This window comes from Silene latifolia, chromosome 10 (assembly GCF_048544455.1).
Source record: "Silene latifolia isolate original U9 population chromosome 10, ASM4854445v1, whole genome shotgun sequence".
NCBI classification, from domain to species: domain Eukaryota; kingdom Viridiplantae; phylum Streptophyta; class Magnoliopsida; order Caryophyllales; family Caryophyllaceae; genus Silene; species Silene latifolia.
Genome location: NC_133535.1, coordinates 220,486 through 289,336, shown reverse-complemented (window position 1 = coordinate 289,336; position 68,851 = coordinate 220,486). Strand labels below are relative to the sequence as shown.

The following is a 68,851-nucleotide window of genomic DNA, read 5'->3' as shown; positions in this document are numbered from 1 at the left end:
AGGTCCATCGGCCGAGGGTGAAACGGTCTTTTCACCTGCGAGCCACTTGGCCACTTGGCCACTACGTGACAAAAGGTAAAAGTCTATAAATACTCCTCAACCTTCATTGAGGAAAGGATCCACAAATTGACCTAATAACCACTATTCATCTGGTAATATCTTCCTTATCTCTCTACAATATACTCTTAGCCAAGTAACAACAACTTACCTCTCTAAGTTAACTGACTTGAGCGTCGGAGTGAGTACGCTCGGCCAAAGCCGAGCCCTCAGTTTGTTCATCGTTTCAGGATAGATCAAAGGAGAATTCAAGCAAGGACATTTTTCTACGAGCTACGAGTGGTACCAAATATCTGCTCTGGAATTACACCCGGAACAATTGGCGCCGTCTGTGGGGAAGGCACTAGAAGCTAGTCATTTTCATTCCCGAACAACAAAAACAAAAACACAAAAAAAAAAACCCACCCAAAAAGCTGAGAAGATGTCAAAACAACAAATAGTCGTGACCGACGAAACCGAACCACACCAAGATGATACATTTCACCATTCTGGAGTAGTGCAACCCTCCACCGGCGGAGTAATCCAACCGGAATTCGGAATGCCGATAACACAGACACGCGTCGTCATTAAACAGGTCACCATCATGGGATGATGGTTGACGTAGCAAAACTGAAGACGCTCCTAGACCTAATTGGGAGAACGCCGGCTCACACTGTCACGCCGACAAGAGCGGCGGGAACCGTCCAGGAGACCAGGGCCCAGAGCGTAGCTCCAAGAAACTTGAACGGAGCACTGGGAGAAGCAGACCCTATCAAGACGCCGGAGGAGCCCAAAGTGGTCGTGGTAAACATAAGTCCTTCTCGCACTCGCGAGAGGACAGCGTCGCCGCAACACCGACGAGGCACACCCGGGGGAACATGGGCCCGACTCGGGAGAGTCGGAGAAGAAGCCCAAGTCGAAGAAGGAGTCCTTCCCGCTACGAGGAGAGAAGCCGGACTAGGAATGCGAGGAGTCGGTCGCCACGTGTCATCCGACACGTGGTCAAGACCCCTCGGTGATTATGTCCTTGACACCGCCGTGTGCCGCCTAAGGTCGAAGTTGCGGCGTTCACGTACAAAGGAGACGGTGATCCAACCGACCACGTCGAGGCCTTTGAGTCTTACATGTCGGTATGGGAGCAGCCCGATGAGGTCCGGTGCGGGTCTTCCCGACGACTCTGCGTGGGATGGCTCGAGTTGGTACAAGGGGCTTCCCGACGGTTCGGTATACTGTTTCGCCGACCTAAAGGACGCCTTCTTAGCCCAGTACTCTTGCAACAAGAGGACGGTCGTGGAGACTTCAGACCTCCTAACTCTCAAACAGGAGGAGGGCGAGTCTCTACGAAGCTATGTGAAGAGGTTCGACAAAGAAGGTTCGGCAGATTCGGGAAATCAACCCCGAACTAGCGGCCAGATCGATGAAGGGCCTCCCAAGGGAAACCTAAAGGACGAACTCATCAAGCACGGGGGTTTGGGCCTAGATGCCGCTAGGAGGATGGCCGATCAGACCATCAAGGTAGAAGACTACCACAAAACCTGGCTAGGCCCCAGCGAGGTTGAGCCCTCGGAAACAAAAAGCCGCCGGGATGACAACCCGGATGAGAGACGCCGTGACAATAACGAGTCACGGTCCGACGAGAAACGCCGTGACAATAACAGGTCACGGTCTGATAGATCCGCCGGGAAACAAGGCTCGACGGCGCCGGGGAGTTCGGGAACGTTTTACCAAAGGCATTACCATGATAAAACCCCCCTGGTCGCATCGGCCGCCGAAGTCTTCGCCCTGAGCAGAAACGAGGGCCAGAAGTGGGAACGGCCTCCCAAGCCAAAAGGAGACGGTGACGCGAGCCAGGATTGCGAGTATCACGGTTGCGCCGGTCACCTGACTGACAATTGCCGGCATCTGAAGAATGTCATTGAAGAGCTAATCCGGAAGGGAAGCCTCGACAAGTATGTGGCCAAAGGCCGAAGACCGACGCTAGCGGCTCGATAAGAAATCCGTTTTCCAACGGATAGGAGTAATCCATGTGGTCATCGGGGAAACGAAAAGCGTGGGTCGGCTCATGGACACAAGCGGCACCTAAACGAGTGTATCAAGCCATCAACTTTGTGCCCAAAGACAAACGATTGCCCCGACATTCCCGATATGACTATTGGGAGGAAGGACTACGAGGGAGTCATCGCCCCTCAAATGCGACCCGCTTGTCGTCAACTTGGACATATCCAACCACCTGGTGAAGAGGTGCCCGATTGACACAGCGCCTACACGAACATCATGTTCGGGAGTGCTTCCACAGTCTCGGCCGAGAATCAAGGACTTGAGCCCCCGCACCCATCCATTATACCTTCTTCTGGGGTGGCCGGTACCCCTCGGTTCAATCAAACTACCGGTGATGTTCGGCGAAGGGAATGCGGCCAAGAACGTCCTAGCTGAGTTCGTGGTCATCGACGGCTCGTCCGCCTACAACGTTCTCATAGGCCGAGTCACTCGGAGCGAGGCCGACGCGGCAATGTCCATCCGGGCTCTTACACTTTTGTATGTCTCGGACCGGGGGGAAGCGCAAAAGCTCGTCTCCAAGAACGAGAAGGACGAGGTGGTCAACGTCCGGATATCCGCGCGAGGAGGATGCAACATGCAATCCCTCAAAGTGGCAAAACAGTCCGAGAAGGGAAAAAGCCCATCCCTACAACAGGAAGGCGACCTAATGGACGCCACCGATGCCTGACGGGGGGGGGGGGGGAGCCTTTAGCAAGCCTTTAGGACACCGGCGATTCTCGCGAAAACTTTGTATGGCGGAGAGGTGTCCAAAACAGTTGTGGACACCCCGACGCATATTTGTATCTAATGTAGAATAATCTAAGTTTTCCCTTCGAAGTGTTCTTTTTTCCCGCAGTCATTATGAAGAAACAGACGCCGTCTCATACTGTCAATTAGACAGGAGCGGTGGTCTCTACCAAGAGGCCGACGCCGTCTCACACTGTCGATTCGACAAGAGCGGCAGTCGTTGTGAAGAAAGAGGCCGACGCCGTCTCATATCTTGTCGATTCGACAAGAGCGGCATCGTCGTTGTGAAGAAAGAGGCCGACGCGTCTCATCTGTCGATTCGACAAGAGCGGCGATCGTTGTGAAGAAAGAGGCCGACGCCGTCTCATACTGTCGATTCGACAAGAGCGGCAGTCGTTGTGAAGAAAGAGGCCGACGCCGTCTCATACTGTCGATTCGACAAGAGCAACAATGTTGTAAAGAAAGAAGCCGACGCCGACTCATACGTCGATTCGACAAGAGCGGCAGTCGTTGTAAAGAAAGAAGCCGACGCCGACTCATACTGTCGATTCGACAAGAGCGGCAGTCGTTGTAAAGAAAGAAGCCGACGCCGACTCATACTGTCGATTCGACAAGAGCGGCAGTCGTTGTAAAGAAAGAAGCCGACGCCGACTCATACTGTCGATTCGACAAGAGCGGCATCGTTGTAAAGAAAGAAGCCGACGCCGACTCATACGTCGATTCGACAAGAGGCATCGTTGTAAAGAAAGAAGCCGACGCCGACTCATCTGTCGATTCGACAAAGCGGCGATCGTTATGAAGAAATGTAGTCTTTGTGGCAATCACCCCAAATAGTAGACGCTTCGGCAGATCACTTAAAGTGGTAGACGCCGCGAACACACTATCCAGACGCCCACCACACATGTCATAGACAAGAGCGGTGGTCTCCATGAAGAAATGTAGTCTTTGTGGCGGTCACCCCAAATAGTAGACGCTTCGGCGATCACTTAAAGTGGTAGACGCCGCGTAACACGCTATCCAGACGCCGACTCTTACTGTCGTACCGACAGGAGCGGCGGTCTCCATCAGAAAGCAGACACCGCGACAGTCGCGGCCAGCGCAGTTGATAAACAATCAAAACGCCTTAAAAACGTTAAGAACAGTTGAGACACACACTCTAAACCGCCTCGGCCAAGCCAAGTCGGAAACAAAAAGATATGCTCAATTAATAACGTAAGAGGGCAACTCAGACAAAAACGAGAGAAGACCTCGGCCAAGCCAGAGGCAAAGTGGAAACACTAAATACCGTTGAGACGCTCAAAAGAAATGAGGAAAAGACCTCGGCATACCGAAGGCAAAAGAAACGAACTCTTATTAATAATAACAGTTTACAGGCTGGGGATGACGGCCGTCCCCATTGGGATAAACCAAAACACAACCTACCAAAGTTGTACAAAATACAAGGAAAGAAAAGCAAAAATTACAATTATCTCATTTAAAGCACCAGAAGATAGCAGGGGGGAAGGGCTTAATAATTAGCTCCCGAGCAGCTGAAGCAGATCTGCTGTAAACTTGTTCTCATCAAGCAGCACATGGTAGCGTGTGAGGAGCTGAAGCAGATCTACTGTAAACTTGTTCTCATCAAGCAGCCCTATGCCCGTTGCTACTTACCATCAGCAGCGGTAGCCGCATCTTCTTCATTAGGCAATCCAGCAGCTTTCCTAGCAGCCTCAGCTTTGGCCTCGGCGTCATCAGCCGCCCTCATTCTCTCGGCTTCCTCCTTGGCCGCCTTAGCCTTCTCAGCAAGAGCTTCTTTCTCCGCGGCCGCCTCCCTCTCCATCTTCGCCCTCACCGCCTCCTTGGCCTTCTCCGCTACGGCATTCTCCTTAGCCTCGAGCTTATCCTCAAGCAGCTCGTCATATTTGCCCCATGGAAAGGAGCCATCAAGAGGATAAAGCTCCCCGATCACTTCCCTAGCAGCTCCTTCGGCCAAGTCCCGAAATTCGGCGCACAGGTTGGGGAGCATGACGGTTTGGAGCATCTCAATGTCCTCCTCCTTTTGCTTGATGATGGCCTCTTTGCTCCGGACCACCTCCGCCTGGGCCTCAAACAGGTCCCTGAACTCGTTCCTCTGCCGAAGAAAGAGGTCGGCACGCCCCTGAACAAAGCTAAACTTCTCCGACAGCTTCACAGCTTCGGCTGCCGCAGCCTCGGCCTTCGCTCTCTCAGCGAGGACCTCCTTTTCAGCGTCCTCCCTGAGTTTTCTCTCAGCCAAGAGCGCCTTCTCAGCATCACCCCTAAGCGTCCGCTCATTGAGGAGATCCAGCTTCGCCGACGCAGCCACCCGCTTAATGGCATTGCGCTCATAAACGGCTCGAGCCACGGCCTTCTCCTGCTCCATGAGACGAGCACCGGTAACCACGTTCCACCTCGCCAGCTCCCTAATTAGCTTCGTGCCTTCCTCTATAAGCTGGGAGACGGAAGCCTTCTGGGATGAAGGGACGGTGGTGACAATTTGACCACCAACCTGCGGCTGGGAATGGGAAGCCTTCTGGGATGAAGGGTTGACGGAGGCGCCTTGATCACCAACCTGCGCAGAGGTCCCCTCCACCTGCTGCCCAACGAGAGCAGAAGCCGGCTGCGGCTGATCTACAAAAATTTAATAAAGGCATCAGTATCAACATGTATTGGCGTATCGGGAAACAAGTCATCAGGGGCACCTAATGACCCGACTAGATTTGAGCCACAGGATAGATAGGTACCTTGCCTGGCCTTCTTGGCCGGAGGAGGCACTTCCTTGCCAGCAGTAGGGGCTGTCCTTTTCCTCTTACAGACAAGGGGAGATTCCTCCGCGTCAGAGTCCCCTTCAGAAGGAATATCAACAATCTCCATCGTCTCCTTCTTGGGGGGAGGGATGGGATTTGGAGCCGGCGTTGACGTCTTCGCCGCCGAGGACATTGTTTTCCGCGTCCGACGCACTACGCCGCTAACAACCCTCGCCTGAGCCTCCTCCACGCTCAAGCCCTTCAGCCGTTGTTCCATAAGTTCACTCGGCGACTTCCTGCGGTCATGGGCCAAAGCCTTGGGATGCAAGTTAGCAACAGTTTTATCTTTGTGCAGTCCCATTCTCCGGAGGATATCCTCAGACAGGTCCGGTCCAAAGTGGCCTGCGAAAGAGACAAAGCAAAGGTTTAGAGGAAACAAATCAAAGTTCGAGAAACAGAAACGTTGAGAGCGGTGATGGGCCCCACACCGACCCCACTCACCCTGTGCTAGGGCCGGTATGAGGCCGACATAGCAGAGCGGCTCATCCTGAAGAATGATCTGCGTCGGGGGAATCCATCTCTTTGGCACCCCATCCTTGTCCACCTCAAAGAGCCTCATCGCCAGCCTCTCATCGTCCGTAAGAGGGACCCTGCTGGCATCCATTTTAAGCTTCTTCCGGCTGACCCATCTGTCGTGCTCCGCCTGAGTCTCACACCGCAAGTTAACTCGGTGCCGGAAAGAGCAGGGCAGCGGATAGTCATCCGGCACCTTAACGTACACCCACCGACCTTGCCAGTCCTTGCAAGAAGAAGGTTTGTCAACAGAGGCATAACCTTGCTCCATTTGCACGCTGTACCATCCGACGCGGCCAGAAAATGGTTTGAGATAGTGAAGCCGGCGGAATAAATTCACCGTTGGAGCCTCTCCCTTGAAGAGACAAAGCCAGACGAAGCCGACTATGGCCCTCATAGCTAACGGGTGCAGTTGGGCAACAGCGACGTTCATGGCTTTGATAATGGCCACAACGTACCCATTCAGCGGAAACCGGAGCCCATACTCCAAATGCTTCATATACACGCCGGTGTAGCCCGATGGAGGGCAACAGACGGCTTCACCCTCCTCGGGGATAACAATTTTATATCCCCTACCGAAGAAGAAATGGCCCTCGAAAAATGTCTCGCCAGAACAACTGGCGAGCTTATGAGTCCAGGTACGGTCAAGACGGACCTTACAGGCATCGCCATGATCCATAACGTACTGCCTCCCTTCATTAGGACGAGGCCTTTCCACTTCATCACCGAAATCATCACCAAAATCACCACAGGAATCGTCGTCCTCCCATTCCTCCAAAATTCGGGGATCAACTTCAGGAGAAGGAGACCTAGGACCCCCCGACGCAGGTTTACTAGGTCCAGCATCGACAGAAGACATGTTCGCAACAATTACTAATAAAGTAAAAGAAAATTTATTTGATTACCTCGAAGAAATACACTGGCAGGATCAAAAACTCTGAAGATTAGAAGAAATGGAAGCCCTTGAAAGTTTAGAGAGATGAAGATCTTGGAGAAAAATTTGAGAAAATAAATTTGGTGGCCAAATTCACGGAATAACTGCCCTATTTATAGGGAAAAGCCCACAAAGAAGAGCCAATCAGGGCACAGCCCATGAAGCGTCAACCAATCAGCAAACAGACACGTGTCGGACATGCAACCACGGAATGTCAATCGTTGCAACAGTTAAATGTCAATCAACGCTACAGTGACCAAGCGTATTCAACACGCCCATTCACATCTCTTCGCCTGTCCATCTCCCTCAACAAATTCCTAGGTACCTGCTCTCCGCCGGCCACATGATCGACCAAGCCAGCAAGCACCGGCAGGGGGCAATCAAAAATAACCGGCACTCTCAGCCCTGGTCTCGGCCATCGTCACATTCTTTCCCACATCGGATACCCTTTACGCATCCATGTGGAGGGGGGATATGGTACGGCCTAACAAGAACCACGCCGACGCGTCAGAAGAAGCCGATACCAGAAATTTTGCAAAAATACTTACGCAGAATATACGCTCAACATACATCGGAGCCCATACCACGGCATAGACTACGCTGGGGGCAAATTGATGGGGCATATTCTGCACCGCTGACCAAGTCAACATATTAAGCAAGGTCAAGGGTATCCACAGCAAAGTCAACGACTTAGACAGCCTGGCCGATGGAGCCCTTCGGCATGTCACCTGGGTCTCGGCCTGGCAACCAGCCAGCCGGGACACATATCCGCGTACTCATATCCAAGACCCCTCGGCCGGCCTGCCATAGGTCCATCGGCCGAGGGTGAAACGGTCTTTTCACCTGCTAGCCACTTGGCCACTTGGCCACTACGTGACAAAAGGTAAAAGTCTATAAATACTCCTCAACCTTCATTGAGGAAAGGATCCACAAATTGACCTAATAACCACTATTCATCTGGTAATATCTTCCTTATCTCTCTACAATATACTCTTAGCCAAGTAACAACAACTTACCTCTCTAAGTTAACTGACTTGAGCGTCGGAGTGAGTACGCTCGGCCAAAGCCGAGCCCTCAGTTTGTTCATCGTTTCAGGATAGATCAAAGGAGAATTCAAGCAAGGACATTTTTCTACGAGCTACGAGTGGTACCAAATATCTGCTCTGGAATTACACCCGGAACAGTTATGCATTTTCTTTACACAGAATGTTAAAATTTTATCATAATATTAATTCGAATAAGTATTCCATTAGATTATTTTATATAATTTGTTGCGACACGGAATTTAGCGCATGTTCGAAAAGACGGATATCTAAATAATTAAATACGTTGCACACTCATGGGTCCCACCATAACCTGGATTTTCCAAAAAAAAAAAAAGAAAAAAAAAATGTATTTATGACGTGGCGCACTGTACAATGAGTATTGCCTTCTGAATTTATATAGATAAGATTTATTTGTTTATTTTGTAGAGTAAAAAGAAAATTAAAAATAGCTTTCACTGCTTGCTGAAATCTATATTAACTCGGTTTGCTATCATTGTCACCTACCAATTTCGGTGTGCGCGGCTGGTACTTTAGATGCCGAGTTTTATATTCCAAGTACATTTCTCTTCATTATTGATATTTTTTAAAAAAATCTTGTACACTGTATTTTAAAAAAATCATGTTTTCATTATATTTACTGTGCAAGGTAAAATTATTCATAACAAAAATACTTGTTATTCATTTTGTAATTCATTCTCGATGTATTTTCGATTCGTATATAAGTGTAATTTTTTCCTGAAATTATGTAATTTTATTGTGTAATTTTGGTTTACTAATTATGTAATTTTGTAATTAATTCCGCGTAAATGTTATTCATTTTCTTAACACGGAATGTATAAAATTTTATCATAATATTAATTTGAAGAAATATTCCGTAAGATGACTTTATATAATTTGTTGCGAGACGGATTTAAGCGCATGCTTTGAAAGACGGATATCTTAGTAATTAAATACGTTGCACACACATGGGTCCCACCATAATCTCGATTTTCAAAAAAAAAAAATGAATTAATGACGTGGCGCGCTCTCTGATGAGTATTGTCTTCTGCTTTTATATAGATAAGATTATCACAAATAATAGCAGAGCTAAAAAAACTCTTTTCAAGGTCCCAAAAAAACATATAGGAGTACCTATTTATTCTTTTTTTTTTTACCAAAGAATTAGACAAAAATACACCAAAACAAAATTGTTTCCCGTGTCCCGGTAAAGCTCTCGCGCGTGCTTCCGCTACTGATTACAAACAGTTTTTGGCTTGTTTGATTACCCCTTGTAAATGTTCTAATCCATTAGTTAAATATGATGCTGATATATGTTGAATTATGGAAAGTAGAACTTCACATAAATTTTAAATTCAGAGTTGTACGGCTTGATCTTTTCGGCTAAAATGAGTTGAACTGAACTGAATTGAGCTTAATAAAGCCGAACTTAATTGAACTGAACTTAATAAAGTTGGGCTAAACTAAACTACGAGTTAATTTATAAAAGGATGAGCTGAATTGAACTAATTAACCTGAATAATTAAATGAAGCTAAACTAAATTAAACTAAAGAAATTTACAATGAACTGAAATTAAGTTATCAGAAAGAACAGGGCTAAGCGTGCGAAGTACTCGTTCAGGGTCACGGACAGTCAGCTATGAGGCTATGGCCTATCTTGAGGGAAAGAAGGTAGACTAGATGAATTTACGAAGAAGTGGTTGGGCGATCAAGCAATAATTTTATACCTTATTAATTAGTATTAGGAGTAGTACGTACATTAAACTCATCTAACATGCATGCCTTGAATAATGATATTGAAAATATGGTGGTAACACCCGGCAAAGACTTGTCTTGATTACATAATCGGAGTGTACGTTTCAGAATTGAGTCCCAACCCAAAGTGAGGTCAGCGATGTTCTAAATTGTACTGTCCGTCGACCGTCGTAAGAAATGAAAGTAATTAACGTATGATAAAGGAGTTTTGAAGCATCGAGAGATGGAGCTGCCATGCATTGCATAATAATGCATATTATTCAAGACCACAGATGGAGCAGGCATATATATGATATCATCCTGTCCAACACAAATTAAAGTGATGTTTGGTCACCGAAAGTGTGTTTTCGTAGGCCGGGGAAATTAAGGACCTCATGCATTATTCCGCAGGTTACATTCCTTATATATACTTAAGACATTTTTGGAAACTTTATTTTCATCCCTATTCTTCACTCTTACACTTTTGAGTAGGTATATTAACTTAATTAAAGTCGGCCTATATTATTTTATAATCGCATCATCATTCCAAAATATTACCGTAAAATACCAACTATATTCGTAGGAATGGTTATCATCTTCTCTACAACATTATTATTACTAGTTTGAATGCCCGTGCGTTGCAACGGGATAATTAACTTATTTATAATGCAAAAAAAACGTTATAAGGGTTTAATGTTTACATTCCATGTCTAATGATTTTCTTACATATTATTAAAATATTCTTTCAAAAAAATAAAAGATTAATATATACGTAGGTTAACTCCTATTTATAATCACCTAACCTTATATTAATCTTTCGTTGTGAGACAGTTATACTATTTATAAGTAATATTCAACAAACTTAACTTATTTTTCTGATGTGAGACAATTCTACTATTTATACGTAGTATATATTTATCAAACCTGTATTGTTTTTCAATGTGGGACAAATAACATACTCATAATTACACCATCTTTTTTGCATTTAGTTCGACATCCAACCAGATCCTGAATATAATATTTACATTCTATGTCTAATGATTTGTTTACATATTATTAAAATATCTCTTTCCAAAGAAATAAAGGATTAATATATACGTGGGTTAACTTATTTATAATCATATAATCACTTCGCCTTATACTAATCTTTTGGTGTGGTACAATTCTACTATTTATAAGTAATATATTCACCAAACTTGGATTATTTTTTTGATGTGGGACAATTTTACTATTTATACGTAGTATATATTCATCAAACCTGCATTGTTTTTCAGAGTGGGACAAATATCATAGTCAGAATTACACCATTTTTTTTGCACTTAGTTCGACATCCAACCAGATCCCGAATACGGACAATTGCTACTCATTATATCTAATATTTATATTTAGATTTAATAATATGATCAAGTACTCTCCATTAATAATGTTCGATATTAACTTAGTTTGAATGCCCGTGTGTTGCAACGGGGTAATTAACTTATTTATAATGCAAAAAAAAAAAAAGTTATAAGGGTTTAATATTTATATACTATGTGAGACTATGTCTAATGATTTGTTTACATATTATTAAAATATTTCTTTCAAAAAAAATAAAGGATTAATATATACGTGGGTTAACTTATTTATAATCATATAATCACTCCACCTTATACTAATCTTTTGGTGTGGTACAATTCTACTATTTATAAGTAATATATTCACCAAACTTGGATTATTTTTCTGATGTGGGACAATTCTACTATTTATACATAGTATATATTCATCAAACATGCATTGTTTTTCAATGTGGGACAAATATCATACTCAGAATTACACCATTTTTTTGGCACTTAGTTCGACATCCAACAGATCCCGAATACCGAATACGGACAATTGCTACTCATTATATCTAATAGTTATATTTAAATTTAATAATATGATCAAGTACTCTCCATTAATATTTGTATTTTGTTTTTCTTCAATTTTTTTTTATCATAATTGAGATACAGAAATTTCTCGTGGTACCCTTAATTTTGTCAGATTTTCCATGTTACCCCTACTTTTAAGAACCTGCCTATGGTACTCTTGAGGTTCCATTTTTTTTTTCCCATGGTACCCCCTAATGTAAAGGCTGTTAAATGGACGTTAAGTTTGATAACGTGACAATAAAATAAAAATTAAAAAATAATACCCCCTTTATTGTTTTATTGGTACAAATTTCTCTCTCTTTTAAATGAAAATTTAATTAACTATATCATTATAATATTGGAAATTTCTCATGGTAACCTTGAACTTTGATAGATTACACATGGTACCCCTAATTTTAAGTTTCTACAAATGGTACTCATGTCTTTACCTTTTTCTTTCCCAAAATACCACTTGAATATAAAATACTTCCTCCATTCAACTCCACTCTACCATATTCCATTTTGTACACTATTCACAAATTAACATTCAATTTCGATTTTCTTTCAATACATAAGTGAAAATATATTCATGTGGGATCTTGTTTGGTTCGTCTTTACGAGTACATTAAAAATATCTAATTTTTATAATTTTTGAAACTACGTAAATAACGATATTTAGCGCGTAAAACACGCGTTGGCAAACGTGAAAAAGTAAAGTGGTAGAGTGAAGTTGAATGGAGGAAGTAAGAAATACAGAGTATATATTATGTATAATAACTAAAAGATTTTCTAAAGATTAACTTAGGTTAGAGATCATTATTCTAGAGACAGTAATACAAACTCTTTTAATAACTCTCTCTGACAATACTTAAAAGATTTTGGGTTATGACTTCTATTTATAATCATAAGATCACTTTGCCTTATGGTAATCTTCCGATGTGGGACAATTCTAATATTTATACATAGTATATTCACCACACTTACATTACTTTTCAATGTAGGACAAATAACATACTAAATACACCATTTTTTTTGCACTTGCTTTGACATCAACCCGATTTAATAATGAGAAATTACAATAAAATCTACAATCTAATGAATAATGATAACATTTTTTTGTCACAATATAATTATATAATTTTCATACGATACTTTTTTGTCAAATGAAATATAAAGTTTTTATATCAAAATTATAAACATCACTTTAATATAATATAGAAAATGTATATATATGTGACAATTCTATTATTTATACATAATATATTCACCACACCTACATTTTTTTTCAATGTGGGACATATAACATACTAAAAAGTACATATTTTTTATATCAAAAAAATTTGGGTTAATACCTAAGTTTCAAGGATTCCTCATATTTATATTTATAGAATCACTCTACCATATACTATTCTTTCGATGTGAGATACATAATTTAATTATTTAGACGTAGTATGTTCATCATGCCTACATTATTTTTCAATGTGAAAGATATAACATACCAAGAATAACATATCTCTTCTTAAAAAAACCACTACTGTATACATATTATTTTTCTTTAAAGGTAAAACCACTTAGTCTCGATCATTAATTAGATAGGGATCTCTACATCGTACATATAGCGACTCATTAACGCTTTATTACTGCATTCAGAAGACAACCATTAGTAAAATCTTTAGTTTTGTACTGTGTCAGGAGACTACCATTAGTAAAACCTTTAGTTTTGTATTTTTTTATTTTCATGTTCATGTTCTTAACTCTTTCCCGGGTATTTTCCAACGATTTCCACTTTATTTTTTATATCATATCGTAGATAATAATGATAGAAAATCTTAAGAGCTCTTTAAAACAATATTTATGAGACTCAACAAATTTTGGGTGGATACATAAGTTCCAAATATGCATCCTATTTATAATCATAGGATCAAATCACCTTATACTAATCTTTGGATGTGGGATAATTCTACTATTTATATGTAGTATATTCACCACACCTACGTTATTTTCTAATGTGGGACAAAACATACTAAAAATTACACAATTTTACATATTAAGAAGTACACCATCTTTAATATGTGCAAATAATATGAAATTTATACTCTAATAATAGCATTTTTTACCACAAAACTAATTATATTATTTTCATAATTTTTTTAGCGATATTTTTTTGCCAAACGAAATGTAAAAGTTTGATATAAAAATTGGAAATATCATTTGAATATAATTTAGGAAATATACATATTATAATAATTAAAAGATTTTCCACTTTATTTTTTACATAAAAAATTATACTTTCCTAAATTAATTTTGGATGATGTGGACGCTCTCAGATCGCTCGAAAAAACTCTCTTTTATATATATATATATAGATATATAGATTAAGCTCTGTTTCGACATATAGTTAGAAAAATAGGTGGATTGTGGACTGACGTGAGAAATGAGATTGTCAGTAGAATTTATCACATTCATCACCACCGACCTTCCTTTAAATAAGCCCACCTTCTCTTCCGCTCATCATCCATAAATTATCTTGAACAAGTAAATCACACCACCAACACTGAGCCCACAGCCTAGTGAGCCATAACATAATAATTCCTTTTATAATTAAACAAATATTGAGTTGGGTTAAAACTTCCAACACAAGTAATAAATCTACTAAGTGTTACAATATGCATAAAATTGAAAATTGATGATATGCATGTAACTTTAGGAGGTGTTAATGAATGAAACATTCATTTGTTAACTTTACGTGAAAATGAGACAAAACATATGAATTGTGTTTTAATTCATATGTGTATAACATGAAGTGATTTATGATTTAAAATCTAACGTCACTTTCACGTGGTTATATAAAGGATGGTAAATCCTTTGGAAAAGATATCTCACAAAATTATAATCAAACAAGGTGACTAGTAAATAAAATTACAGTCGGGGTTTGAGGGTGAGAGGCAGTATAACGGGTGTTATAATACAATAATTTAGGAGGTTATTCTAGGGGTGATATTAGTGGCATTGACTAATATTACTAGAGGGCTAAAGGTTGTTATCTTATATTATTATGGGTTTCGAATTGGTATTTATTCGGGACGGTTACGTTGTACTGGTACTATATTATTATAGTGGATTCTAGTCGATTTGGCTAGTGGGTTTTACTTCCGGTTTGGAAGGTTTTGCCCTGTGTTTGACCCTAAAATATTGTCTCATCTTAATATTGCTTACATTTCTTTACTTTTATGGTGTACTTGTCGATTGGTTGCTTCCGTTGCGCGTGGGAGATTGGCGCTAATTTCCCAATATATTGGAGTTCACTATTAATAAAGAATAATTTACATTTGCTTTATTTCCCCCTCACAAAAGAAAGCAAATGTAACAACTTATTCATTTAAACATAGAGAGCAACTCTACTTTATTTATGTATAATTTCACCAAATAAACAATTTATGTTTTCAACATTTTATTAGACAGACGGTTAGATTACAATTGAAAGTAGTTTTGTTAACCAGAGCCCAAGCACATGATTGTGAGAGCTGGATTGCATTTAGGAGGACTAGTTTTTTTGTGGGAATTGGAGATGACTCGATTTTTTTAGAAAAATAAAACGACGAATTACTAATGTGATAATGTAGCTAATTGATGTAAAACAAAATCGATGTTAAATAAAAAAAGCTTGGATGTGGATCATACACGTACAAACTTTCCCTGCACCATCTCGTTTTCGTAAAAACGGCCTTATCTTTCTCGTTTTCTATCTGTTTAAGGCGTTTGACCTACGATTAGAACCATAAGACGACAATAATTAAGCTATCACCTTCAATTAGAATTAGTTCATTCTCCTGTCTAGAATTCAAGTTATGATCGTTTAAAGTTGACCCTTGTTGTAGACGAACTCCAAACTTGTTGTTTTAGGGTGGGGTTTATGTTCTTGTTACTTCTTGTGCTTCTAAATCTTTGTTTTAATGCTCGTTTATTTTGAATGGTCATTTGTGGTAGTCGTTTAAAATGGCGTCTAAATGGTTCAATCGATTAGTTTAATTACGTTAATTGGTCGTTTCGATTTGTTTGATGACGTTGTCAACTTGTCATGATGAAAACCATTTTTTATTTATTTTACTTTGAAAATTGATTATATGCACAATTAAGGGAATAGTTATGAAAGGGGGAAAGATAGAAGATTGTCAAGGATATATTTAGCAGCAATCCATAGGAAAATGTAGGAGGCGGAAATTGGATGGGCCGGCCCAGTTGAGTAGACAATTTAGCATGGTCGCTCGTTTTTTGGGGGTCTAACCGATGCCGCGTTTACTTAACCAACCTGCTAAACATGTAGGAGTGGGCCGAAAAGAAAACATTGCAAGTTGTGATGAAGTATTAAAGGGTGACCCGACCCACTTGAAAAGTGATTAAATTGAGGGTATGGATGGTATTGTCGGTGTTGAGTTGTTGACTGTTTAGTGGATATTCATATGATATTTCATATTTTGTGGGACACAGAACAGAAATCATCACAAATTATTGTTGCGTTTGTTTTAGTGATGGGAGTAATCGAGAAGTTGTTTATATTGATACAAAAAGAAGACTTTAATTAAGTAGAATCTGAATTACTTTCCCAATTGGAGCGTTATCGAAGAATACTGGGAAGTGGAGTATTTCATAGTAGCATTTCAATGGGGATAGTGAGTACGATAATGGGGTTTTGTGGATTTGGGTTTGGAACTAGCTTTGGACTTGTTCTTGGTTATTACTTCTTCTTCTACTTCCAGTCTTCTGATGTCAAGGTTTGTCAATTGTCTTTATATAATCAAATCTATTACTCACTCTTTTGATGCTGTCAACTACTACTCACTTAACTCTACTACTGTCTTGTCTTCATATACAACCTAGTACCTACCATGTAGTAAGTATTACTTCTTCAAGTTTTATGGTAAAATCCAACAAGCATTGCCAGCATAATTTATGTATTAATTCACTACTTATATTTGCCAGGATCCTGAGATTTGTTCTTTGACCGACTTAGATGCCGAAATATTGGCAAGGTTGCTTCCGGATATACCTCTTTGGGTCAAAAATCCCGATTTTGATCGTGTATGCCTCTTTCTTTTTTTATCATTTTCTTATCTTCACTAACTAACCTTGATTATTTATTAGTTTCTCATTTCAATTTGCTTAATTTTCTCAAGGTTGACTGGCTTAACAAGTTCATAGAGCATATGTGGCCTTATCTCAACAAGGTTATTTGTATTTTCAAACACTCTCCACTTGCTAATCTTCATTACGACTTGCTAATCTTTATTATTTGCAGGCAATTTGTAAAACTGCAACTGATATATCCAAGCCCATCATCGCTGACCAAATTCCAAAGTACAAAATCCAGTCTGTAGATTTTCAAACACTTTGCCTGGGCACCTTGCCCCCAACTTTTCAAGGTTTCATTCTCCTTCCTATCCATCACGACCACCATATATTATGTCTTCTTTTCTAGATTTGAGCATGTCATTGAAAACCAAGGTTATAGATTATTTCAGTTCTGTTAGCCAGCGAGTTGAACTTTGCATATACAAGTTTTTTCAGCTTTACACAAGTAGAGATGCAAATGAATTGTTGCATAAAAATTCATAGTCAGTTGGTATCATGTCAGGAATGAAGGTGTACATGACTGAAGAAAAAGAGTTGATTATGGAACCCGTGTTAAGGTGGGCAGGAAATCCTAACATTCTTGTTGCAGTTAAAGCTTTTGGACTGAAAGCCACTGTCCAGGTAAAAACAGTATACTAACAGACCATCCATAATAAACACAATATCAACAACTACTCCTGCTTGCCTACTTTAGCCTGCATGTTGTACTTTCACATGAACTGATGAATTGATTAAATAATGCTTCAGGTGGTTGATCTCCAAGTATTTGCTCATCCACGTATCACATTGAAGCCTCTTGTGCCAGCATTTCCCTGTTTTGCCAAGATATTCGTTTCTCTCATGGAAAAGGTGGCCAATGTTTATTCCGATTACTTCACCTATAAATGTTCTGCAAGGTGGTTGTAGGTGTGTCTGTCAATCAGTCTCCTGTGAAATGGTCTCTAATTAATATAATGTGAGAGTAACTCAATCCAAGTATTCAACTAAAATTCCCACCCCTATACAAATTAACCCACAAGAGACTGAATTAAAGAAATAATGACCCATAATGGGTCAATCTCGTAATAATCATCATGAGACTCTCTCATGTGAAATTGTGTCTGTCTTCATATGAAGACAATTACATAAGCCTCGTCAGATCCCCACACTTCTTGTACAGTGGTCTCACTCTTCCAATAATATTTCCCAGGTTCAGGTCATAGTCCTTTGCCGTGGTTGCCTGTTGAAGTCAGATTCTGTTGTTTAGTCATCTACCAAATTTGTATTTCTCTGTTTATTCGCTCTTAGCGCCTGAACATCTAAAACTTGCAGCCCCATGTGGATTTTGGATTAAAATTGCTCGGTGCAGATGCTATGGCAATTCCAGGCTTGTATAGGTTTGTTCAGGTTTGTTGCCTACTATAATTATTTCTCTCTTAGCTTCCTTCCAATTTATACTTACTTTATTTCCCCCATTTTGTTAGGCTATAAATCTGTGTGCAGAAACAGGTAACAGGTGTTTGAAACAGCTTTTAAAAAATGTAATTTATAACATGTATAATATGCAACAGTTGACTAAGAAACAGGATTTCGTAAAGATAGGAAACTATAATCCTTAAACTCATGATGGTGAAATTTTGTAGTTGATAAGGTACTCTTTTACTGAAGTTATTACATGTGGATGTATGTATGTCATGTAGGAAAAAATAAAAGATCAGGTTGGGCAGATGTATCTATGGCCTAAAACCCTTGAAATACCTATACTGGATCCTAAAATGTAAGTGAAATACTTTATAATGTTCTCTTTTAATGCGATCGTAGTCATGCAATCAGTGATAACTGCTCATTATTTTCAGGGCTGGAAAGAGACCTGTGGGGATTTTACATGTTAAGGTCTTGAGAGCCATGAATCTAAGAAAGAAGGATCTCCTTGGAGGAGCTGACCCCTACGTCAAGCTGAAACTTACACAAGATAAGGCCCCTTCCAAAAAAACGACAGTCAAGTACAAGACCTTGAATCCTGAATGGAATGAAGAATTTAACATCACTGTGCGAGATCCAGAGTCTCAAGTTCTAGAGTTTTCTATGTATGACTGGGAAAAGGTAAGTAACACATATTTATCTACTGCACATATGAGCTTTGATGTAGACTCGAGTTCTTTTTTTTTGGGTTATGTTTCTCTTTTTCTTTTCCTGACTTTAAGATTGAATTTACTTGTTGTTTGGTACTTGAAGAGAGTTTCATCATATATGTTTTCAATCTAAAATCTAGGTTGGCAAACATGAAAAGATGGGGATAAACGTTGTTCCTTTGAAAGATCTTACACCTGATGAAACTAAAGAGTTCGTTTTACCGCTTCTGAAAACTATGGATCCCAATGACGTTCAAAATGAGAAATCACGTGGTCAGCTTGTTCTTGAAATTACATACAAATCATTTAAGGGCGAAGATGTACATGATGATGCTGAAGATTCTGGAGAAGTTGAGAAGGCTCCTGAAGGAACACCAGCTGGTGGTGGTATGCTTGTGATCATTATCCACCAAGCTCAAGATGTTGAAGGAAAGCATCACACCAATCCTTATGTACGTCTACTGTTTAGAGGTGAAGAGAAGAAAACTAAGGTACGACATTGGATATTAATTAATTTCCCTTTAAAGGTTTCTGCATGTAACATATCACATGTTTACCTCAATGGTTAGCTTGTCTTTATCACAGTTCTAAGGACGTGTCTGACGCTCAGACGCGGTACGAGGGATAAATTGGAAGGGTTTTCATGAGTCTGAGTTTGGATCTTGGGCTCTTGGCTTCCAAGACTCAAATTCAGACATTTTGTTGAAAAAGTGGATACCAGAAATTGTTTTAGAGGGTTTTAATTAGTCTAAATTAAATATGAATTTGTAATTGTGAGGATAATATATTTTAGTGTTGAGATTCACGTAAAGTCTGAGGAGAAAGAGAGTGTTCGAGGACTTCCGTTCCTATCATTGAGAACTCATTATTTGTCCGGTGCAACAATAAAATTCTGACTGGTTGTTCTATTTCTGACTTTATGCGACATTTGCAGACCGTAAAGAAGAATAGAGACCCCCGATTCGGTGAGGAGTTTTCTTTTACGTTGGAGGAACCACCAACTGACGACAGAGTCCATGTGGAAGTGTGCAGTGTATCCTCTAGGATAGGTTTGCTTCATCCAAAGGTATGTTGTAAAACAGGCGCTTTTGTCTCTTTTAACATATTTTGGTAGCTCTATATTATGTCAATTACTCGATTGACATTATTGTATTTCATACTCTTGCGTGATCTTCTCAACCAGGAAAATCTGGGGTTTGTTGATATCAGTCTTAGAGATGTGGTCAATAATAGAAGAATCAATCAAAGTTACAATCTTATTGACTCTAAAAATGGCCGGATTCAGATTGAGCTGCAATGGAGAACATATTAGGATTGCCATTACGATGTCATTCCAAGATTTAGAGCACTTGCCTCAATTGTTATTCTTTGCCCGACATGTTCAGGTTGGGCAATTCTTGTATAATTTGTGTCTGAGATTGCTAGTTACATTGGCATTATCAAAACCTTGTAGATGCAAGCTTTCTGAACTAGCCTGTTGATGCTAAAAACTGTATTTGTTGATCCACATCGTACTCCATAGTTGTCTTACAGTGAAGATTCCCAATTTTTTGTCTCGACAGGTTGTGAATCTTGTGATATTGTTGCTTTTGTAATTTGTATATACATTTCGAGTGAAACAAGGGTAGTTTTACCCATAAAAATTGTGATGTTGATATTCTAGCTTTTGTAAATGCATTTCACGTGCCTATTGCTCTTGATGCTCCTTAGAAGAAGTTAGAAGGAATAGCCTTGATTACAGATTGCCTGAACTCACATGTCTGCAGAAACCAAGTGTAGCCAAGGTTGGTTTCCATATGCTTTTTGATTGATATGGGCTTCTGCATGAAGTGTTTTTCAGCCTAAAACGGTTCTTCTGTACCGGATAAAAGCCACCACTAACACATTAAGTACTTAATCCTAATAGTTCCTACTTTTAAAATTGTGGAACAATGGTCTACTTGCTGGGAAAAGGGCTACACAAGAAAAGGAGCATGGACTAAGGAAGAAGATGAAAAACATGAGAACCCACATCGGGGTTCGTGGGCTGGTGGAGGTCCTTACCAGAGATGGGTGGATTAGAGAAGTGTGGTGAAAGTTACAGGTTTAGATGCATGAATTATCTCTGCCCCATTTTGCCTCAAGCATGGAAACTTGACCCAAGTAGTGAAGTAGAGGATGAACTTGGTCATTATCAAGTTACATGGTTTGCTAGTTATCTGGAGTACTCCTTTAGTATTTATTTGACGCCTTGACGGTTATGTATGGTGGTATCATTTATCAAATACCGATGAATTTTGAATCATGGATGTCCTCAAGAGCTTTGACTCTAGTTCGGACGTATGCAATTCGACCATATCAGATGCAAACATGAAAGTAACATCCTAAAGTAGACATGATCTTGAATCAACAATAACCTTAAATAAGCAATCTTAAAAAGAACGGGAATGATTCAAAATGGCTAAATTTAATTAAAAAAAAAAAAACAGTAATCACCACAGTTCAAATATTACTCTTTAGCTGACCACAAACTCAAAAATAACCTTTGTCAAAAAAAAAAAAAAAAAACTCAAAAATAAATAAATAATGAAAGCAGAAAAAAGAAGAAAGCATTTAAGAATTTGGTTGATTTATCCAAGTATCCGACCCAGATGTAGTCATGTAGGTTGAGTGGTTGACTATGCTGGTAGTGTGACTAGTGTCTCAAGTCTCAAGAGTGAAGGGTGGGTGATATTTGAAATATATAGAGTGGGGGATTGGGATTGCGCCCAAAAATTGAAAATTAAAAATAGAAAATTGAAAATGGAAGAAAAGGGGTGTCCATCTACGGTGACCATTCGGCGTAATCCACCCCGGCGAGCACGCCCAACCCCTTCCTCCGCAAACATCTCCGCATTTCCATTGGCCGATATCTTATCTATCGACGTCACTAATCAATCAACCTCTACCAATTCCAATTCCAATAATTCGGATTCAAATCTCAAGGTGTTCCTGAGGGTGAGAGGTGTAGCCAATAAGCAGAAGAAGAGTTGTGTAATTGTCAACGATGATTTGCATTCCGTCACCGTTACGCCTCCTTCCTGCGCCTCAGGTCGCTCCAAGTCGGAGGTCTACACCGGGTTCTCTCATGTTTTCTCACCTCTTTCCACACAGGATGAGGTTTACGATACGATGATGAAGCCTTTTGTGGAGGACTTCCTTAAGGGAACTAGTTCTCTTTTGGCAGCTTTGGGTCCCACTGGCTCTGGTAAGACCCATACCATCTTCGGCTCTCCTCAACGTCCTGGTTTGCTTCCTCGCGCCCTTGCTCACATCTTTAATTCTAGTTCTAGGACCTCATCATTTTACATGTCTATTTTTGAGATCTCTATTGAAAAAGGAAAGTCGGAAAAGTTGTGTGATTTGTCACCGGATGCCACTCATATCTTCATGCAACAGTCGGTTGTTAAGGGCCTCAAACAGGTTTTAATCAAGGATGTTGAGCAAGCTGAAGCTATTGTAGCTGCTGCAATGTTAAAACGCGCCACCGCCGTCACTAACTCAAATGCTCACTCTAGGTACCTACCTACCTACTTTTACTCCATTTTCCCCACTCATTCACTTCCTAATATTCATTCATCTTCTTATTCATCAAGCCGTTCGCAGTGCATTATTAACATAACATATACCCTTGATGAGAGGGACACTGAACTGACTTTTGTTGACCTTGCTGGTGCTGAGAGGGAGAGAAAGACTGGAAATCAGGTTTACTTCTTTTTCTATCAACAATACTATTTCATTTCTGCACTAGAGTATATGCTCAAAATCATGTATTGAAAACAGTTTCAATCTTTGTTTACCTTGTGTGGCCATCCATATATACCTCCCCTACACTCGTCCTTTTTCGTCAATATTCTCTTCCTATAATTGTTTTTTCTTTTTTCTTTTTTTCATTGCAGGGTGGAAGGCTGCTTGAAAGTAATTTCATCAATAACACATCAATGGTTTTCGGTTTGTGTCTCAGAGTATGTGTCCCTCTACATTGCATGCCTTTATAATTTATCTACTGACAGTTGTGTGTATGTAGCTGTACTGTTGTTGTCACAATTAACTGATAGATTTTACTTTCTTTTCAAGTCATTGTTGGAGCATCAAAAGAACCCCAAAAAGCCACTGCAGAAACACTTCCAGAGCTCACTGGTAATTTTGTAAATTAATTTTTAGAAAACAATAAGATACTAATATCTTGCCCAATGATGAATTACTTATATTTTGTCCTTTTTTTTTACTGAAAAGCTGACCAGATATCTACGAGATTATCTTGAAGGTCGGAAGCGCATGGCTTTGGTAGGTCATCTCAACATTTAAATATTATAGAGTATCTTCTAATGCATTTGGTTTTCAGTACAAAAAATGAAGCAGTATGTAACTTGTAATCTAAGAATATATATGTACAGTAATTTTTTGGTGGAACATGTTACTGAGGTATTGACTATTGACCTTGTCTTTTCTCAGATATTGACAGCAAGATCTGGCCCAGAAGACTATTTTGATGCATCTTTTCTGCTAAGGCAGGCATCGCCGTTTATGGAGATCAAGTAAAATCTACCTCAAAGTCGCCTTCGATATTTCTCAATATACACTGTTTTATCACGAAGTCTCATCTCTTCTGTTCCTGTTAGGTTCCAAAATATGGAAGAAACTTCCAAGTTACCTGGCAATAAGAGGCGCAAACAAATGACTTGCAGTGACAATCAGAAAAGAGTGAAGTTGAGTAATGCTGATGAGAAGGTACTATTTAAATGTTCAGTAAACCTCTCTTAAGACGGCAGTATCTATCTTAAGATGAAAACGGGTTAAGTATGCTCCCACTTGCATATGTAAGACAACACTTTTGTTAGCCCCTAGGCATCCTACTTTTGTCTCATTTACCAAGCTTAACCCGTTTTAAATTTAAGACGAATATTGCCGTCTTAAACAAGAATTTGTGATAAATGTTTAGGATTATGTCTGCTTTTGGCTTTATGTTTTATTTGTTTATTTTCCCCTCAAAAAATGCACAAATGCTTGCCTGACAATGTAACTTATGGTTGTTGCAAACAAAATGATACCTGTTCCATAAAACTTGCCAACGCCATAATTAAAGAAGCGTTATCTCAGGAGTTAAGTTGGGAGATTTGTGATTCCTTGTGTTTTCCTTTAACTGCGTTTTGCGTTTGTCTTTATTTATGATAATTGACTTTACAGCAAAGCCTTTTGAATTGTTTTTGGTATTTTGTGTTCCAGTCACCTGGAGATTGGTGGTAGTCAATCAATTTATATGCCTTCCTTTCCAATATTTACTTATGCATTTTCTTAGTGTAATGACTATAATGAGAGCGTTGCTTGAGAAAGCTAACAGACACCTGTGGACTATAATCAATGTGAATGACCTACTGTAAATCTTGACCCTTCTAATGCCACTATCACTATTCATATAGTGTTATGGTGGTTAAATACACTTCCCTAAAAGACTAATTTGGGAATGGATGTCCATGTATTCATTAACAACAACAACATTACTCTAGTGCCTCAATGGCTCCCGCAAATTGCGGGTAGGGGGTCCGGATGTACCCAGTCTTACACTCTTACCCTTGTATTAGCAACATAAAGAGACTGTTTTCGAATGACCCAAAATGAAAATTGCGTCGAAAACTACATTGAATGACTGGTACTTTACTATCGAAAAAAGTGCAATCACTTTAGTGAGCCATTTTGCTTTATTCCATCATAATCCGGAATCAAAGAGTAATGAGTCTTTGGCTCCATGGAAATATGACAATGTAGACTAAATATATCCGATATTTTCTTTCTCATCTCTGTGCTATTAGTGCTTTTTTTTCCTCAGCTCAAAAAAGTAATATTAATTCGTATTTTCCCTTTCTTTATGTCGAAATACCGTTTTATCCAATATGGCAATATGTCTCTTGTGTACATAAATATTCTTGCAAAGATTATAAAGTTTCTATTTTCTATTCCATCGTTTATCTGTTACCGGAGAGGGATGCTATTTGAAAAGGATACAGTTAAGCTAGGAGCCTAGCGGAGGAAAAAAAACTAGCTAGTCATGGCTTAGCTGCATCTTCTCAGAATCTCAGCACTAGAATCAAGGACCAAATTTCTAAAATGTAGCTTTTGTTTAGAGGGAGATTTTTATTTGTCTCAACTCTCAGATTCTTTTTCTATTCTAATAATGCGGTTTATCTTTTTTTTTTTCCCCCTTATCAAGGCCACTTTAATTTTCAATAACTGTCCTCTGGATCTCCATATGCGCTTATTTCCAGATTCTAGGTGCTCTAGAATTTGTTGACTCTAAAGTTCTTTGTTATAGAAAGTTTGAGATGAGGAGATGCTATTCATGGCAAGCTGGCAGCAACATGCTTTAACTAGTTTTTCTATTTAGTAGCGTGTATGTGCTTGTACTCGTTGGACTACAGCATTCTTGCTTGACTTCCTAGTTTTTTTTTTTTTGTAGGATGGGGTGGAGAGGACTACAGGAGGACTAAGCAAGTTTTCCAATGAAGGTTTATGTCCATGCTTATTCATATTTTTCTCTCGTCCCTCTATGCTTTATGTATTATGAAACCACTTATCTGAACTTTAAGTGGCTGAAAGTGCAGACATCTCTAATAAAGTTAATGACGATAGCATGGAAGCAAGTGAAGCCGCCCTTGCAGAGGTAAATAATCCTAATGCAAAGCTACAAAGAGATTATTACGTCATGCAAGGTTTTGCGAAGGCTTTGTGGAATGTTCTGAAGCAGTATAAGGAGAAAGTCAAGGTAGCAACTCAATAACAATCTTGTAACAGCTTGGCCAATGCAGTTTGTTTTGATATGCCTCTAATAGGTGGTGATTATATGGTATAGGCGATGCAAACAGAAATTGATCTACTGACTGAAAATATAAGCACTGGACATGTTCAGTATTTGGAAATGGAGAAAGAACTCCAACACTTGAAATCTTGTTGCTTTTGTCCAAGGCAACAACTCCCTAACCATCAGCCTGTTGGAATAATTGCACCTGAAGAACAGCCTAAAGCTTCTCCTTCTGAATGCAAATCACCTAGTTTCTCACCTGAAGAACAGCCTAAAGCTTCTCCATCTGAATGCAAATCACCTAGTTTCTCACAGGAGAGGGATGATTGTAATCATCTTCTGAGTGAAGTTACTGAAAGATCATTTTCAGAAGCAGGATGTAGGTGGGATAACAACGAGATTATAAGATTACCTCGACATGAGCATTCAGAGGGAAAATCTGAATTTAGTGGTCTTCAAACCCTACAAAAGAGATCCCGGGAAATTCAGGATCTTGATAATACTGTTGTTTGTGAGGTTTGTACTTCAATTTATATTCTTGCCGTAGCCGATTGTTTGAATCAAGGTCACTTGTCTGTATCATCCTTTAAACATATGGTCATAGCCTATGTTGCTTCAGCCTTCAGCTCTTCATATTACCTCCTGTACCCTTGCCTGGAACTTGACACCTGGACATGATGGTTGGATACATCATTTTAAGACAAATCATGATAATTTTTCATTTAAGTCGAATAAACAGACCCTTGGACCTTTGTCGGATAGTCTTAACTAGTACTTCCCTCCCCCCACGCCATTCACTGGAATCATACAGTTTGAATAAACTACTCCTCAGAGTCCTCACATATATTCAATTATTGGTATGATTTCAGTGAATGGGAGGGAGTATGAGTTACATACCTCATAAAACTACTCGATTCGAGGTATTAGGTAGTAGGCTTGTCTGCTACTGTTTAATAATACCCAGCCATATATTTAAATTCTGTCTTAATCAATTGTGTCTAGGTTCATCTTGGAAATTCTCCTTCAACTACCAAGACCTTGGAGTTTGTTAATGAGAAAACTGAGCATGATGCTATCTCGAGAACACCATTTCAGGGAGCTGCACTTCCATCTAATGATGTTGAAAGCTCTGTGCAACAAGATTATCAGCCATGTATTCAGGAGGTGAGCATACTTGGATTTATGTATTATTTCGATTTGCAGCCTAGTCTTGAAAGCAGTGACATATTCTTTATATTCTTGTAGGTGCATTTGTCAGCCATAAAATGCGAAATTTCACGCGAATGTGTGGGTATAGTTGATAAAGATCCAATGAAGAAAATTGATACGACTTTAAAAGGTGTAGTACTACTTCAGTTTATCAAAATTTTGTTGTTTCATTCATGTCGATAGAAAACGTTTTATCAAGATATGGGGTCTATATTCCTAGTTGGCTAGTTTCTTGGATTATGTTTTAATAGCACCAAAAAGACCTGAACAAGGCAGTTGCAGACGTGGGCTTGTGATAGTGTATCAAGTATCAACTACCAATGACCATCAATCAACAGGCAACTATGAGCAACCGTATCAACATGGTCCCATGACTCTCACCAATTAGCTTACACATTAATTTTCAGCTGTCAGATGAGCTTAAGAGCAACTTTACATTTAAACTCTCCATAAAGTTGCTCTTGTTACTTATTAGGCACCTTGAGTCCTTGACAGCATGTGCCATTTATTTACTGAGTGAGGGGTTGTCATTTTTGGACCTGTTGTGACCCGATTCTTAACTCTGAAAGGTAGTGTCACTAGATCTGTAAAAATGTTAATGCATCTTGTTTACAAGCTCTTTTCTGTGAATGTTTTTATTTACTTTACGGGGTGAGGTGGAGATAAATGATGCTCTCTCATTGTTCTATCTACCCATGCGTTTATGGAACTCCTTGACTTGATCCAGTGGGTTGATTTGCGTTTCATAATTTTTTTCTGAAAGAAATTAGTAACCTTTATCTTTCCATGTAGGGTAACTATAAATTTCCATCTTATTAATCTTTCAATTATTTTGTATTTAATTTTCAGATGCTGCTGCCCACGTCCCCAAATCGCATGTCGTTGATTTAACGGCTCATAGTGAAAACATTGGCGATAGCGTCGATGAGAAGATGGAGAAAGTAAAGTTTTACCTTCTTTTGTTTTGACTGCAATTGTACTTCAGCAGTTGTAATGGGTCATGTCTAAGCCACTGCTCTTTTTATACACCAGGAAAATGTCACAAATGCTCTTCAAAGCAACTTCAATTCTAAGCTAGAAGCCAAGGAAATTTCTCGTAATCCTTTGAAATCCGAGAGACCCAAAAGGTTAGCAAATCTCGATTGACTGGCCTTTTCCTGATTAGATGCATGGCATAGTTTGCATAATTGTTGATTGGAAACTAATGAACCTTTTTTATTTGTCAATGCGACTATTAGGCGACTGATGCCAGCTTCCTCGCTATTGTTAAGGGATTCTGGTACCTTGGATGTGTCAGATGACGATGTTAAGCACAGGGTAATGTTCTTAATTGTTTATAAATTTCCCATTGGATGTCAACAATTAGACTGTGAAGGACATTTTGAATGCATATTTGAAAACTTCTTAGTGCAATTGAGTATTTTAATGTAGCTCTGTATATACTTCTAAAACGCACCTCTTTAGGTTACTCTACAAGTGATTTGAGTCGTAAGATACTATGAAGCATGTATCTTACACGAGCCTTAATGCTTATTCGGATAGAGTGATATAATGTCAAAGGTAGGGAAGGGAATGGGAGTGGCAAATTCCAAGGAGTCTGATGGTACTGCCAGCATGGTCCTGTACAGATCTATTTCTAGCCATTAGCTATTTAATTCGCGTCTTTTTTTCTGATTTATAAGGTCACTTCATATAAGCAAATATCATGTCATGACTTTCAGGGAGGTAGAGGTGGACAAAGGTTAACTGGCGACGAATGTAAAAGAACGAAAGGCAGTGCTTCTCTACTACGAATGCTGAAGAACCATTTTCCCCGATAACTGTTGCTCACTTGCTTGGCATAGTTTTATTGTTGCTTGTAAGATAAGCCTGTAAAAATGGAGCTTCCTTTTTTGGTCGTGCTTTATTAGTTGAAATGCTGTCAGTTCTCCCTGATATGGCAAGTTAGATAGCTAGTTCATATGAGATAAGACACTAATTTGACAGATTTCGTCAAAGCAAGAGAAGCTTGCAAATTCTATCAAGTTTTTTGAATTACTATATGTATACCAACTATTGTAGTATCAGTTTGGACTTTGGCTCTTTCGCTTTTTCCTTCAGGAAAATAGAATACGGTGGAAATGATTATGTTATTGAGTAAGGAATACTCCTTCCTATTTAATGAGTTTTTTTTACCCTCTTTCTTTTTGAAATGTTAGAAAGATTTTTAAGTTTCTTTTTTAACTTTTTTTTTTTTCACATAATGGAACTTTCCACCACCGTCAAGATAGAAATAAACCTATCCCATTTTACTTGCAAAGTAGTTCTATCACCACAGCAATCAACGTCAATATACTTGCTTCAAATAAGCCTTTAGAACTCTCAAATACGCATGCTTTAAACCTTAAGTGTCGAGGGACGAGGGGTGGGTGGGATACTTATTTTATCTTTAATCATGATTTGTATCTATTTTATTACTTTTAGTAGCACTTTTTTTTAAAATTATAAAATAGTCTCTCAATTAATTTATTAAAACATCATCTCTTAGAAGACCCTTCTGTACATGTTATCTGTAATTAAACTAATACAGTTTGGTATTAGTATATGAGTATTACGATTAAACTAATATCCATGATTAAGATTAGTCCATTATACAAAATATATCAGTTGGCACAATTTACGAGTACAAAATTAGAGTGAGCTGGAATAAGGGCATCAACAATAGAGGTTTGTCAACAAAGGTTTGTGTACTCTGTTGTTGGAGATGGGGTTTGAGGTTCATCCATAGGAATGGTTACACATTTGTATACGGGTTTGTTGATTGACATGGCAAGTGGTCCCCTAAAAGTTAGTATATTTTTATTCTCCAACAATATATATATATATATATATATAAGGGGAAAAAATGGGTAATTTTATGTGGGTCCTATGATATGAACCTTGAAAAGGTTTGTCTATTGCTATATATGGGTTTGTTATTGAAGAGGTTTGTTAAATTGATGATGTGTCATCTGACAAACCTCTTTAGAGGTTCATCTATTGTGGATGCCCTAAGTATACAAGTTCTAGTTTATTTTGTTTAGACAAACTTGATTTAATTTGTTATAGGCGACAGGGTTATTAAATTGGTTAGGGTTGGTGGTACTTGGGAGTGAGACGCGAGACCGCGAGGATGTGGTGGTAATTGGTAAAACCCTAAATGCACAAAACAAAACAAAACAAAACCCTGGAGTGAGAGAGTTAATAGGGCAAACATCAAAACACAGAAACCAGAAGAAGAAGAAGAATGGGTTTTGAATTCAAATTCGAGGTACCAAGTGACGAAGAGCCGGAAGTTGAGGAGGAGTTAAACTCTGATGGAGAAGTATTAGAAGTAGAAGAAGGAGAAGTCGGCGTGCCGGCGTGGGACTTCGGCGCTTATGCCGGCGTTGTTGCCGAAGAGCACGCCCAACACAACACCACCTCCGTCGACGATAAAATCTCCAGAATACGCAGCCGCCTCAAACTCAACCCTAATAATCACGACCAACCTGAACCTGAACCTGAAACTGAGAGACAGGATAATTACATGGCGGACGATGACGATGACGATGACGAAGATGAGGAGGAAGATGAAGATGAAGATGAAGATGAAGATGACGGGAATGATAAAATAAGGAAGAAGACGTCATTCTTCTCTCCGTCGGAAGGTGTTTCGTTTCACGCCAGATCCTTTATGGCTCTAAACCTCTCAAGGCCCTTACTCAGAGCCTGTGATGCTTTGGGTTATTCTAAGCCTACGCCTATCCAGGTACCTAACCTTCCCTCCCTATCTATTCATTCATTCTCATTTTCCGTTTATTAATTAATTAATTATTGTGTTTATCTGTAGGCAGCTTGTATACCCCTGGCCATGGCCGGCCGTGATATTTGTGCCAGTGCTATTACTGGTTCTGGCAAGGTACTCTCTCTCTCTCTCTCTTCTCTTATTTTATTTCACATTCCGTCTTCTTCATTCCCGTGTTTTTGTCCCCTCTGTAGACCGCTGCCTTTACCTTGCCTACCCTCGAGAGATTGCTTTACCGTCCTAAGCGTCTTCCCGCTATTAGGGTCCTTATTCTTACTCCTACCAGGGAGCTTGCTAGTCAGTATGTTTCCCCCTTCTCTTTTTTGTAATCTCCCTTTTTTCTTCCTTCCATTTCTCTCACTCTAATCTCCCTTCTTGCTTTCTCAGGATCCACGGTATGATCCAAAATCTTGCGCAGTTTACTGATATACGATGCTGTTTAATTGTTGGTGGACTCTTAAGTAAGGTTAGTTCCCCCCTATTCGCATTGCTACACTTAATGCTCTTTCCAATTACAGTTACCCTTTTTCTTGTGATAAATACGCGATTAACTCTCGTTCGCACTTACTATTCTCAATCTCTCAACGTCTCATTCTATATCCTAATCATTGTGCCACCACTATTTTTATAACTATCTCGTATATGTCCCCCCCCCCCCCCCCCCCCTTTTGAAACCTTCAGGTTTAAAGCACACGACATTTGTGTTCTTGTTCTCAGATATGCGTTTTGCCTTTCTAGTTGTCTTTATTTGTGGTTTTCGTTCCCATCTTTTGGGATTTTAACAACTGGCTCCTTGATTCCATTAATTAATAATGCGCTTTCTGTGGCCAGCTTTAATGCTTTTTATGTCATTTTATCCACTTGCCTCTCATTTCTGCCATACCTATTGATAAGTCAAGACTTCAAATTGATTACTTCCACGGATAACCTTTCAAATCTAATAATGGTTTCACAATGAACATAGGTTCAAGAGGCAGCACTAAGGTCAATGCCGGATATAGTTGTGGCTACTCCAGGTCGGATGATTGATCATTTACGAAATTCAATGTCAGTGGATTTGGATGATCTCGCAGTTTTGATTCTAGACGAGGCTGATCGACTCTTAGAGTTTGGTTTTAGTGCTGAGATCCAAGAACTTGTTCGCATGTGTCCAAAGGGTAGACAGACAATGTTATTCTCTGCCACAATGACTGAAAAGGTTGATGAGCTCGTCAAACTGTCCCTAACTAAACCGTTACGCCTGTCTGCTGATCCATCTGCTAAACGACCTGAAGGTCTAATAGAGGAGGTGGTTCGAATAAGGAGAGCCCGTGAAGCACATCAGGAGGCAGTACTTCTTGCATTGTGTTCAAAAACATTCACTTCCAAAGTGATCATATTTAGTGGAACAAAGAAAGCTGCTCATAGGTTGAAAATTTTATTTGGATTAGTGGGCTACAAAGCAGCAGAGTTCCATGGAAATCTTACTCAAGCACAACGCCTGGACTCTCTTGAACTTTTTAGAAAACAGCAAGTGGACTTTTTAATTACGACAGATGTATCTTCTAGGGGGCTTGATATTGTCGGGGTCCAGACGGTTATTAACTTTGTATGTCCTCGTGATTTGACAAATTACTTGCATCGAGTTGGTCGTACAGCAAGAGCCGGTAGGGAAGGGTGCGCTGTTACCTTTATCACTGATAAAGACCGTTCTCTTCTAAAAGCCATTGCCAAGAAGGCTGGTTCTACGCTGAAGAGTAGAACTGTTGCTGAACAGTCAATTAATAAGTGGGTACAAATGATTGAGCAAATGGAAGATCAGGTAACTGCTGTTATGCAGGAAGAGAGAGAAGAGATGGCTTTGAGGAAAGCTGAGATGGAAGCAGCAAAGGTATGTTTATGCGCCACTCCACCCCTCCTTTCTGTGTTAATGTCGAATTTGTCAGTTCAGGAATTGCTATTTTTAGTCAATGCTTCTTTAAATTTAGCATGAGTTGCTACATCTGCTTATCACTGGGCTCTGGTCAATATAGTTGGATAGATGGTTATTGGAATTCATCTTTTATGGCAAACCATTACTTTTTTCATGCCTGTTGCATTATTGGCACCTAACGAGAGCGATGTTTTGGATACTTTGAACTCTACTATATGCGCCTTTGTACTGTGATCAACTGTCATTCGATGCAATTCCTTTCATTGAAAGGCGATGAGGTATTGTTGTTTTAAACTTTTAATGCTTTAGATAGTTTTAACTTTGATCCATACGTTGACTCAGATTTGCTGCCAACTGTCATTATCTGTCAATGTGTGATGTAGAAGTTCATTTATACAAGAAGATAGGAGGGCTCACCAACTGATTTTTTTGGGTCAAAAACTACCCAACATTTACTTCATTTCCAAAAACACTACCTAATACTCCCTCCAATTTCATTTATTGTTCCCCTTTCTTTTTGGCATAAGAAATAAGGGAATCAATTTGGACTACATAATACACATGACCCCACATCAAATTGATTTTTGACCACACAAAGTTGTCCAAAAAAGGAAATAGGGAACAATAAGAAAAATGGATTTTGGGAAAACTAAAGTCAGCTAATGAAAATAAGAAATGAATGCTAACTGCTAAGAAAAATTTAAATAAATTAGAGGGGGGGAAGAAGAAAAGAATGAAGGTGGAGATCAAACTCAAATATAGAAAAATAAAATAAAAATATAAATTGTTAGGAAATGAGGTAAATTAAATAAAAATGAATTTAAAAAAAAAGTTGAGATTTGGTAGTTTTCGGACAAATTTGTTCAAAAGTAATTATTCCGGCCAGTCAACGTCGGAATGTTGACCAAATTACCTGGAAATCAGCAATTAGTAGTGTTTGCCAAATTTTTTTTGTAAAGTAAGGTAGTAAATGCCAAAAGAAACATAATGTAAGGTAGTTTTTGAGAAAAGAAAAAAAAACCATTTTTTTTATTGATTTTGCTTATGTTAGCTCTCCCTGATTCGTGTTCTCTGCGTACAATTTTAGTTCATGTTGTGTGTTCTAGGGAGTTCCCAATCACAATTTTCTTCCACTCATATTCCGAGTTATTTATTATTGTTACTATTTTTTTTTCTAGTAGGAGATGTTGTGATGGTATCCTAAAATATTTGTATTCTTTGTTCCCTTTTTTCCTTTGAAAGGCGGAAAATATGATTGAACACAAGGATGAGATTTTTTCACGGCCTAAAAAGACATGGTTCATGACAGAGAAGGCAAAGAAATTGATGGCTAAGGCAGTGAAGGTACACACATTTAGAACTTCTCGTTTATTTTTTTACGTCAATTGATGGCGGCAATGACAATATCTGAAGTCTAAATTACTTCGTATAATTTATGGTTTTTTTTGGAGAATGGTGAAATTTTATTAACTTCTGATGATGCATTTCCCCTTTTCCTCTGTAAGTTGTGTTCCTCTAATTTAATCAACCCAGCAGTACTTGTAGCAAGAGGTAAAGTAAGAAAGAAAGGAATGTTCATCTCCGTGTTCAATTTCTAGCAGTATTGCCTCTAAATCATTATGGCTAGAAAGTAAAATGGCTGACAAGTAGATCCTTATTTGACTGATGTACTAACGGGAATATGCTATCATTAGTCAGTAGGAAAATTAACTACTTAAACAAGGGCTTAAGAAAATGTATTAGGTGGTCTGGAAAGCTTGCAATCCTGGCCAATGATATTGGTTAAGGGAAACTGTTTGGTTGATTGCATCAAGTTGCGAAGCCAAACTAGGATGATTTGTATTTTCAGGTAGTGTGGTGTTTGTTTAGTACCTAATCAAAAGCACACTGGTTGATTTACCCCTCACCCTCCAAAGACGTCTCCTCTCTGCAACAGGAAATGATGAGTCAAATCTATTTGATCTTCCTTATGAAAATGTTTGCTTTTTATGTTTCAGTTTCATTTGTTTTGTTGGTGATATCCACCCACTTTTAATTTGATAGGGATCCTTAGAAAAAGAACCCTCCAGTAAGGAGGTTGTCAGTGCTGAACAAGCGGAGGACCTGAAGTTGAAAGAAAAGAGGAAGCGAGAGCGTGAGGTGCCTTTTTGTTGTATCCCATTTGTGTAATTTAGTATGGACATGTTTTTTTTTTACGTATTAGTGATTGATAGACAGCATGTCTGTCCTTTATTAACTTGGTACAGAAAAAGCTACCTCGTAAGAAGCGTAGAAAGCTGGAGGCACAGAGGGAGATGCTGGAAGATGAACATGATTCTGACGACTCCGAAGAGGTAATATTGGTGTATTTGACTTGGACATGTATTCCAATGCGGCTGTTCGTGTTAGTTTAAAACTGGATTATTTCCTGGCACTTTTGTTGCTCATTTATGTATATTGCAAGAGCTTATTTACTAAATGGGATATTCATTTAGATAACTTCTGACTGCTATGACCAATGCTGGTGGGGCTGGATTGTGGCCCCCAGGATAGTATGAATACTTATTCTGCGGGTTTATGCTACTGATTAAATCATTGACTAACTAGGGCTATAAAGACAATATTTGCAAAGAGGTCGGGGTTTTTTTAACACACAACATGCGTGCTTTTGATGTTGACTAAGTTGTTCTTCTATTTTACATTTTTACTCTCTAACCCGACTTTTTTACATTTATTCCCCCTAATACAATTTCTTACATTCCCTACCAATGCACCAGCTTCTCATGCCTATTGGTGAATGCTTTTGGGCCTTTGGCTCATCCGCTGAGTACTCTTCACGGAGCTTTTTTTTCTGTATAAGCCTGATCTAATAGACTAATACCATTCTCATCAACAATAATGCAGGATAATAAAAAGGTTAAAAAAGTTAAAAGTGGAATACCACTCGTTGATGTTGCCTACCGCCGAGCAAAAGCCATCAAGTCTGAGATGAAAGGACAAGATGTTGGCAAGAGGGTTAAGAAGGAGAGTAACCACGTAAAGCAACCTCAATCAAGAACAGATGAGATGCAGGATCTCTTCCAGACTGACATTAGTGACCGCCGTCAGAAGAACCTTCAACGAGCTGGGAAGAAGTCCAACAATTCATTCAAGAGCAAATCCAGGTATGCGTGTGTTGTCATGTTGAAAATTCATGTTATTGGGGGCAGGGTACTAAGTGCTTCATCTTCATCTTGGCCTTGCCACTGCTATCTTTTCTTTGGGTCACATCAGTTGTATTGCAGGTCAATCATCAGTTTTTGAATTCCTTTGATCCAAATTATTAGCCCTGCTTTTATATTTTGGTCTTAATTGACCTATTACTCACACTTCATTGATTTGCTGTTGTTTTCATGTCTCATGAGGGCAATCTTCAATAACGTGGAATTAAAGTTATTATATTTTACTCCTTCCTTGATTAACCAACTTTATTTTCTTTCTCGAGTCATTCAATTTTGTTGTGTGACTCATGAGCCTCATTGAGATGATGAATTTTTCTGTCGATATGTATATATAATATATCTGGTGTGATGCGATTTGCACTCAGGTACAAGCGGAGGAAGTAAGCATGCAGTTGGCATTACCTTGACCAATTCACAGTGCAACAACAATTGGGTCGAGTCAAGCTGCTTCTGACCGTGATCACTCAACTTATGCTCGCTCTATCCTGACTCAGTTTTGCATGGGCTTGTCAGCTCGCCAAACACGTCTGCCAATATTCTACTCTTTATTGCTTTTACTGTTCTGCTCAACACTCTTTTAAGGAGTGCTTCACAGTTATTACATGTACTCTACTGGCTTCCAACTCTGCTTCGAGGACTATACTATTGTTTCAACACAATGAGAAGTATATTACTTGTCAATGGAGAGGATCCATTTTCTATTACTTGTATCACCAATCCCCGCAGCCCAAGTTTTGAAACGTAAGAACATGAGAACCAATGATAAAATATGAACTTCGAATGATTCTCTAGGCAGGAAACGGCTACTAGTACAAACCCTACAAGGAATTTAGCCCCAACTAGGTACAAAATCCATACGTTACTTTAATATGATTATTTGATTTTCAGTTGACGCTGGTTTCGTGTACCGGCACCCTCAAATAGCCATTGTTCCGCAAAATATGCTTGGCCACTTACCTCTGGAGCAGTCCGTTCGATTTCTAGACATTTTTGTACTAGAATCTCTAAAAATTGTATATTATACACTTTAATTTGAACCGTTCGGGTGGTCGTACTAGACCATGTTTTTTTTTTCTCCAGGTTTCTACCATGTGTCCCGGGTCGTTTTAGGAGTATCGGTATCCAGTTACAGCTCCAAATAACAAGTATTAATCCAATTAAGATTATCCAAGTTTCGCCTGAGGTAAATGACCGACATTTGGGGATGCCGGTATGCGATAAACTAGCATTCGTCGAACCACGGATAATCGTGAAAAATGAATTAATACTCGTTATTTGAAGCTGAAATCGAATAGTTTACTCCTGTAATTACCCCGGGCATGTGGTTGAAAAACCGGGAGAAAAAAAAACGTGGTCCGGTACGACCTCCCGAACGGGTTAAAATGAAGTTGATAATACACGATTTTCGAGATTACAGGGTCACGGAACAAAATTCTCTGGAAAACACACAGAAGGTTCCTTGGATCATGTAAAGGGGGCACATAATATTTTCAGAGCAACGACGGAAATTTGGGGGTTCCGGTATGCGATAAACCAGCATTTGTCGAACCTCGGATAATAGTGAAAAATGAATTAATACTCGTTATTTGGGGCTGAAATCGAATAGGTTTACTCCTGCAATGACTCCGGACACGTGGTTGGAAAACCGGGAGAAAAAGAAGCGTTATCCGATACGACCTCCTGAGTGGCTCAAAATGAAGTGTATTACAAAGTTTTCGAGATTCCAGGGTCCCGAACAATATTCTCCGGAAATCATACAGAAGGTTCCGTGGATCAGGTAAAGCCGCCACGCAAAATTTGAAGAACAACGGCGGACATTTAGGGGTGCCGATATGCGATAAACCAGCATTCGTCGAACCTCGGATAATCGTGAAAAATGAATTAATACTCGTTATTTGGGGATGAAGTCGAATAGGTTTATTCCTGCAATGACTTCGGACACGTGGTTGAACCAATGTTGTCAGGATCGGGATTCTACTTTGGATCGATGGGGAGGGTAGGATCGAATCGGTAGAATCGGATCGTAGAATCGCAAGATTCTACAAACTCACTAAATATAATTTTTTATTTGGTAAAAACATATAATTGAAAATCAAAACACTTATTTATTAATATTTATTCATAAAATATTGGTAATTAATGATTTTAGTATCATTGTATGAACTTACACGAAATTTGGGTTTTACGGTGTCATTATATAAAAATATATATTATTTTTTTTTTAATTATGGAATCGGGTCGTAGGATCGTAAAATCGTAGGATCGTATCATGATCCCATCTCTAGAAATTTTCAAATTAATAGGATCGTAAGATTCTACAACTATGATAGAATCGTAGGATCCAGGATCGGTCAAGCATTTTTGGATCGTAAAATCGTAGAATCGTTGGATCGAATCGCGATTCTGACAACAATGGGTTGAACAACCGGGAGAAAAGAAACGTGGTTCAGTTCGACCTCCCGAACGACTGGAAATTAAGTGTATAATACACGGTTTTCAAGATTCTAGTGTTTCGGAACAAATTCTCCGGAAATCACATGTAAGGTTCCTTGGATAAGGTAAAGCGGCCACACAAAATTAGTTTAGCAACGACGGACATTTGGGGGTGCCGGTATGCGATTAACCAACATTCATCGACCCTCGGATAATTGTGAAAAATTAATTAATAATCGTTATTTGAGGCTTAAATCGAATAGGTTTACTCCTGCGATGACTTCTTACACGTGGTTATACAACAGGGAGAAAAAGAAATGTAGTCCAATTCGACCTCCCGAATGACTGAAATTGAAGTGTATAATACACGGTTTTTAAGATTCCAGGGTCCCGGAACAAAATTTCCCGAAAATCACACAGACAGTTACTTGGATCGGGTAAAATGGCCACACAAAAATTGAGGAACAACAGAGGACATTTGTGGGTACCGGTATGCGATAAATCACCATTCGTCGAACCTCGGATAATCGTGAAAAATGAATTAATACTCGTTAGTTGGGGCTGAAATCGAATAGGTGTACTCCTACAATGATTTCAAACACGTGGTTGAACAAGCGGGAGGAAAATAAACGTGGTCCAGTTCGACCTTCCGGACGACTGAAATTGAAGTGTAAAAATACACGGTTTTCAAGATTCAGGGTCCCGGAAAAAAATTCTCCCCAAACCACACAGAAGGTTCCTTGGATGAGGTAAAGCGGCCACACAAAATTTGTGAAGCAACGACGGACATTTGGAGGTGCCGGTATGCGATAAAACAACTTTCATTGGACCTCGGATAATCGTGAAATTAATTAACAATCATTATTTGACGGTGAAATCGAATAGGTTTACTCCTGCAATGACCCCGGACTCGTGTTTGAAAAACAAGGAGAAAAAGAAACGTGGTCCATTTCTACCTCCTGAACGACTGAAATTTAATAGTATAATACACGGTATTCAAGATTCCAGGGTCTCGGAAAAAAATTCTCCAGAAATCACACAGAAGGTTCCTTGGATCAGGTAAAGCGGCCACATAAAATTTGAGGAGCAACAATGGACATTTGGGGTGCCAGTATGCGATAAACAAGCATTCGTCAAACCTCGGAAAATCGTGAAAAATGAATTAATACTCGTAATTTAGGGCTGAAATCGAATAGGTTTACTCCTTCAATGATTTCTGACAGTGGTTGAACAACCGGGAGAAAAAGATATGTGGTCCAGTTCGACCTTCCGAACGACTGAAATTGAAGTGTATAATTCACGTATTTTAAGATTCCAGAGTCTCGGAACAAAATTTCTCGGAAATCACACAGACGGTTACTTGGATCGGGTAAGCTGAAATCGAACAGGTTGATTCCTGAAATCAAACAGGTTGATTCCTGAAATGAGCTCGGACACGTGATTAAAAAGCAGGGAGAAAAAGAAACAAGGTCCGGTACGACCTTCCGAACGGCTGAAATTGAAGTGTATAATACACGGGTTTTCGGGATTCCGGGGTCCCGGAACAAAATTCTCCGGAAATCACATAGAAAGTTCCTCGGGTCAGATAAAGCGGCCACACAAAGTTTGAGCACCAACGGAAAATATTTGGGGGTGCCGGTGCGCCACAAACCAGCATTCGCCGAAATTCGGATTATCGTGAAAAATGTGTTAAAGCTCGTTATTTGAGGTTGAAATCGAACAGGTTGATTCCTGAAATGAGCTCGGACGCGTGATTGAAAAACAGGGAGAAAAAGAAACAGGGTCCAGTACGATCTTCCGGAACGGCTAAAATTGAAATGTAATACACGGTTTTTCGGGATTCCGAGGTCCCGGAACAAAATTCTCCGGAAATCACATAGAAAGTTCCTCGGGCCATATAAAGCGGTCACGCAAAGTTTGAGCACCAACGGAAGATATTTGGGGGTGCCGGTGTGCCACAAACCAGCATTCGCCGAAACTCGGATTATCGTGAAAAATGTGTCAAAGCTCGTTATTTGAGGCTGACATCGAACAGGTTGACTCCTGAAATCGAACAGGTTGATTCCTGAAATGAGTTCGGACGCGTGATTGAAAACCAGAGAGAAAAAGAAACAGTGGTCCGTACGACCTTCGAACGAACATTTGAAATTGAAGTGTATAATACACGGTTTTTCGGGATTCAGGGGTCCGGAACAAAATTCTCGAAAATCACATAGAAAGTTCCTCGAGTCGATAAAGCGGCCACGGAAAGTTTGAGCACCAACGGAAGACATTTGGGGTGCCGGTGTGCCACAAACCAAAGATTCGTAGAAATTCGGATTATCGTGAAAAATGTGTTAAAGCTTGTTATTTGAGGTGAAATCGAACAAGGTTGATTCTGAAATTGAACAAGGTTGATTCTGAAATGAGCTCGGACGCGTGATTGAAAAACAGAGAGAAAAAGAAACAGGTCGGTGACGACCTTCCGAACGGTGAAATTGAAGTGTATAATACACGGTTTTTCGGGATTCGGGGTCCCGGAACAAAATTCTCCGGAAATCACATAGAAAGTTCCTCGGGTCGATAAAGCGGTCACGCAAAGTTTGAGCACCAACGGAAGACATTGGGGGTGCCGGTGTGCCACAAACCAAAGATTCGCCAAAAACTCGGGTTATCGTGAAAAATGTGTTAAAGCTCGTTATTTGATTTGAAATCGAAGGTTGATTCTGAAATCGAACAGGTTAATTCTGAAATCGAACAGGTTGATTCTGAAATGAGCTCGGACGCGTGATTGAAAAACAGGGAGAAAAAGAAACAGTGGTCCCATTGACGACCTTCCGAACTATTTGAAATTGAAGTTTATAATACACGGTTTTCGAGATTAGGGGTCCCGGAACAAAATTCTCCGGAAATCACATAGAAAGTTCCCGGGTCAGATAAAGCGGCCACGCAAAGTTTGAGCATCAACGGAAGACATTTAGGGGTGCCGGTGTGCCATAAACCAGCATTCGGCGAAACTCGGATTATCGTGAAAAATGAGTTAAAGCTCGTTATTTGAGGCTGAAATCAAACTGATTGATTCCTGAAATGAGCTCGGACTCGTGATTGAAAAACAAGGAGAAAAAGAAACAGGGTCCGGTACGACTTTCCGAGCGGCTGAAATTGAAATGTATAATACACGGTTTTTCGGGATTCCGAGGTCCCGGAACAAAATTCTCCGGAAATCACATAGAAAGTTCCTCGGGTCAGACAAAACGGCCACGCAAAGTTTGAGCACCAACGGAAGACATTTGGGGGTACCGGTGTGGCACAAACCAGCATTCGTCGAAACTCGGATTATCGTGAAAAATGTGTTAAAGCTCGTTATTTGAGGATGAAATCAAACTGATTGATTCCTGAAATGAGCTCGGACTCGTGATTGAAAAACAGGGAGAAAAAGAAACAGGGTCCGGTACGACTTTCCGAGCGGCTGAAATCGAAATGTATAATACACGGTTTTTCGGGATTTCGGGGTCCCGGAACAAAATTCTCCGGAAATCACATAGAAAGTTCCTCGGGTCAGACAAAACGGCCACGCAAAGTTTGAGCACCAACGGAAGACATTTGGGGGTACCGGTGTGGCACAAACCAGCATTCGTCGAAACTCGGATTATCGTGAAAAATGTGTTAAAGCTCGTTATTTGAGGATGAAATCGAACAAGTTGATTCCTGAAATCGAATAGGTTGATTCCTGAAATGAGCTCGGACGCGTGATTGAAAAAAAGGGAGAAAAAGAAACAGGGTCCGGTATGACCTCCGAACGGCTGAAATTGAAGTGTATAATACACGGTTTTTCGGGATCCCGGGGTCCCGGAACAAATTCTCCTGAAATTACATAGAAAGTTTCTCGGGTCAGATAAAGCGGCCTCTCAAAGTTTGAGCACCAACGAAAGACATTTGGGGGTGCCGGTGTGCCACAAACCAGCATTCGCCGAAACTCGGATTATCGTGAAAAATGTGTTAAAGCTCGTTATTTGAGGCTGAAATCGAACAGGTTGATTCCTGAAATGTGCTCGAACGCGTGATTGAAAAACAGGGAGAAAATAAAACAGGGTCCGATACGACCTTCTGAACGGCTGAAATTGAAATGTAAAATACACGACTTTTCGGGATTCCGGGGTCCCGGAACAAAATTCTCCGGAAATCACATAGAAAGTTCCTCGGGTCAGATAAAGCGGCCACGCAAAGTTTGAGCACCAATGGATACATTTGGGGGTGCCGGTGTGCCACAAACCAGCATTCGCCGAAACTCGGATTATCGTGAAAAATGTGTTAAAGCTCGTTATTTGAGGATGAAATCGAACAGGTTGATTTCTGAAGTCGAACAGGTTGATTCCTGAGATGAACTCGGACGCGTGATTGAAAAACAGGAAGAAAAAGAAACAGGGTCCGGTACAACCTTCCGAACGGCTGAAATTGAAGTGTATAAGACACAGTTTTTCGTGATTCCAGGGTCCCGGAACAAAATTCTCCAGAAATCACATAGAAAGTTCCTCGGGTCAGATAAAGCGGCCAAGCAAAGTTTGAGCACCAACGGAAGACATTTGGGGGTGCCGGTGTGCCACAAACCAGCATTCGCCGAAACTCGGATTATCGTGAAAAATGTGTTAAAGCTCGTTATTTGAGGCTGAAATCGAACAGGTTGATTACTGAAATCGAACAGGTTGATTCCTGAAATCGAACTGGTTGATTCCTGAAATGAGCTCGGACGCGTGATTGAAAAACAGGGAGAAAAAGAAACAGGGTCCGGTATGACCTTTCGAACGGCTGAAATTGAAGTGTATAATACACGGTTTTTCGGGATTCCGGGGTCCCGGAACAAAATTCTCCGGAAATCACATAGAAAGTTCCTCGGGTCAGATAAAGAGGCCACGCAAAGTTTGAGCACCAACGGAAGACATTTGGGGGTGCCGGTGTGCCACAAACCAGCATTCGCCGAAATTCAGATTATCGTGAAAAATGTGTTAAAGGTTGTTATTTGAGGCTGAAATCGAAAATGTTGATTCCTGAAATCGAACAGGTTGATTCCTGAAATGAGCTCGGACGTGTGCTTGAAAAACAAGAAGAAAAAGAAACAGGGTCCGGTAAAACCTTCCGAACGGCTGAAATTGACGTGTATATAATACACGGTTTTTCGGGATTCCGGGGTCCCGGAACAAAATTCTCCGGAAATCACATAGAAAGTTCCTCGGGTCAGATAAAGCGGCCACGCAATGTTTGAGCACCATTGGAATACATTTGGGGGTGCCGGTGTGCCACAAACCAGCATTCGCCGAAACACGGATTATCGTGAAAAATGTGTTAAAGCTCGTTATTTGAGTCTGAAATCGAATAGGTTAATTCCTCAAATTGAATAGGTTGATTCCTGAGATGAGCTCGGACGCATGATTGAAAAACAGGGAGAAAAAGAAACAGGACCCGGTACGACCTTTCGAACGGCGGAAATTGAAGTGTATAATACACAGTTTTTCGGGATTCCGGGGTCCCGGAACAAAATTCTCTGGTAATCACATAGAAATTTCCTCGGGTCAGATAAAGTAGCCACGCAAAGTTTAAGCACCAACGGAAGACATTTAGGGGTGCCGGTGTGCCACAAACCAGCATTCGTCGAAACTCGGATTATCGTGAAAATTGTGTTAAAGCTCGTTATTTGAGGCTGAAATCAAACTGATTGATTCCTGAAATGAGCTCGGACTCGTGATTGAAAAACAGGGAGAAAAAGAAACAAGGTCCGGTACGACTTTCCGAGCAGCTGAAATTGAAGTGTATAATACACGGTTTTTCGGGATTCCGGGGTCCCGGAACAAAATTCTCCGGAAATCACATAGAAAGTTCCTCGGGTCAGACAAAACGGCCAATTAAAGTTTGAGCACCAACGGAAGACATTTGGGGGTACCGGTGTGGCACAAACCAGCATTCGCCGAAACTCGGATTATCGTGAAAAATGTGTTAAAGCTCGTTATTTGAGGATGAAATCGAACAAGTTGATTCCTGAAATCGAATAGGTTGATTCCTGAAATGAGCTCGGACGCGTGATTGAAAAAAAGGGAGAAAAAGAAACAGGGTCCGGTATGACCTTCCGAACGGCTGAAATTGAAGTGTATAATACACGGTTTTTCGGGATCCCGGGGTCCCGGAACAATATTCTCCGGAAATCACATAGAAAGTTCCTCGGGTCAGATAAAGCGGCCACGCAAAGTTTGAGCACCAATGGATACATTTGGGGGTGCCGGTGTGCCACAAACCAGCATTCGCCGAAACTCGGATTATCGTGAAAAATGTGTTAAATCTCGTTATTTGAGGATGAAATCGAACAGGTTGATTTCTGAAGTCGAACAGGTTGATTCCTGAGATGAGCTCGGACGCGTGATTGAAAAACAGGAAGAAAAAGAAACAGGGTCCGGTACGACCTTCCGAACGGCTGAAATTGAAGTGTATAATACACGGTTTTTCAGGATTCCGGGGTCCCGGAATAAAATTCTCCGGAAATTACATAGAAAGTTTCTTGGGTCAGATAAAGCGGCCTCTCAAAGTTTGAGCACCAACGAAAGACATTTGGGGGTGCCGGTGTGCCACAAACCAGCATTCGCCGAAACTCGGATTATCGTGAAAAATGTGTTAAAGCTCGTTATTTGAGGATGAAATCGAACAGGTTGATTTCTGAAATGAGCTCGAACGCGTGATTGAAAAACAGGGAGAAAATAAAACAGGGTCCGATACGACCTTCTGAACGGCTGAAATTGAAATGTAAAATACACGACTTTTTGGGATTCCGGGGTCCCGGAACAAAATTCTCCGGAAATCACATAGAAAGTTCCTCGGGTCAGATAAAGCGTCCAAGCAAATTTTGAGCACCAACGGAAGACATTTGGGAGTGCCGGTGTGCCACAAACCAGCATTCGCCGAAACTCGGATTATCGTGAAAAATGTGTTAAAGCTCGTTATTTGAGGCTGAAATCGAACAGGTTGATTCCTGAAATCGAACAGGTTGATTCCTGAAATCGAACTGGTTCATTCCTGAAATGAGCTCGGACGCGTGATTGAAAAACAGGGAGAAAAAGAAACAGGGTCCGGTATGACCTTTCGAACGGCTGAAATTGAAGTGTATAATACACGGTTTTTCGGGATTCCGGGGTCCCGGAACAAAATTTTCCGGAAATCACATAGAAAGTTTCTCGTGTCAGATAAAGAGGCCACGCAAAGTTTGAGCACCAACGGAAGACATTTGGGGGTGCCGGTGTGCCACAAACCAGCATTCGCCGAAACTCGGATTATCGTGAAAAATGTGTTAAAGCTCGTTATTTGAGGCTGACATCGAACAGGTTGACTCCTGAAATCGAACAGGTTGATTCCTGAAATGAGTTCGGACGGGTGATTGAAAAACAGGGAGAAAAAGAAACAGGGTCCGGTACGACCTTCCGAACGGCTGAAATTGAAGTGTATAATACACGGTTTTTCGGGATTCCGGGGTCCGGAACAAAATTCTCCGGAAATCACATAGAAAGTTCCTCGGGTCAGATAAAGAGGCCACGCAAAGTTTGAGCACCAACGGAAGACATTTGGGGGTGCCGGTGTGCCACAAACCAGCATTCGCCGAAACTCGGATTATCGTGAAAAATGTGTTAAAGCTTGTTATTTGAGGCTGAAATCGAAAAAGTTGATTCCTGAAATCGAACAGGTTGATTCCTGAAATCGAACAGGTTGATTCCTGAAATGAGCTCGGACGCGTGATTGAAAAATAGGGAGAAAAAGAAACAGGGTCCGGTACGACCTTCCGAACGGCTTAAATTGAAGTGTATAATACACGGTTTTTCGAGATTCCGGGGTCCCGGAACAAAATTCTCCGGAAATCACATAGAAAGTTCCCCGGGTAAGATAAAGCGGCCACGCAAAGTTTGAGCATCAACGGAAGACATTTAGGGGTGCCGGTGTGCCATAAACCAGCATTCGGCGAAACTCGGATTATCGTGAAAAATGAGTTAAAGCTCGTTATTTGAGGCTGAAAACGAACAGGTTGATTCCTGAAATGAGCTCGGACGCGTGATTGAAAAACAGGGAGAAAAAGAAACAGGGTCCGGTACGACCTTCCGAACGGCTGAAATTGAAGTGTATATAATACACGGTTTTTCGGGATTCCGGGGTCCCGGAACAAAATTCTCCGGAAATCACATAGAAAGTTCCTCGGGTCAGATAAAGCGGCCACACAATGTTTGAGCACCAACGGAAGACATTTGGGGGTGCCGGTGTGCCACAAACCAGCATTCGCCGAAACTCGGATTATCGTGAAAAATGTGTTAAAGCTCGTTATTTGAGTCTGAAATCGAACAGGTTAATTCCTCAAATTGAATAGGTTGATTCCTGAGATGAGCTCGGACGCATGATTGAAAAACAGGGAGAAAAAGAAACAGGACCCGGTACGACCTTCCGAACGGCGGAAATTGAAGTGTTTAATACACGCTTTTTCGGGATTAGGGGTCCGGAACAAAATTCTCTGGAAATCACATAGAAAGTTCCTCGGGTCAGATAAAGTAGCCACGCAAAGTTTAAGCACCAACGGAAGACATTTAGGGGTGCCTGTGTGCCACAAACCAGCATTCGTCGAAACTCGGATTATCGTGAAAATTGTGTTAAAGCTCGTTATTTGAGGCTGAAATCAAACTGATTGATTCCTGAAATGAGCTCGGACTCGTGATTGAAAAACAGGGAGAAAAAGAAACAGGGTCCGGTACGACTTTCCGAGCGGCTGAAATTGAAGTTTATAATACACGGTTTTTCGGGATTCCGGGGTCCCGGAACAAAATTCTCCGTAAATCACATAGAAAGTTCCTCGGGTCAGACAAAACGGCCACGCAAAGTTTGAGCACCAACGGAAGACATTTGGGGGTACCGGTGTGGCACAAACCAGCATTCGCCGAAACTCGGATTATCGTGAAAAATGTGTTAAAGCTCGTTATTTGAGGATGAAATCGAACAAGTTGATTCCTGAAATCGAATAGGTTGATTCCTGAAATGAGCTTGGACGCGTGATTGAAAAAAAGGGAGAAAAAGAAACAGGGTCCGATACGACCTTCTGAACGGCTGAAATTGAAATGTAAAATACACGACTTTTCGGGATTCCGGGGTCCCGGAACAAATTCTCCGGAAATCACATAGAAAGTTCCTCGGGTCAGATAAAGCGGCCACGCAAAGTTTGAGCACCAATGGATACATTTGGGGGTGACGGTGTGCCACAAACCAGCATTCGCCGAAACTCGGATTATCGTGAAAAATGTGTTAAAGCTCGTTATTTGAGGATGAAATCGAACAGGTTGATTTCTGAAGTCGAACAGGTTGATTCCTGAGATGAGCTCGGACGCGTGATTGAAAAACAGGAAGAAAAAGAAACAGGGTCCGGTACGACCTTCCGAACGGCTGAAATTGAAGTGTATAATACACAGTTTTTCGTGATTCCAGGGTCCCGGAACAAAATTCTCCGGAAATCACATAGAAAGTTCCTCGGGTCAGATAAAGCGGCCAAGCAAAGTTTGAGCACCAACGGAAGACATTTGGGGGTGCCGGTGTGCCACAAACCAGCATTCGCCGAAACTCGGATTATCGTGAAAAATGTGTTAATGCTCGTTATTTGAGGCTGAAATCGAACAGGTTGATTCCTGAAATCAAACAGGTTGATTCCTGAAATCGAACTGGTTGATTCCTGAAATGAGCTCGAACGCGTGATTGAAAAACAGGGAGAAAAAGAAACAGGGTCCGGTATGACCTTTCGAACGGCTGAAATTGAAGTGTATAATACACGGTTTTTCGAGATTCCGGGGTCCCGGAACAAAATTCTCCGGAAATCACATAGAAAGTTCCTCGTGTCAGATAAAGAGGCCACGCAAAGTTTGAGCACCAACGGAAGACATTTGGGGGTGCCGGTGTGCCACAAACCAGCATTCGCCGAAACTCGGATTATCGTGAAAAATGTGTTAAAGCTCGTTATTTGAGGCTGCCATCGAACAGGTTGACTCCTGAAATCGAACAGGTTGATTCCTGAAATGAGTTCGGATGCGTGATTGAAAAACAGGGAGAAAAAGAAACAGGGTCCAGTACGACTTTCCGAACGGCTGAAATTAAAGTGTATAATACACGGATTTTCGGGATTCCGGGGTCCCGGAACAGGATTTCTCCGGAAATCACATAGAAAGTTCCTCGGGTCAGATAAAGCGGCCACGCAAAGTTTGAGAACCAATGGAAGACATTTGGGGGTGCCGGTGTGCCACAAACCAGCATTCGCCGAAGTTCGGATTATCGTGAAAAATGTGTTAAAGCTTGTTATTTGAGGCTGAAATCGAACAGGTTGATTCCTGAAATCGAACAGGTTAATTCCTGAAATGAGCTCGGACGCGTGATTGAAAAACAGGGAGAAAAAGAAACTGGGTCCGGTACGACCTTCCGAACGGCTGAAATTGAAGTGCATAATACACGGTTTTTCGGGATTCCGGGGTCCCGGAACAAAATTCTCCGGAAATCACATAGAAAGTTCCTCGGGTCAGATAAAGCGGCCACGCAAAGTTTGAGCACCAACGGAAGACATTTGGGGGTTCCGGTGTGCCACAAACCAGCATTCGCCGAAACTCGGATTATCGTGAAAAATGTGTTAAAGCTCGTTATTTGAGGCTGACATCAACCAGGTTGACTCCTGAAATCGAACAGCTGATTCCTGAAATGAGTTCGGTCGCGTGATTGAAAAACAGGGAGAAAAAGAAATAGGGTCCGGTACGACCTTCCGAACGGCTGAAATTGAAGTGTATAATACACGGTTTTTCGGGATTCCGGGGTCCCGGAACAAAATTCTCCGGAAATCACATAGAAAGTTCCCCGGGCCAGATAAAGCGGCCACGCAAAGTTTGAGCACCAACGGAAGACATTTGGGAGTGCCGGTGTGCCACAAATCAGCATTCGTCGAAACTCGGATTATCGTGAAAAATGTGTTAAAGCTCGTTATTTGAGGCTGACATCGAACAGGTTGACTCCTGAAATCGAACAGGTTGATTCCTGAATTGAGTTCGGACGCGTGATTGAAAAACAGGGAGAAAAAGAAACAGGGTCCGGTACGACCTTCCGAACGGCTGAAATTGAAGTGTATAATACACGGTTTTCCGGGATTCCGGGGTCCCGGAACAAAATTCTCCGGAAATCACATAGAAAGTTCCTCAGGTCAGATAAAGCGGCCACGCAAAGTTTGAGCACCAACGGAAGACATTTGGGGGTGCCGGTGTGGCACAAACCAGCATTCGTCGAAACTCGGATTATCGTGAAAAATGTGTTAAAGTTCGTTATTTGAGGCTGACATCGAACAGGTTGACTCCTGAAATCGAACAGGTTGATTCCTGAAATGAGTTCGGACGGGTGATTGAAAAACAGGGAGAAAAAGAAACAGGGTCCGGTATGACCTTTCGAACGGCTGAAATTGAAGTGTATAATACACGGTTTTTCGGGATTCCGGGGTCCCGGAACAAAATTCTCCGGAAATCACATAGAAAGTTCCTCGGGTCAGATAAAGCGGCCACGAGAAGTTTGAGAACCAACGGAAGACATTTAGGGGTGCCGGTGTGCCACAAACCAGCATTCGCCGAAACTCGGATTATCGTGAAAAATGTGTTAAAGCTCGTTATTTGAGGGTGACATCGAACAGGTTGACTCCTGAAATCGAATAGGTTGATTCCTGAATTAAGTTCGGACGCGTGATTGAAAAACAGGGAGAAAAAGAAACAGGGTCCGGTACGACCTTCCGAACGGCTGAAATTGAAGTGTAATACACGGTTTTCGGGATTCCGGGGTCCCGGAACAAAATTCTCCGGAAATCACATAGAAAGTTCCTCGGGTCAGATAAAGCGGCCACGCAAAGTTTGAGCACCAACGGAAGACATTTGGGGGTGCCGGTGTGCCACAAACCAGCATTCGCCGAAACTCGGATTATCGTGAAAAATGTGTTAAAGCTCGTTATTTGAGGCTGAAATCGAACAGGTTGATTCCTGAAATGAGCTCGGACGCGTGATTGAAAAACAGGGAGAAAAAGAAACGGGGTCCGGTACGACCTTCCGAACGGCTGAAATTGAAGTGTATAAATACACGGTTTTTCGGGATTCCGGAACAAAATTCTCCGGAAATCACTTAGAAAGTTCCTCGGGTCAGATAAAGCGGCCACGCAAAGTTTGAGCACCAACGGAAGACATTTGGGGGTGCCGGGTTGCCACAAACCAGCATTCGCCGAAATTCGGATTATCGTGAAAAATGTGTTAAAGCTTGTTATTTGAGGCTGAAATCGAACAGGTTGATTCCTGAAATCGAACAGGTTGATTCCTGAAATGAGCTCGGATGCGTGATTGAATAACAGGAAGAAAAAGAAACAGGGTCCAGTAAAACCTTCCGAACGGCTAAAATTGAAGTGTATAATACACGGTTTTTCGGGATTCCGGGTTCCCGGAATAAAATTTTCCGAAAATCACATAGAAAGTCGCTCGGGTCAGATAAAGCGGCCACGCAAAGATTGAGCACCAACGGAAGACATTTGGGGGTGCCGGTGTGCCACAAACCAGCATTCGCCGAAACTCGGATTATCGTGAAAAATGTGTAAGAACTCGTTATTTGAGGCTGTCATCGAACAAGTTGACTCCTAAAATCAAACAGGTTGATTCCTGAAATGAGTTCGGACGCGTGATAGAAAAACAGGGAGAAAAAGAAACAGGGTCCGGTACGACTTTCCGAACGGCTGAAATTAAAGTGTATAATACACGGTTTTTCGGGATTCCGGGGTCCCGAAACAAAATTCTCCGGAAATCACATAGAGAGTTCCTCGGGTCAGATAAAGCGGCCACGCAAAGTTTGAGCACCAACGGAAGACATTTGGGGGTGCCGGTGTGCCACAAACCAGCATTCGCCGAAACTCGGATTATCGTGAAAAATGTGTTAAAGCTCGTTATTTGAGGCTGACATCGAACAGGTTGACTCTTGAAATCGAACAGGTTGATTCTTGAAATGAGTTCGGTCGCGTGATTGAAAATTAGGGAGAAAAAGAAACAGGGTCCGGTACGACCTTCCGAACGGCTGAAATTGAAGTGTATAATACACGGTTTTTCGGGATTCCAGGGTCCCGGAACAAAATTCTCCGGAAATCACATAGAAAGTTCCTCGGGTCAGATAAAGCGGCCACGCAAAGTTTGAGCACCAACGGAAGACATTTGGGGGTGCCGGTGAGCTACAAACCAGCATTCGCCGAAATTCGGATTATCGTTAAAAATGTGTTAAAGCTTGTTATTTGAGGCTGAAATCGAACAGGTTGATTCCTGAAATCGAACAGGTTGATTCCTGAAATCAAACAGGTTGATTCCTGAAATGAGCTCGTCGCGTGATTGAAAAACAGGAAGAAAAAGAAACAGGGTCCGGTAAAACCTTCCGAACGGCTAAAATTGAAGTGTATAATACACGGTTTTTCGGGATTCCGGGTTCCCGGAACAAAATTCTCCGAAAATCACATAGAAAGTCGCTCGGGTCAGATAAAGCGGCCACGCAAAGTTTGAGCACCAACGGAAGACATTTGGGGGTGCCGGTGTGCCACAAACCAGCATTCGCCGAAACTCGGATTATCGTGAAAAATGTGTAAGAACTCGTTATTTGAGGCTGTCATCGAACAGGTTGACTCCTGAAACCGAACAGGTTGATTCCTGAAATGAGTTCGGACGCGTGATTGAAAAACAGGGAGAAAAAGAAACAGGGTCCGGTACGACTTTCCGAACGGCTGAAATTAAAGTGTATAATACACGGTTTTTCGGGATTCCGGGGTCCCGAAACAAAATTCTCTGGAAATAACATAGAGAGCTCCTCGGGTCAGATAAAGCGGCCACGCAAAGTTTGAGCACCAACGGAAGACATTTGGGGGTGCCGGTGCGTGCGAAAACCAAAGATTCGCGAAACTCGGATTATCGTGAAAAATGTGTTAAAGCTCGTTATTTGAGGCTGACATCGAACAGGTTGACTCCTGAAATCGAACAGGTTGATTCCTGAAATGAGTTCGGTCGCGTGATTGAAAAACAGGGAGAAAAAGAAACAGGGTCCGGTACGACCTTCCGAACGGCTGAAATTGAAGTGTATAATACACGGTTTTTCGGGATTACGGGGTCCCGGAACAAAATTCTCCGTAAATCACATAGAAAGTTCCTCGGGTCAGATAAAGCGGCAACGCAAATTTTGAGCACCAACGGAAGACATTTTGGGGGTGCCGGTGTGCTACAAACCAGCATTCGCCGAAATTCGGATTATCGTGAAAAATGTGTTAAACCTTGTTATTTGAGGCTGAAATCGAACAGGTTGATTCCTGAAATCGAACAGGTTGATTCTGAAATGAGCTCGGACGCGTGATTGAAAAACAGGGAGAAAAAGAAACGGGATCCGGTAAAACCTTCCGAATTTGAAATTGAAGTGTATAATACACGGTTTTCGGGATTAGGGGTCCCGAACAAAATTCTCCGGAAATCACATAGAAAGTTCCTCGGGTGAGATAAAGCGGCCACGCAAAGTTTGAGCACCAACGGAAGGCATTTGGGGGTGCCGGTGTGCCACAAATCAGCATTCGCCGAAATTCGGATTATCGTGAAAAATGTGTTAAAGCTTGTTATTTGAGGCTGAAATCGAACAGGTTGATTCCTGAAATCGAACAGGTTGATTCCTGAAATCGAATAGGTTGATTCCTGAAATGAGTTCGGACGCGTGATTGAACAACAGGAAGAAAAAGAAACAGGGTCCGGTAAAACCCTCCGAACGGCTAAAATTGAAGTGTATATAATACATGGTTTTTCGGGATTCCGGGGTCCCGGAACAAAATTCTCCGGAAATCACATAGAAAGTTCCTCGGGTCAGATAAAGCGGCCACACACTGTTTGAGCACCAACGGAAGACATTTGGGGGTGCCGGTGTGCCACAAACCAGCATTCGCCGAAACTCGGATTATCGTGAAAAATGTGTAAGAACTCGTTATTTGAGGCTGTCATCGAACAGGTTGACTCCTGAAATCGAGCAGGTTGATTCCTGAAATGAGTTCGGACACGTGATTGAAAAACAGGGAGAAAAAGAAACAAGGTGCGGTACGACTTTCCGAACGGCTGAAATTAAAGTGTATAATACACGGTTTTTCGGGATTCCGGGGTCCCGAAACAAAATTCTCTGGAAATCACATAGAGAGTTCCTCGGGTCAGATAAAGCGGCCACGCAAAGTTTGAGCACCAACGGAAGACATTTGGGGGTGCCGGTGTGCCACAAACCAGCATTCGCCGAAACTCGGATTATCGTGAAAAATGTGTTAAAGCTCGTTATTTGAGGCTGACATCGAACAGGTTGACTCCTGAAATCGAACAGGTTGATTCCTGAATTGAGTTCGGACGCGTGATTGAAAAACAGGGAGAAAAAGAAACGGGGTCTGGTACGACCTTCCGAACGGCTGAAATTGAAGTGTATAATACACGGTTTTCCGGGATTCCGGGGTCCCGGAACAAAATTCTCCGGAAATCACATAGAAAGTTTCTCGGGCAGATAAAGCGGCCACGCAAAGTTTGAGCACCAACGGAAGACATTTGGGAGTGCGGGTGTGCCACAAACCAAAGATTCGCCGAAACTCGGATTATCGTGAAGAATGTGTTAAAGCTCGTTATTTGAGGTCGACATCGAACAAGGTTGACTCTGAAATCGAATAGGTTGATTCCTGAATTGAGTTCGGACGCGTGATTGAAAAACAGGAAGAAAAAGAAACAGTGGTCCGCATTACGACCTTCCGAACGGCTGAAATTGAAGTGTAATACACGGTTTTCCAGGATTCCGGGGTCCCGGAACAAAATTCTCCGGAAATCACATAGAAAGTTCCTCGGGTCAGATAAAGCGGCCCCGCAAAGTTTGAGCACCAACGGAAGACATTTGGAGGTGCTTGGGTGTGCCACAAATCGATTCGCCGAAACTCGGATTATCGTGAAAAATGTGTTAAAGCTCGTTATTTGAGGCTGAAATCGAACAGGTTGATTCCTGAAATGAGCTCGGACGCGTGATTGAAAAACAGGGAGAAAAAGAAACGGGGTCCGGTACGACCTTCCGAACGGCTGAAATTGAAGTGTAAAATACACGACTTTTTGGGATTCCGGGGTCCCGGAACAAAATTCTCCGGAAATCACATAGAAAGTTCCTCGGGTCAGATAAAGCGTCCAAGCAAAGTTTGAGCACCAACGGAAGAAATTTGGGAGTGCCGGTGTGCCACAAACCAGCATTCGCCGAAACTCGGATTATCGTGAAAAAAGTGTTAAAGCTCGTTATTTGAGGCTGAAATCGAACAGGTTGATTCCTGAAATCGAAAAGGTTGATTCCCGAAATCGAACTGGTTGATTCCTGAAATGAGCTCGGACGCGTGATTGAAAAACAGGGAGAAAAAGAAACAGGGTCCGGTATGACCTTTCGAACGGCTGAAATTGAAGTGTATAATACACGGTTTTTCGGGATTCCGGGGTCCCGGAACAAAATTCTCCGGAAATCACATAGAAAGTTCCTCGTGTCAGATAAAGAGGCCACGCAAAGTTTGAGCACCAACGGAAGAAATTTGGGGGTGCCGGTGTGCCACAAACCAGCATTCGCCGAAACTCGGATTATCGTGAAAAATGTGTTAAAGCTCGTTATTTGAGGCTGACATCGAAAAGGTTGACTCCTGAAATCGAACAGGTTGATTCCTGAAATGAGTTCGGACGGGTGATTGAAAAACAGGGAGAAAAAGAAACAGGGTCCGGTACGACCTTCCGAACGGCTGAAATTGAAGTGTATAATACACGGTTTTTCGGGATTCCGGGGTCCCGGAACAAAATTCTCCGGAAATCACATAGAAAGTTCCTCGGGTCAGATAAAGAGGCCACGCAAAGTTTGAGCACCAACGGAAGACATTTGGGGGTGCCGGTGTGCCACAAACCAGCATTCGCCGAAATTCGGATTATCGTGAAAAATGTGTTAAAGCTTGTTATTTGAGGCTGAAATCGAACAGGTTGATTCCTGAAATCGAACAGGTTGATTCCTGAAATCGAACAGGTTGATTCCTGAAATGAGCTCGGACGCGTGATTGAAAAACAGGGAGAAAAAGAAACAGGTCCCAGACGACCTTCCGAACTAGTGAAATTGAAGTGTATAATACACGGTTTTTCGAGATTCCGGGGTCCCGAAACAAAATTCTCCGGAAATCACATAGAGAGTTCCTCGGGTCAGATAAAGCGGCCACGCAAAGTTTGAGCACCAACGGAAGACATTTGGGGGTGCCGGTGTGCCACAAACCAGCATTCGCCGAAACTCGGATTATCGTGAAAAATGTGTTAAAGCTCGTTATTTGAGGCTGAAATCGAACAGGTTGATTCCTGAAATGAGCTCGGACGCGTGATTGAAAAACAGGGAGAAAAAGAAACAGGGTCCGGTACGACCTTCCGAACGGCTGAAATTGAAGTGTGTATAATACACGGTTTTTCGGGATTCCGGGGTCCCGGAACAAAATTCTCCGGAAATCACATAGAAAGTTCCTCGGGTCAGATAAAGCGGCCACACAATGTTTGAGCACCAACGGAAGACATTTGGGGGTGCCGGTGTGCCACAAACCAGCATTCGCCGAAACTCGGATTATCGTGAAAAATGTGTTAAAGCTCGTTATTTGAGTCTGAAATCGAACAGGTTAATTCCTCAAATTGAATAGGTTGATTCCTGAGATGAGCTCGGACGCATGATTGAAAAACAGGGAGAAAAAGAAACAGGACCCGGTACGACCTTCCGAACGGCGGAAATTGAAGTGTTTAATACACAGTTTTTCGGGATTCCGGGGTCCCGGAACAAAATTCTCTGGAAATCACATAGAAAGTTCCTCGGGTCAGATAAAGTAGCCACGCAAAGTTTAAGCACCAACGGAAGACATTTAGGGGTGCCTGTGTGCCACAAACCAGCATTCGTCGAAATTCGGATTATCGTGAAAATTTTGTTAAAGCTCGTTATTTGAGGCTGAAATCAAACTGATTGACTCCTGAAATGAGCTCGGACTCGTGATTGAAAAACAGGGAGAAAAAGAAACAGGGTCCGGTACGACTTTCCGAGCGGCTGAAATTGAAGTGTATAATACACGGTTTTTCGGGATTCCGGAGTCCCGGAACAAAATTCTCCGGAAATCACATAGAAAGTTCCTCGGGTCAGACAAAACGGCCACGCAAAGTTTGAGTACCAACGGAAGACATTTGGGGGTACCGGTGTGGCACAAACCAGCATTCGCCGAAACTCGGATTATCGTGAAAAATGTGTTAAAGCTCGTTATTTGAGGATGAAATCGAACAAGTTGACTCCTGAAATCGAACAGGTTGATTCCTGAAATGAGCTCGGACGCGTGATTGAAAAAAAGGGAGAAAAAGAAACAGGGTCCGATACGACCTTCTGAACGGCTGAAATTGAAATGTAAAATACACGACTTTTCGGGATTCCGGGGTCCCGGAACAAAATTCTCCGGAAATCACATAGAAAGTTCCTCGGGTCAGATAAAGCGGCCACGCAAAGTTTGAGCACCAATGGATACATTTGGGGGTGCCGGTGTGCCACAAACCAGCATTCGCCGAAACTCGGATTATCGTGAAAAATGTGTTAAAGCTCGTTATTTGAGGCTGCCATCGAACAGGTTGACTCCTGAAATCGAACAGGTTGATTCCTGAAATGAGTTCGGACGCGTGATTGAAAAACAGGGAGAAAAAGAAACAGGGTCCGGTACGACTTTCCGAACGGCTGAAATTAAAGTGTATAATACACGGTTTTTCGGGATTCCGGGGTTCCGGAACAGGATTTCTCCGGAAATCACATAGAAAGTTCCTCGGGTCAGATAAAGCGGCCACGCAAAGTTTGAGAACCAACGGAAGACATTTGGGGGTGCCGGTGTGCCACAAACCAGCATTCGCCGAAGTTCGGATTATCGTGAAAAATGTGTTAAAGCTTGTTATTTGAGGCTGAAATCGAACAGGTTGATTCCTGAAATCGAACAGGTTAATTCCTGAAATGAGCTCGGACGCGTGATTGAAAAACAGGGAGAAAAAGAAACTGGGTCCGGTACGATCTTCCGAACGGCTGAAATTGAAGTGTATAATACACGGTTTTTCGGGATTCCGGGGTCCCGGAACAAAATTCTCCGGAAATCACATAGAAAATTCCTCGGGTCAGATAAAGCGGCCACGCAAAGTTTGAGCACCAACGGAAGACATTTGGGGGTGCCGGTGTGCCACAAACCAGCATTCGCCGAAACTCGGATTATCGTGAAAAATGTGTTAAAGCTCGTTATTTGAGGCTGACATCGAACAGGTTGACTTCTGAAATCGAACAGGTTGATTCCTGAAATGAGTTCGGTCGCGTGATTGAAAAACAGGGAGAAAAAGAAACAGGGTCCGGTACGACTTTCCGAACGGCTGAAATTAAAGTGTATAATACACGGTTTTTCGGGATTACGGGGTCCCGAAATAAAATTCTCTGGAAATAACATAGAGAGCTCCTCGGGTCAGATAAAGCGGCCACGCAAAGTTTGAGCACCAACGGAAGACATTTGGGGGTGCGGTGTGCGTAAAAAAGATTCGCCGAAACTCGGATTATCGTGAAAAATGTGTTAAAGCTCGTTATTTGAGGCTGACATCGAACAGGTTGACTCCTGAAATAGAATAGGTTGATTCCTGAAATGAGTTCGGACGCGTGATTGAACAACAGGAAGAAAAAGAAACAGGGTCCGGTAAAACCCTCCGAACGGCTAAAATTGAAGTATATAATACACGGTTTTTCGGGATTCCGGGTTCCCGGAACAAAATTCTCCGAAAATAACATAGAAAGTCGCTCGGGTCAGATTAAGCGGCCACGCAAAGTTTGAGCACCAACGGAAGACATTTGGGGGTGCCGGTGTGCCACAAACCAGCATTCGCCGAAACTCGGATTATCGTGAAAAATGTGTAAGAACTCGTTATTTGAGGCTGCCATCGAACAGGTTGACTCCTGAAATCGAGCAGGTTGATTCCTGAAATGAGTTCGGACACGTGATTGAAAAACTGGGAGAAAAAGAAACAAGGTCCGGTACGACTTTCCGAACGGCTGAAATTAAAGTGTATAATACACGGTTTTTCGGGATTCCGGGGTCCCGAAACAAAATTCTCTGGAAATCACATAGAGAGTTCCTCGGGTCAGATAAAGCGGCCACGCAAAGTTTGAGCACCAACGGAAGACATTTGGGGGTGCCGGTGTGCCACAAACCAGCATTCGCCGAAACTCGGATTATCGTGAAAAATGTGTTAAAGCTCGTTATTTGAGGTCGACATCGAACAAAGGTTGACTCTGAAATCAAACAGGTTGATTCTGAATTGAGTTCGGACGCGTGATTGAAAAACAGGAGAAAAAGAAACGGGTCCGTACGACCTTCCGAACGGCTGAAATTGAAGTGTATAATACACGGTTTTCCGGGATTCCGGGGTCCCGGAACAAAATTCTCCGGAAATCACATAGAAAGTTTCCCGGGCCAGATAAAGCGGCCACGCAAAGTTTGAGCACCAACGGAAGACATTTGGGAGTGCCGGTGTGCCACAAACCAGCATTCGCCGAAACTCGGATTATCGTGAAGAATGTGTTAAAGCTCGTTATTTGAGGCTGACATCGAACAGGTTGACTCCTGAAATCGAATAGGTTGATTCCTGAATTGAGTTCGGACGCGTGATTGAAAAACAGGGAGAAAAAGAAACAGGGTCCGGTACGACCTTCCGAACGGCTGAAATTGAAGTGTAATACACGGTTTTCCGGGATTCGGGGTCCCGGAACAAAATTCTCCGGAAATCACATAGAAAGTTCCTCGGGTCAGATAAAGCGGCCCCGCAAAGTTTGAGCACCAACGGAAGACATTTGGAGGTGCCGGTGTGCCACAAATCAGTATTCGCCGAAACTCGGATTATCGTGAAAAATGTGTTAAAGCTCGTTATTTGAGGCTGAAATCGAACAGGTTGATTCCTGAAATGAGCTCGGACGCGTGATTGAAAAACAGGGAGAAAAAGAAACGGGGTCCGGTACGACCTTCCGAACGGCTGAAATTGAAGTGTATAATACACGGTTTTTCGGGATTCCGGGGTCCCGGAACAAAATTCTCCGGAAATCACATAGAAAGTTCCTCGGGTCGGATAAAGCGGCCACGCAAAGTTTGAGCACCAACGGAAGACATTTGGGGGTGCCGGTGTGCCACAAACCAGCATTCGCCGAAATTCGGATTATCGTGAAAAGTGTGTTAAAGCTTGTTATTTGAGGCTGAAATCAAACAGGTTGATTCCTGAAATCGAACAGGTTGATTCCTGAAATGAGCTCGGACGCGTGATTGAAAAACAGGAAGAAAAAGAAACAGGGTCCGGTAAAACCTTCCGCACGGCTAAAATTGAAGTGTATAATACACGGTTTTTCGGGATTCCGGGTTCCCGGAACAAAATTCTCCGAAAATCACATAGAAAGTTGCTCGTGTCAGATATAGCGGCCACGCAAAGTTTGAGCACCAACGGAAGACATTTGGGGGTGCCGGTGTGCCACAAATCAACATTCGCCGAAATTCGGATTATCGTGAAAAATGTGTTAAAGCTTGTTATTTGAGGCTGAAATCGAACAGGTTGATTCCTGAAATCGAACAGGTTGATTCCTGAAATCGAATAGGTTGATTCCTGAAATGAGTTCAGACGCGTGATTGAACAATAGGTAGAAAAAGAAACAGGGTCCGGTAAAACCCTCCGAACGGCTAAAATTGAAGTGTATAATACACGGTTTTTCGGGATTCCGGGTTCCCGGAACAAAATTCTCCGAAAATAACATAGAAAGTCGCTCGGGTCAGATTAAGCGGCCACGCAAAGTTTGAGCACCAACGGAAGACATTTGGGGGTGCCGGTGTGCCACAAACCAGCATTCGCCGAAACTCGGATTATCGTGAAAAATGTGTAAGAACTCGTTATTTGAGGCCGCCATCGAACAAGTTGACTCCTGAAATCGAGCAGGTTGATTCCTGAAATGAGTTCGGACACGTGATTGAAAAACAGGGAGAAAAAGAAACAGGGCCCGGTACGACTTTCCGAACGGCTGAAATTAAAGTGTATAATACACGGTTTTTCGGGATTCCGGGGTCCCGAAACAAAATTCTCTGGAAATCACATAGAGAGTTCCTCGGGTCAGATAAAGCGGCCACGCAAAGTTTGAGCACCAACGGAAGACATTTGGGGGTGCCGGTGTGCCACAAATCAGCATTCGCCGAAACTCGGATTATCGTGAAAAATGTGTTAAAGCTCGTTATTTGAAGCTGACATCGAACAAGTTGACTCCTGAAATCGAACAGGTTGATTCCTGAATTGAGTTCGGACGCGTGATTGAAAAACAGGGAGAAAAAGAAACAGGGTCTGGTACGACCTTCCGAACGGCTGAAATTGAAGTGTATAATACACGGTTTTCCGGGATTCCGGGGTCCCGGAACAAAATTCTCCGGAAATCACCTAGAAAGTTTCCCGGGCAAGATAAAGCGGCCACGCAAAGTTTGAGCACCAATGGAAGACATTTGGGAGTGCCGGTGTGCCACAAACCAGCATTCGCCGAAACTCGGATTATCGTGAAGAATGTGTTAAAGCTCGTTATTTGAGGCTGACATCGAACAGGTTGACTCCTGAAATCGAATAGGTTGATTCCTGAATTGAGTTCGGACGCGTGATTGAAAAACAGGGAGAAAAAGAAACAGGGTCCGGCACGACCTTCCGAACGGCTGAAATTGAAGTGTATAATACACGGTTTTTCGGGATTCCGGGGTCCCGGAACAAAATTCTCCGGAAATCACATAGAAAGTTCCTCGGGTCAGATAAAGCGGCCCCGCAAAGTTTGAGCACCAACGGAAGACATTTGAGGTGCGGTGTGCCACAAATCGATTCGCGAAACTCGGATTATCGTGAAAAATGTGTTAAAGGTCGTTATTTGAGGCTGAAATCGAACAGGTTGATTCCTGAAATGAGCTCGGACGCGTGATTGAAAAACAGGGAGAAAAAGAAACGGGGTCCGTGACGACCTTCCGAACGGCCGAAATTGAAGTGTATAATACACGGTTTTCAGATTCCGGTCCGGAACAAAATTCTCCGGAAATCACATAGAAAGTTCCTCGGGTCAGATAAAGCGGCCACGCAAAGTTTGAGCACCAACGGAAGACATTTGGGGGTGCCGATGTGCCACAAACCAGCATTCGCCGAAACTCGGATTATCGTGAAAAATGTGTTAAAGCTTGTTATTTGAGGCTGAAATCGAACAGGTTGATTCCTGAAATCGAACAGGTTGATTCCTGAAATGAGCTCGGACGCGTGATTGAAAAACAGGAAGAAAAAGAAACAGGGTCCGGTAAAACCTTCCGAACGGCTAAAATTTAAGTGTATAATACACGGTTTTTCGGGATTCCGGGTTCCCGGAACAAAATTCTCCGAAAATCACATAGAAAGTCGCTCGGGTCAGATAAAGCGGCCACGCAAAGTTTGAGCACCAACGGAAGACATTTGGGGGTGCTGGTGTGCCACAAACCAGCATTCGCCGAAACTCGGATTATCGTGAAAAATGTGTAAGAACTCGTTATTTGAGGCTGTCATCGAACAGGTTGACTCCTGAAATCGAACAGGTTGATTCCTGAAATGAGTTCGGACGCGTGATTGAAAAACGGGAAGAAAAAGAAACAGTGGTCCGACGACTTTCCGAACGGCTGAAATTAAAGTGTATAATACACGGTTTTTCGGGATTCCGGGGTCCCGAAACAAAATTCTCCGGATATCACATAGAGAGTTCCTCGGGTCAGATAAAGCGGCCACGCAAAGTTTGAGCACCAACGGAAGACATTTGGGGGTGCCGGTGTGCCACAAACCAGCATTCGCCGAAACTCGGATTATCGTGAAAAATGTGTTAAAGCTCGTTATTTGAGGCTGACATCGAACAGGTTGACTCCTGAAATCGAACAGGTTGATTCCTGAAATGAGTTCGGTCGCGTGATTGAAAACAGGGAGAAAAAGAAACAGGGTCCGGTACGACCTTCCGAACGGCTGAAATTGAAGTGTATAATACACGGTTTTTCGGGATTACGGGGTCCCGGAACAAAATTCTCCGGAAATCACATAGAAAGTTCCTCGGGTCAGATAAAGCGGCCACGCAAAGTTTGAGCACCAACGGAAGACATTTGGGGGTGCCGGTGTGCTACATACCAGCATTCGCCGAAATTCGGATTATCGTGAAAAATGTGTTAAAGCTTGTTATTTGAGGCTGAAATCGAACAGGTTGATTCCTGAAATCGAACAGGTTGATTCCTGAAATGAGCTCGGACGCGTGATTGAAAAACAGGGAGAAAAAGAAACGGTGGTCCGGTAAAACCTTCCGAACGGCTGAAATTGAAGTGTATAATACACGGTTTTTCGGGATTCCGGGGTCCCGGAACAAAATTCTCCGGAAATCACATAGAAAGTTCCTCGGGTCAGATAAAGCGGCCACGCAAAGTTTGAGCACCAACGGAAGACATTTGGGGGTGCCGGTGTGCCACAAATCAGCATTCGCCGAAATTCGGATTATCGTGAAAAATGTGTTAAATCTTGTTATTTGAGGCTGAAATCGAACAGGTTGATTCCTGAAATCGAACAGGTTGATTCCTGAAATCGAACATGTTGATTCCTGAAATGAGTTCGGACGCGTGTTTGAACAACAGGAAGAAAAAGAAACAGGGTCCGGTAAAACCCTCCGAACGGCTAAAATTGAAGTGTATAATACACGGTTTTTCGGGATTCCGGGTTCCCGGAACAAAATTCTCCGAAAACAACATAGAAAGTCGCTCGGGTCAGACTAAGCGGCCACGCAAAGTTTGAGCACCAACGGAAGACATTTGGGGGTGCCGGTGTGGCGGTGTGCCACAAACCAGCATTCGCCGAAATTCGGATTATCGTGAAAAATGTGTTAAAGCTTGTTATTTGAGGCTGAAATCGAACAGGTTGATTCCTGAAACGAGCTCGGACGCGTGATTGAAAAACAGGAAGAAAAAGAAACAGGGTCCGGTAAAACCTTCCGAACGGCTAAAATTGAAGTGTATAATACACGGTTTTTCGGGATTCCGGGTTCCCGGAACAAAATTCTTCGAAAATCACATAGAAAGTCGCTCGGGTCAGATAAAGCGGCCACGCAATGTTTCAGCACCAACGGAAGACATTTAGGGTGCCGGTGTGCCACAAACCAGCATTCGCCGAAACTCGGATTATCTTGAAAAATGTGTAAGAACTCGTTATTTGAGGCTGTCATCGAACATGTTGACTCCTGAAATCGAACAAGTTGATTCCTGAAATGAGTTCGGACGCGTGATTGAAAAACAGGGAGAAAAAAAAACAGGGTCCGGTACGACTTTCCGAACGGCTGAAATTAAAGTGTATAATACACGGTTTTTCGGGATTCCGGGGTCCCGAAACAAAATTCTCCGGAAATCACATAGAGAGTTCCTCGGGTCAGATAAAGCGGCCACGCAAAGTTTGATCACCAACGGAAGACATATGGGGGTGCCGGTGTGCCACAAACCAGCATTCGCCGAAACTCGGATTATCGTGAAAAATGTGTTAATGCTCGTTATTTGAGGCTGACATCGAACAGGTTGACCCCTGAAATCGAACAGGTTGATTCCTGAAAAGAGTTCGGTCGCGTGATTGAAAAACAGGGAGAAAAAGAAACAGGGTCCGGTACGACCTTCCGAACGGCTGAAATTGAAGTGTATAATACACGATTTTTCGGGATTACGGGGTCCCGGAACAAAATTCTCCGGAAATCACATAGAAAGTTCCTCGGGTCAGATAAAGCGGCCACGCAAAGTTTGAGCACCAATGGAAGACATTTGGGGGTGCCGGTGTGCTACAAACCAATATTCGCCGAAATTCGGATTATCGTGAAAAATGTGTTAAATCTTGTTATTTGAGGCTGAAATCGAACAGGTTGATTCCTGAAATCGAACAGGTTGATTCCTGAAATCGAACAGGTTGATTCCTGAAATGAGCTCGGACGCGTGATTGAAAAACGGGAAGAAAAAGAAACAGGGTCCGGTAAAACCTTCCGAACGGCTGAAATTGAAGTGTATAATACACGGTTTTTCGGGATTCCGGAACAAAATTCTCCGGAAATCACATAGAAAGTTTCTCGGGTCAGATAAAGCGGCCACGCAAAGTTTGAGCACCAACGGAAGACATTTGGGGGTGCCGGTGTGCCACAAATCAGCATTCGCCGAAATTCGGATTATCGTGAAAAATGTGTTAAAGCTTGTTATTTGAGGCTGAAATCGAACAGGTTGATTCCTGAAATCGAACAGGTTGATTCCTGAAATCGAACAGGTTGATTCCTGAAATGAGTTCGGACGCGTGATTGAACAACAGGAAGAAAAAGAAACAGGGTCCGGTAAAACCCTCCGAACGGCTAAAATTGAAGTGTATAATACACGGTTTTTCAGGATTCCGGGTTCCCGGAACAAAATTCTCCGAAAACAACATAGAAAGTCGCTCGGGTCAAATTAAGCGGCCACGCAAAGTTTGAGCACCAACGGAAGACATTTGGAGGTGCCGGTGTGCCACAAACCAGCATTCGCCGAAACTCGGATTATCGTGAAAAATGTGTAAAAACTCGTTATTTGAGGCTGCCATCGAACAGGTTGACTCCTGAAATCGAACAGGTTGATTCCTGAAATGAGTTCGGACACGTGATTGAAAAACAGGGAGAAAAAGAAACAGGGTCCGGTACGACTTTTCGAACGGCTGAAATTAAAGTGTATAATACACGGTTTTTCGGGATTCCGGGGTCCCGAAACAAAATTCTCCGGAAATCACATAGAGAGTTCCTCGGGTAAGATAAAGCGGCCACGCAAAGTTTGACCACCAACGGAAGACATTTGGGGGTGCCGGTGTGCCACAAACCAGCATTCGCCGAAACTCGGATTATCGTGAAGAATGTGTTAAAGCTCGTTATTTGAGGCTGACATCGAACAGGTTGACTCCTGAAATCGAACAGGTTGATTCCTGAATTGAGTTCAGACGCGTGATTGAAAAACAGGGAGAAAAAGAAACAGGGTCTGGTACGACCTTCCGAACGGCTGAAATTGAAGTGTATAATACCCGGTTTTCCGGGATTCTGGGGTCCCGGAACAAAATTCTCCGGAAATCACATAGAAAGTTTCCCGGGCCAGATAAAGCGGCCACGCAAAGTTTGAGCACCAACGGAAAACATTTGGGAGTGCCGGTGTGCCACAAACCAGCATTCGCCGAAACTCGGATTATCGTGAAGAATGTGTTAAAGCTCGTTATTTGAGGCTGACATCGAACAGGTTGACTCCTGAAATCAAATAGGTTGATTCCTGAATTGAGTTCGGACGCGTGATTGAAAAACAGGGAGAAAAAGAAACAGGGTCCGGTACGACATTCCGAACGGCTAAAATTGAAGTGTAATACACGGTTTTCCGGGATTCCGGGGTCCCGGAACAAAATTCTCCGGAAATCACATAGAAAGTTCCTTGGGTCAGATAAAGCGGCCACGCAAAGTTTGAGCACCAACGGAAGACATTTGGAGGTGCCGGTGTGCCACAAATCAGTATTCGCCGAAACTCGGATTATCGTGAAAAATGTGTTAAAGCTCGTTATTTGAGGCTGAAATCGAACAGGTTGATTCCTGAAATGATTTCGGACGCGTGATTGAAAAACAGGGAGAAAAAGAAACGGGGTCCGGGACGACCTTCCGAACGGCTGAAATTGAAGTGTATAATACACGGTTTTTCGGGATTCCGGGGTCCCGGAACAAAATTTTCCGGAAATCACTTACAAAGTTCCTCGGGTCAGATAAAGCGGCCACGCAAAGTTTGAGCACCAACGGAAGACATTTGGGGGTGCCGGTGTGCCACAAACCAGCATTCGCCGAAACTCGGATTATCGTGAAAAATGTGTTAAAGCTCGTTATTTGAGGTCGACATCGAACAGTTGACTCTGAAATCGAACAGGTTGATTCTGAATTGAGTTCGGACGCGTGATTGAAAAACAGGAGAAAAAGAAACAGGTTCCGGTACGACCTTCCGAACTATTTGAAATTGAAGTGTATAATACACGGTTTTCCGGGATTCCGGGGTCCCGGAACAAAATTCTCCGGAAATCACATAGAAAGTTTCCCGGGCCAAATAAAGCGGCCACGCAAAGTTTGAGCACCAACGGAAGACATTTGGGAGTGCCGGTGTGCCACAAACCAGCATTCGCCGAAACTCGGATTATCGTGAAGAATGTGTTAAAGCTTGTTATTTGAGGCTGACATCGAACAGGTTGACTCCTGAAATCGAATAGGTTAATTCCTGAATTGAGTTCGGACGCGTGATTGAAAAACAGGGAGAAAAAGAAACAGGGTCCGGTACGACCTTCCGAACGGCTGAAATTGAAGTGTAATACACGGTTTTCCGGGATTCCGGGGTCCCGGAACAAAATTCTCCGGAAATCACATAGAAAGTACCTCGGGTCAGATAAAGCGGCCACGCAAAGTTTGAGCACCAACGGAAGACATTTGGAGGTGCCGGTGTGCCACAAATCAGTATTCGCCGAAACTCGGATTATCGTGAAAAATGTGTTAAAGCTCGTTATTTGAGGCTGAAATCGAACAGGTTGATTCCTAAAATGAGCTCGGACGCGTGATTGAAAAACAGGGAGAAAAAGAAACGGGTCCGTGCGACCTTCCGAACTTGAAATTGAAGTGTATAATACACGGTTTTCGGGATTCGGGGTCCGGAACAAAATTCTCCGGAAATCACTTTGAAAGTTCCTCGGGTCAGATAAAGCGGCCACGCAAAGTTTGAGCACCAACGGAAGACATTTGGGGGTGCCGGTGTGCCACAAACCAGCATTCGCCGAAACTCGGATTATCGTGAAAAATGTGTTAAAGCTCGTTTTTTGAGGCTGAAATCGAACAGGTTGACTCCTGAAATTGAACAGGTTGATTCCTGAAATGAGCTCGCACGCGTGATTGAAAAATAGGGAGAAAAAGAAACATGGTCCGGTACGACCTTCCGAACGGCTGAAATTGAAGTGTATAGTACACGGTTTTTCGGGATTCCGGGGTCCCGGAACAAAATTCTCCGGAAATCACATAGAAAAATCCTCGGGTCAGATAAAGCGGCCACGCAAAGTTTGAGCACCAACGGAAGACATTTGTGGATGCCGGTGTGCTACAAACCTGCATTCGCCGAAATTCGGATTATCGTGAAAAATGTGTTAAAGCTTGTTATTTGAGGCTGAAATCGAACAGGTTGATTCCTGAAATCGAACAGGTTGATTCCTGAAATGAGCTCGGACGCGTGATTGAAAAACAGGAAGAAAAAGAAACAGGGTCCGGTAAAACCTTCCGAACGGCTGAAATTGAAGTGTATAATACACGGTTTTTCGGGATTCCGGGGTCCCGGAACAAAATTCTCCGGAAATCACATAGAAAGTTCCTCGGGTCAGATAAAGCGGCCACGCAAAGTTTGAGCACCAACGGAAGACATTTGGGGGTGCCGGTGTGCCACAAACCAGCATTCGCCGAAACTCGGATTATCGTGAAAAATGTGTTAAAACTCGTTATTTGAGGCTGAAATCGAACAGGGTTGATTCCTGAATCCAAAATATTTGATTCTGAAATGAGCTCGGACGCGTGATTGAAAAACAGGGAGAAAAAGAAACAGTGGTCCAGTAAAACCTTCCGAACAGTGAAATTGAAGTGTATAATACACGGTTTTCGGGATTCGGGTTCCCGGAACAAAATTCTCCGGAAATCACATAGAAAGTTCCTCGGGTCAGATAAAGCGGCCACGCAAAGTTTGAGCACCAACGGAAGACATTTGGGGGTGCCGGTGTGCCACAAACCAGCATTCGCCGAAACTCGGATTATCGTGAAAAATGTGTTGAAGCTCGTTATTTGAGGCTGAAATCGAACTGGTTGACTTCTGAAATCGAACAGGTTGATTCCTGAAATGAGTTCGGACGCGTGATTGAAAAACAGGGAGAAAAAGTAACAGGGTCCGGTACGACTTTCCGAACGGCTGAAATTGAAGTGTATAATTCACGGTTTTCGGGATTTAGGGGTCCGGAACAAAATTCTCGGAAATCACATAGAAAGTTCCTCGGGTCAGATAAAGCGGCCACGCAAAGTTTGAGCACCAACGGAAGACATTTGGGGGTGCCGGTGTGCACAAACCAGCATTCGCCGAAACTCGGATTATCGTGAAAAATGTGTTAAAGCTCGTTATTTGAGGCTGAAATCGAACAAGGTTGATTCCTGAAATCGAACTGGTTGATTCCTGAAATGAGTTCGGACGCGTGATTGAAAAACAGGAGAAAAAGAAACAGGTCCGGTACGACCTTCCGAACGGCTGAAATTGAAGTGTATAATAC

General features: G+C 42.0%; 3 protein-coding genes across 5 annotated transcripts; all 3 read left to right on the top strand.

Moving 5' to 3' along the window:
• The first annotated feature begins 16,165 nt into the window (after positions 1-16,165).
• LOC141604578 (synaptotagmin-1-like) lies at positions 16,166-20,635 on the top strand. Its single transcript, XM_074422988.1, has 12 exons — positions 16,166-16,506; positions 16,715-16,813; positions 16,909-16,959; positions 17,031-17,154; positions 17,367-17,485; positions 17,612-17,713; positions 18,176-18,250; positions 18,544-18,620; positions 18,700-18,946; positions 19,116-19,466; positions 19,910-20,041; positions 20,159-20,635. The coding sequence occupies exons 1-12, from the start codon at positions 16,396-16,398 to the stop codon at positions 20,285-20,287; spliced, it is 1,617 nt and encodes a 538-aa protein (XP_074279089.1). The 5' UTR covers positions 16,166-16,395; the 3' UTR covers positions 20,288-20,635.
• Positions 20,636-21,539: 904 nt separating this feature from the next.
• LOC141604577 (kinesin-like protein KIN-6) lies at positions 21,540-29,138 on the top strand. 3 transcript variants are annotated; one of them, XM_074422985.1, is made up of 16 exons: positions 21,540-22,511; positions 22,590-22,698; positions 22,893-22,958; positions 23,071-23,133; positions 23,230-23,280; positions 23,449-23,531; positions 23,616-23,724; positions 25,448-25,496; positions 25,593-25,753; positions 25,841-26,305; positions 26,825-26,953; positions 27,035-27,128; positions 27,848-27,939; positions 28,031-28,125; positions 28,237-28,315; positions 28,720-29,138. In XM_074422985.1, the coding sequence occupies exons 1-16, from the start codon at positions 21,757-21,759 to the stop codon at positions 28,816-28,818; spliced, it is 2,499 nt and encodes an 832-aa protein (XP_074279086.1). In that variant the 5' UTR covers positions 21,540-21,756; the 3' UTR covers positions 28,819-29,138. The 3 variants fall into 3 exon arrangements, with proteins under 3 accessions (XP_074279086.1, XP_074279087.1, XP_074279088.1); XM_074422986.1 differs by having other exon boundaries at positions 21,549-22,511; positions 26,885-26,953; XM_074422987.1 differs by having other exon boundaries at positions 21,643-22,511; positions 26,792-26,953.
• A 908-nt stretch (positions 29,139-30,046) lies between these two features.
• LOC141604571 (DEAD-box ATP-dependent RNA helicase 28) lies at positions 30,047-36,616 on the top strand. The gene is made up of 10 exons (XM_074422978.1): positions 30,047-30,767; positions 30,849-30,917; positions 30,998-31,104; positions 31,191-31,269; positions 31,768-32,673; positions 33,958-34,059; positions 34,759-34,854; positions 34,962-35,048; positions 35,599-35,858; positions 36,281-36,616. Exons 1-10 carry the CDS (start codon positions 30,264-30,266, stop codon positions 36,297-36,299), a joined length of 2,229 nt encoding a protein of 742 aa, XP_074279079.1. The 5' UTR covers positions 30,047-30,263; the 3' UTR covers positions 36,300-36,616.
• The last annotated feature ends 32,235 nt before the right edge of the window (positions 36,617-68,851 follow it).

Coding starts and splice junctions, on each gene's coding strand:
- LOC141604577 (XM_074422987.1), top strand. CDS start 21,757: ATGGAAGAAAAGGGGTGTCCATCTACGGTGACCATTCGGCGTAATCCA. Junction 22,959..23,070: donor TTTTCGGTTTGTGTCTCAGA/GTATGTGTCCCT, acceptor TTTCTTTTCAAG/TCATTGTTGGAGCATCAAAA. Junction 26,306..26,791: donor ATAATACTGTTGTTTGTGAG/GTTTGTACTTCA, acceptor AATTGTGTCTAG/GTTCATCTTGGAAATTCTCC.
- LOC141604578 (XM_074422988.1), top strand. CDS start 16,396: ATGGGGATAGTGAGTACGATAATGGGGTTTTGTGGATTTGGGTTTGGA. Junction 17,714..18,175: donor TCGTTTCTCTCATGGAAAAG/GTGGCCAATGTT, acceptor TAAAACTTGCAG/CCCCATGTGGATTTTGGATT. Junction 18,947..19,115: donor CTATGTATGACTGGGAAAAG/GTAAGTAACACA, acceptor TCTAAAATCTAG/GTTGGCAAACATGAAAAGAT.
- LOC141604571 (XM_074422978.1), top strand. CDS start 30,264: ATGGGTTTTGAATTCAAATTCGAGGTACCAAGTGACGAAGAGCCGGAA. Junction 30,768..30,848: donor CTAAGCCTACGCCTATCCAG/GTACCTAACCTT, acceptor GTTTATCTGTAG/GCAGCTTGTATACCCCTGGC. Junction 34,060..34,758: donor TGATGGCTAAGGCAGTGAAG/GTACACACATTT, acceptor TTAATTTGATAG/GGATCCTTAGAAAAAGAACC.